The 72,089-nt window shown below is 33.7% G+C and overlaps 3 protein-coding genes and 1 pseudogene across 5 annotated transcripts; 2 read left to right on the top strand and 2 right to left on the bottom strand.

Moving 5' to 3' along the window:
- Positions 1–27,286: 27,286 nt before the first annotated feature.
- On the top strand, positions 27,287–31,844 carry LOC137828983 (uncharacterized). Of its 2 annotated transcripts, XM_068635772.2 has the most exons (17): positions 27,287–27,454; positions 27,529–27,641; positions 28,381–28,489; positions 28,599–28,663; positions 28,774–28,812; positions 29,025–29,121; positions 29,234–29,330; positions 29,433–29,496; positions 29,569–29,645; positions 29,740–29,818; positions 30,101–30,177; positions 30,268–30,352; positions 30,436–30,504; positions 30,597–30,664; positions 30,733–30,781; positions 30,960–31,431; positions 31,519–31,844. In XM_068635772.2, the coding sequence occupies exons 1-16, from the start codon at positions 27,388–27,390 to the stop codon at positions 31,335–31,337; spliced, it is 1,533 nt and encodes a 510-aa protein (XP_068491873.2). In that variant the 5' UTR covers positions 27,287–27,387; the 3' UTR covers positions 31,338–31,431; positions 31,519–31,844. The 2 variants fall into 2 exon arrangements, with proteins under 2 accessions (XP_068491873.2, XP_090161608.1); XM_090305482.1 differs by lacking the exons at positions 27,287–27,454; positions 27,529–27,641; positions 28,381–28,489; ... (1 more) ...; positions 28,774–28,812; positions 29,025–29,121 and having other exon boundaries at positions 29,251–29,330; positions 29,441–29,496.
- Positions 31,845–40,481: 8,637 nt separating this feature from the next.
- LOC137829180 (mitogen-activated protein kinase kinase 3-like) lies at positions 40,482–44,370 on the bottom strand (annotated as a pseudogene). Its single transcript, XR_016523190.1, has 8 exons — positions 44,236–44,370; positions 43,520–43,743; positions 43,294–43,430; positions 42,981–43,148; positions 42,509–42,622; positions 42,111–42,218; positions 41,800–41,813; positions 40,482–40,707 (listed from the first exon to the last, which is right to left on the bottom strand). The product of XR_016523190.1 is annotated as a mitogen-activated protein kinase kinase 3-like (transcript).
- Positions 44,371–58,629: 14,259 nt separating this feature from the next.
- LOC137829179 (uncharacterized) lies at positions 58,630–59,535 on the bottom strand. Its single transcript, XM_068635974.1, has 2 exons — positions 59,134–59,535; positions 58,630–58,962 (listed from the first exon to the last, which is right to left on the bottom strand). The coding sequence occupies exons 1-2, from the start codon at positions 59,533–59,535 to the stop codon at positions 58,630–58,632; spliced, it is 735 nt and encodes a 244-aa protein (XP_068492075.1).
- Positions 59,536–65,431: 5,896 nt separating this feature from the next.
- LOC137828225 (LOB domain-containing protein 25) lies at positions 65,432–67,219 on the top strand. Its single transcript, XM_068634702.2, has one exon. It carries the CDS (start codon positions 66,507–66,509, stop codon positions 67,020–67,022), a length of 516 nt encoding a protein of 171 aa, XP_068490803.1. The 5' UTR covers positions 65,432–66,506; the 3' UTR covers positions 67,023–67,219.
- The last annotated feature ends 4,870 nt before the right edge of the window (positions 67,220–72,089 follow it).

The following is a 72,089-nucleotide window of genomic DNA, read 5'->3' as shown; positions in this document are numbered from 1 at the left end:
ATTTGCACAAATTGTGAAAATCTTGAGAAAAAGGTTCACTATCTTGTTGAAACTGTGGACAAGCTTTCAAAGGGGAAATCAAACTTTGAGAATGTCTTGGCATCTCAAAGTTGTGTTTTTGGAAAGGCTGGTTTAGGCTTTAATCCACAGAACAAGCAAGATAGGTTTTCAAAAAGTTTTTTAAGAAAATCATAAAAACAACTGATTGTTAAGACGAAACAACCGGTTGTTACATGCTTTTACTGCATGAAGAAAGGCCACTCTGTTAGGTTCTGTAAAATTAGAAAATATTCTGTTCCAAGAGGTTTTATGAAATGGATTCCTAAGGGATGTGATGTTTCTAACTGCAAAGAAAAGTCAAATGGACCCAAATTTGTAAAGGGACCAAATCTTGCTACTTGAAATTGTTTATGCAGGAAAAATAAAGAGAAAAAGAAGAACTGAGTCAACTGATCAAGCTGTTGAAGAAAAAGGCAGTCATTGAAGCTGAATCAATACTAAGCAAAAGTTCTCAACAGTGAAAAGAAGCCTCTTGATCAAAAAGCACATGGCTCATTGAAGAATTAACATAAGGATAAGACTTTCCTTTATTTGTTCTCAATTTCTGTTTCAAAGTTCTTTCTCATGGTTAAACAATCCTTTTATGATCAATATCATCTGCTTTGAACTCCTTTTGCTGATGGTTAAAATTCAAAAACAGTTTTTAACTACTGCAGAAAAACAACCGATTATTTTGAGTCTGACAGCACTGTGAAGAAATTGTTTTAATTGCTATTTTGAATTTCTATCCGTTGCAGATCAATTTAATAGAGAGAATCTTGGTCAAAGGATCTGTGTTGAAAACTGATTATGTTCAGAAAGAACTTACAACAGTTATAAAGGAATATATTCCAAAATCTTGGAAATTCAAGAGCCTTAATGACTAGTCAAAGATCACATGTGAAGACCATGTGATTTTCAGCTTTTTCTGACATTTTCTGTGCAGAGCAGAGTCAAGTCCTCTCTCTCTGAAAATCAGGTACCCTTTAATGAAATTAAATTCATATTGATTCTCTTACTGCTATAAAATCAAGTGCAGATTTCTTCCACGAGAACAACCAATTGCAACATCTCTTGCAATATCTCTTGCAAAAATCTGTGAAGTGTGCTCTCCTCTGTTTTCGTCTCTGCTGTCATGGAATCAACTCCTCCCACCTCAAAGAGAGTCAAAACCAAGGTTGTAAGGTCTGGAGGAAGGCTAGAAGGCTAGTTTTCTAGAGACAATGATCTCATTGAGAAGTATAGGTATGAAACAAGTATCAAGAAGATAAACAACCCCAAGGTTGTATGTTTTGGTTGGCTGAAAAGTCAAAAGCTTGATAATGTGAGAAGGCTGCTCAAGGATCAATCTCTCAGAAAGTTCTTGGAGATGAAGGGAAACATTTATCCAAATTTGGTGAGGGTGTTCTACACAAACTTGAAGTTTGAGGGAAACAATTTAGTTTCTCATGTGAAAGGTGTAGAAATGGAGATAACTCATGAAGTACGGACTGCTATTGCTGGACTTAAGTTCTCTGGTCTAAGAATCAACAAGGGAAACCTTGGTGTGGTGGAGGATTTTAACAAAATCCAATTCTACAAAAGTTGCTTGAAGAATAATCATGCTCAAGTTAGTACATGCTTGGTTGGAGGTTTGAAACTTGATAAGAGATTGCTTGCTCTCATTATAACTTGGATTCTAACTCCAAGGGGGAGTAATCATTTTGTGCTAACTGAAGAAGATCTGGTTTATATCTTCTGCATCACCAAGAAAATCAAGATCAATTGGATTCACATAATCAAAGAACACAAGCAAAAAACCATGAGGTTAGGTGATTATAATTATCCATATGTTGTTTTGATATCTAAATTTCTACTCTATTTTGAAGTTAATCTTGAAGATGAAACTTCTGAGCTGGTCAAGTCAACTCAAGAGTTGAACAATGGATCACTCAGCAAGATGGGTTTTACAAAAGTAGGTGGAAAATGTATAAGCAAGGATGGTGATCGTGGTGCCTCATCTAGTGGTGCTGCTAATCTTGAACAAGATGAAGTTGCTGATATGGATGTTCAACATGAAAATCCACCTGAAGATTTTCAAAATGTTGGACCAAGTGCTGATGATGGACATCAAGGAGAAAGGATGCAAACCATGTCATCTTTTGAAAGACTCATGATGAATAGGCTTGATAGCTTTGCTGAAAATCAAGGGAGCCTCCATGATCTCTGTGTTAGTAATTTCCAAAGGATTGACACCAGATTTGACAACATGGATGCAAGGTTTATGACTCTGGGTGAACAGATTGAAGCTGTTCAGAATCAAATCTTTGATCTTCAGTTTGCTGATGAAGAAGAATGAAGGAAAAACAACTGAATGTTTCGATAACCAATCGATTGTGTTTGGCTGATATTTCTGGTTTTTTTAAAATTTCCTTCCTTCTGTTGTTGCTGCTTTAATTCTGACGTAATGAAAACAATATCTTGTTTTATCTCTTATCTTTGGCTATTTGTGAAGACAAATAGGAGGAGATATATGCTGTGTTTTAAGTTTCTGTTTTTCAGTTGTTAAAATAGTTTGGTTTATGTAATATGTTTCTGATATTAGATGTTTTTGAACTTTAACTGTTTATCTGTATGCTAACAAAATATCATAAGTTCAATGTTTTGCTCAAAGTTCTATTGCAGGAACTGCTTCAGATTTAATCAGGTACAACACAAGCATCATGGATTTGTCTTCATCAAATAGGGGGAGATTGTTGAACCAAGTGGTGTTCAAGTTTTGAAGAATCCAAATCCTTTGAAGGATGTTGAAGCCTCTGCTATGCTTGATGTTGCTGTGCTGGTTTAAGCTTTGTTCTCGGGTAGTTTATATGTTGTAATCCACTCTATGATTAAATCTAAAGCATTAGCATTCTCAATCTTTGTGAAAGTAAAATGTTTTCAAACTAAGTTAAAACAACCGATTGTTTTGTCGAAACAACCGATTGTTTATACTTAGGTGTTTTGAGAAAAAGATTGAAAACTGTTTTGAATGGTTGAACTGTTAAGTACCAAAAAAACCGATTGATTTGAGGAAACAACCGATTGTTTGTTTTCGGACCAGAACAGAAAAACTGTTTTCTTTGACTGAGCTTTAAATGTTTTAACTGCTTACGCTCCAGTCATTAAATGCTTTGACCAATCTTTTAATGCAATTTAAGAGTTTGTTAAGATTTGATACCAAACAACATCTTTGAATAAATTCAGAAAAACAGATTTGACAATTAAGAATCTTTGACAAAGTTTTTCAAGAGAGTTTTTCAAAGTGCTGAGATTGCTAAGAGTTTGTGGTTGATCAAAGTGTTGGAATAGGATTCTGCTTGTATTGATTTCAGATTATCTTCTGTGTTTGCTGAGATTGGCTGTGTGTTCTTGAGGTGTTCAAGATCAGCAATCTTAGTGTTGGCCAAGGAGAGTGTGTTTCTTGAGGTGTTCAAGGTCATTCTCTTGGTTGTGGTGTAAGTGATCAAGTGGTGATTGCTTAGTGGATATCCTCAGGGTTTCTGAGAAGACTGGATGTAGCTCTGGTTTGGAGTGAACCAGTATAAACAACTGTGTACAATCTCTCTATCTCTAACTCTTTAAATTCAGTTTATTTGTTGTTTGCTGGTATAAACAACCGATTGTTTCTACGAAACAACCGATTGTTTTTCTGGTACTATAGCTTTTGTTTGCTGTTTTGGCTAACTGAATTGCTGAATCAATTGGTTCCTGAGATAAATTCATTCTAGTTTTGAAAAGTTTGCGAAAACCCTCTTTAAACAATTCATCCCCCTCTAGTTTAAAGTCATCTTTTCTAACAATTAATTATTATTCTATAACATGGACAACATATAAAGATTGTATTTAATCATTATATATACATAATAAATTCAATTTCAGTAAATATATTATACATTAATAACAATAGATAAGATAAAATTATTGTATTAGTCTTATTAAAAAAAATAGTTCTTCTATAATTCGAATGTTATTATCATATATACTAATTATATTATTAAATGAGCAGTTTAAAAGTATTTTAGAGTAAGGACTACAATATGTCGAATATGATAATACCTATCTAAGGAAATTCACCTTCTTAGTAAATGAGTTATTTTTAATAAGTTATCTTATATCTAACTCAATCTTATAAAATCGATTTATAAAGTAAGGATTACATCCTACTTATATCTTTCCAAACTGCAGTGGGATGAGGGGGAATTGGTTGTAATAACCTATATGGTAGTTGTGTAGGCGACTTTATTTGTGGACACACAACACAACCTTTAACAAATTTAGTCATGTCTTTCTTCATTCATTTTCAAATGAAGTTCTCGTTCATATTCCCATAAGTTCTATGTATTCTAGCTTGACCAATCATTGTCGAGACATGAAATTCCTCCAAAAGAACTTGCTTTAAGAGAGGATTGACAAGGAATATAAATATTGTCATGATAAGGGAAAATTCTTTTAACAATTTTAAATTTGTGATGTTGCTCTGGACAACAAAGTACTTATTGGTAAAACTGTTTGATTCCTAAACCTGCATTACAAGTGTCGTGTATCTTTGACACCAAATTAGACTATGGCATTGTCAACCCTATCATTTGTGATTTTACTCTCATCTATCCTACTTAAGGTATGGTTAGTTGCTCCCAATTTATAAATAATTTCATAAGTGCACCCAAGAATTTGAACAAGTAGTATTGTTGTTTAGGTGTTTGCAACACATGTGTCATCAATTCCCAAAGACTCAGATGATTTGTATGAATGATGAATATTTTACCCAAAAGGTAAGTTCTCCATTTTTTTACAGCAACGGTGATTGCATCCAACACCCTAACATATGCCAAAAGCTAAAAGATGATTTGGGAATTTTTTTTACTAAAATAAAAAATTGGGTGGTTATTTTTCATAAAAAAAAATGCTCCCATCGCTTGCCCCAATGCATCTGTTTCTATTATGAAATCATCTTGGAAGTAAGGCAACATCAATATAGGAGTATGAGTCATAAGAGTATGAGTCATAACATCCTTTAGCTAATCTAGTGATTGTTGTGCTTCTTCAGACCAAGTAAATGAGTGTTTCTTCAGCAGGTTAGTGAGAGGAGCAACTATAGAAGCATAATGCTGAACAATTTGATAAAAACCCGTCAACCCTAAAATATTATGCAATTTTTTAATGGTGGTAGGTGTCGTTCAAGCAATCATTGCCCGAATTTTCTTAGGATCTAAGCCAACGCCATTCCTGAATATTATATGTCCCAAGTATTTTATTGATTCCTTGGCAAACATACACTTGTTCTTCTTAAGGAAAAATTTATTAGTCATAAGGCATTGAAAAAAAAATATCTAAATGAGAGATATGATCTTCTAATGACTTATTATACACTAGTATGTCATCAAAGAAGACTATAACAAACTTCAGGCAAATAGGGCTGAAATAATATAATCTTAATTTACTGAAATGAACCAGGCGCCTTTTGATGAACATATATTTATTCACACTCAATAGCCTTAACCATAGATTATTGGATTATAATAATAAATAAATCAATTGTTTTAATTAATATTCTTATAATTGGGTTTATTTGGGGCCTTAACTACTATTGTTGTTAATTTTGTGTTTTTAGAGTAAATTATTCGGAAGAAGCATCTACTTTTGTGAATGGGTCAAATATGCAAAAGTCTAAGTTGTTTCTTGAACCAAAACAGGAAACAAATATCGAGGAGAAGAAAGAGAAAATAAAATCTACAATATCTTAGAAACAGAATTGGAAGCAAATTTTCTACAAAATACAAGAATTCTAGAAAGATAGAAACTTGGAAAATGTTAACAAAAATATAAACTACAATATTTTCCCAAGATCCTTGGAGCAGAAAAGCCTATAAAAGAACACAAGCATCAAGGAGAAAAAGGGGAGCTTCATAGGGTTTTGAATTTCTTAATTTCTTTTCTTCTTTGTAATTCTTTTGTTTTGCCTCCGCATGGAAGGCTAAACCTTTTTGGTTGATTCCTTTTGTAATTTCCCATTGAGTTCTGGGATTTTGTTCAATAAAAGTTTCGATTTTTAATTCTCTATAGCAGTTGTTTTTATTGTCTAATATCCTGAAAAACTAGTTTTTGTGAGAGGTGGTACTTGAACGCATAATTGATAGTCTTCCTTATCTTAAACTTTGGTTTCTTAGTTAGTTCACATTGTTCTAATTAATTTTTTAGGTGCATGATTCAAAAGAGAAGAGATAAGCATTTTCATGGAGTATACGAATGGAACAAACCAGTAGACACATGCTTTACTGGCAAGTTTCAGTTGAATTAAATTGGCGCATGTTCAATCTGGTTTAACTCTGTTGGAGGATTGGGAAAAGATTAATCTTTAGAGAACTTGTGAAGAATTCAATGGTGGAAGAACTGGGGATCAACCGTTTTTTATTTGTTATTTTAAACTCTTTTATATTTTTTTTTGCACAACTATCTAAACCTCTTATTATTATTATTATTATTGCTAACTTTTATTGCTTGGAGATAGATTCTAAATACTGATGTACTGATTTTACTATTGGATTCGTTGGATTCATGGAGTATACTATCTCTCTAGTGTTAGACAAGTTTACGTTAGAATCATATTAATTTGACAGCAAAACGACAACTATCAAATTTGGCGCCCTTGTTGGGGAATCCAATTTGATTTTGGTTATTAGGTTTTTCTTTTTATCTGCATAATTTTATTTTATTTTTCCTAATTTTATTTTCGGCATATTTAACTTGTGTTTTCTTCTTTTTAGTTTTTATTTATTTATTATAGTCTAAAAAACGAAAATTAAATTAAAAAAAATAAAAGTATAATATTCAATATAATCTTTTATGATATTTGATTTTATTTCTTTATATTATCGTTATCTTATTTTGATTTGTCTTTATTTTATTTTCTTATATCCTTTATTTTAATTTTACTTTGACTTTATTTTATTTTATTTTATTTCTTTGTATATGTTATCTTTATCTTATTTTTATTTTCCTTTATTTTATTTTCTTATATCTTTTATTTTAATCTTATTTTGATTTTATTTTATTTTATTTCCTTATATCTTATATTTTATATTATTTTGATTTGTGATATTCTATTTTATTTTCTTATATCTTATATCTTTATTTTATTTTAATTTGTTATATTTTATTCTCTTTATATCTTTTATCTTAATATTATTTTGATTTGTTTTTATTTTATTTATTTATATCTTTATCTTAATCTTATTTTGATTTCCTTTATTTCATTTTTTTTTTCTTTTCTGCAATTTTTTATTTATTTTTGTTTGTTTTTTTTATTGTTCTTGTTTCTTTTTTTATATTTTATTTATTTGTTTTTTTTTTCTTCTCGTTTTTTAAGCATTAAGTGTAATAGTTGCATTAGTTTTTTTTTATAGGATTTTGCATTTAGGTAGACACTTCAGTTGCTACTCTTTGATTTTTTTTTTAAATTGAAAGCAATTCAGAAAAGACTCTAGTTAGGAAAGACTTGGTTTTTAAGTTTGTCCACATGTGACTCACCTCTCTTTCCTGGGAGTTTACTTGATTTGCTTTTAAATTAAAAAAAAAAAAAGTTTGCTCTGAGGCGTCTTATAGGTGTTGGTGTCCATAAAATATATCCCTTGTTATCAATTCCAAAATGGAACGAAAATTAGCTGAACAAATTTACAATTATGATATTCATTATAAGCAACTTTTGCAGCAATGTGAGCTCTACTTTCAAAAGCCTCAACATTATAATTCATATTATCAGCAATGCCTTTGCAACAATGTGAGCCTTACTTTTAGCAGCCTCAGCATTATAATCCATATTGTCAACAATTTTATCATCAACCTCAACAACAACCATATTATCAGCAATACTATTTTGATGAAAGTGAAACACCTTTTCAACCATTTTTGAAAACTGATAATATTCCTCATAATCTTGAAAAGCCATCTTTAGAGGAGTTAATGAGACAATTAATGGTAAATACAATGAAATCTCAACAAAGCATAGATGTTGGTCTATCAAAATTCAAAGAGAAAGTTGATCAATTGGCTAGACAAGTTAGAAGATATTGCTAAGAATTTTGATGATGCATGTGCAACATGTGTTGAGATGAATAAATGCATATCGTCTGATGATATGATTTGCACTGCAGACGCTGATATTACTACACCAACATTGTCTAATGAGTTAGAGTGCATAGATGTAACCATACCAATTGTTTTTTTATGCTGACCCAGTTGATTTGCAGGTTGTTAGGATCTCTAAGCCATTACCAACTAATGTCCAACCTCCACTGATGGAGGAAAAATCATTGCTTAATCAAAAGGAATTAGACTCTATTACACATGCTGATAAAAATCATTTTGTGCATCACATAAACACTAAGGATGATAATGTACTTGAGTTTCTAGGAGATTTTAACTTTTCCAATCCACTTAAATGTACAAATGATGAGATAGATGAGTTCTTATAATGCATTAACTCTTGTGATGCAGGTCTTGATAAAGAAGTTCTTGATGTTGCTATACTTGCCGAATCTACTGAAAAAGATTGCGCACTAGCAGATGGCTCTGACATAGTTTTGGAGGTAATACAAGAAGAGGAAGAGCATATCTTACCCATCTTTCAACTAGACACTATTAGTGGAGAAAAAGATAATATTATTCTTCCATCCTTAAAGCTTCAAAGAGTACAACCTCCACTATTTAAGCTGAAGCCCATATCACTCATTCTATCATCGCCACTGGCTATACCTTTTAGCATAATTGGAACATTTGAAAGCAACCTCTACCAGCCACCACCACCTCCTAACTTATATTTCATTCCATCTCCCACCCCAACTAGATCGTCTACCCTAGCTAGATTGTCTAGCCTTAGACCACCACCCTTAGACGATCCCCAAACAATTAACCATATCAAATCGTCTATATTGAATAAATTTACATCTTCCATCTATACTCTAGAGAATACCATCATCCATTCATGGAAGAAACTGTACCATTTCACACGCCCTCAAGACCCACCCCATTTTCATCTATTAATTCAAGGCTTATTCGTCATAGCGTGTTTGTTTCATAGTTTATCAAGGTACTGCATGCCTTGGCCATACCTTCCAACAATCATCATCTTTGTTCTACACGAAGGCCCTTGGCTTATATTGTAGAGGAGATGGTTGAAGAGATTTGTTGCAGTTGCTACTTCTCTCAAGCTGAATGAGGGAGTACTTCTTCTCTCACTTTTATTATACACATTTATTTGTTGATTTTACATTGAGGACAATGTATGATTTAAGTGTGGGGGAAGGAGAAACATAGTTTAGGATTTATCTTTTGTTGTTTTATTTTGTTTTTGTTTTATTTGTTTGAATTTCTTTTTGCTTCTGTTAAAATAAATAAGCTCTTTAGGATCGTCTAATGGCTGACATGTTTCATAATTCTAGCAAATCTTGGTTTCAAGATCTTTATTGTTTGGATTTTCTTAAAAATTGATAAATAAGTTGGTTATGAGAAATTTTGGGTTGAATCTTTTGATAGAATGTTCCTAGTGAGTTTTGAGCCTTAATTGATATATCATTTAATATTCTTTTTAGTGTGTTTTCACTTATGTTTGCTTATACTCAAGAACTTAGCTTGATTCTTTGTTTTACAATTGTGATTTACGTGCATGAACTGATATGATAGAGGCATTCTTTGTGTAAATTATCCCACTAGCCATATTAGCCTACCTTTATGATAATTCATTTGTTAGCCCCTTGAGCCTATAACCTTTTTCTTATTTTTAACCCTCATTACAAGCCTCAAAACAGAAAAATCATGTTTGTCCCTACCTTAGAAGATAAAGGAGCTTTGAAATTGTTTGGGAATAGGCTTTTGAATAACTGTATCTCATTTTTATAGTTTACCTCTTCAAATACAAAAAAAAAGATAGAAAGAAAAAAAAAATACAACAAGAAAAAGAAAAAGAAAATAAAAAAATAAGAATTGATCCTCTAATACATTGGATTGACTGTCTACTATATGAAAAAAATGATATCTTGAAATAAAAAAAATGAGTTGAATTGTCATGATACTTACACTTGTTTTTAGACCTATCCTTCATTGCTCCTTTGTTTTTCTATGGTTTTTAAGCTTAATTTCCCCCTTTTTACCTACCTTCACCTTAGCCTCATTACATCCCTTATGAAGTCCTCTTGATCTTTGATTGCATGTTTTTCGATTGTTGTGAATATTAGAGTTTGACTAAGCATATGGTAGTGTTTGTCTGCATGGGTGCTGAGTATAAATACAAAACCTAAACACTTGAGATTTGGAGAGTGTCCAGTGAAGTTTTGTCAATTTTGATTCAACTTTTGATTTCAATTACCTGCCTTGTATATTAAAAAATAGGAATTTCCATCCACATTTTTCTTGATTCTTTGATTTCTTAAAATTATATCATGTTTGTCATTGTGCATTCTTAGAATTTACTATTTGTTTTTTTGCACTGTTTTTCTTTTCTTTTCATGTCAAATATGATAGTACCTATTTAAGGAAATTGACCTTCTTAGTAAGTTAGTTCTTTTTAATAAGTTATCTTATATATAATTCAATCCTATAAAATCGATTTATAAAGTAAGGATTACATTCCATTTATATCTTCCTAGAGTATAGTGGGAGGAGGAGAAATTGATTGTAATAACTCATATGATAGTTGTTAGTTGTGTAGGCGATTTGTTGACACACAAAGCAAACTTTAACAAATTCAGTACTGAACAAATAAAATTAAAAAAAAAAACATTAACAATGAAATTCTTGCCAAAATGGGAAGAATACCTATTCCAAACATAAAATATGCAAGTGAAGAAATGAAGCACAGAATAGAAAAAAAAAAAAAACAAAGACCTTCCTTATCTTTTGTGTGTTGATTATCATACACTATGTTATAACTGAGTCCATTTAACTTTGTGTACTCCAGACAATAACTTTCCTTTGTTAATCCTAAGTAAGGTCTTAATCCTTCATGGTAGAGTTTCTTATCTAAGAGATTGAATTCTCCCAAACACATTTTTTTTAAATCTAAACTTCAATCCAAGTCTTGGCCCCATACTTACTAACTATATATACCATACTTACTAACTATATATACCACACCATGTTAATTAATTCCTACAAATTATTTGCACAAAATGACAATATTGAAAAGTGAAAATTTCAGATTAATCCACAGTTTAGAGTTTAGGGTAAAAAACTAATTTTTCATCATACTAATATCCATTCAAGGATCTAAAATCTTCTAACAGAATAAAATAAATCTATCTTCATACGCATGCATAAACTGATGAAACACTGAGCAAGTCTAGAACAGAAACTGTCAGTGCCTTGGAGATCATAACATTCCATGCAGCTACAATGAGAATGTAGAGAGTTCTTCGTAGTAAAGGAAAAAAAATCCAGAAATGACTCCTAAACTGTGTCATATATTTAGTTATGGTGTTTGTGTAGATGTAAAACTTAACAGTAATCTTGAAGATGAAGATGACAGTGATACATTATGCATGAATGAATGAAATGAAGAAACAACAATTGATGGGTGAGAAAAAGAAGATGTACCCTGTCAAGATGAGTAGGATTAGAGGGACGGGGTTTTTCCTCCACAATCTAACCATGAGGAAGCTTGAAATGTGATGAACTACCAACATGCAGCTGAGTTGAACGGATGGGTTTGCTTTGAACAGTGTTGACAATGTCTTTTCTCTGAACTTGAAGTGGAATAACACTTCTTCTACATCTGAGTCTTCTCTTCAAGACATACCTAAGATGTTGTTTTGGGAAGAGTATATGAAGAGTCTAAGTATGTATTGATTAATTAATAATTTTTTTTATTTCCCAAGACTGTATAATATTGTTACTGTTATTGACATTGTTTTATGTTTTACTTTTTGGTTTAAGATTTGAAAATTAATGATGATGTTCTCTATCTTTAAAAACAAATAAATAATAATAAGTAAATTTAGAATTAAATTAGATAAAACAAATTTATTAAAATAATAGTACTATGGATTGTTAAATGGATGTAGAAAAAAAAAGTTAGATATCAACTTATCATAATCCTTTTCTAATAGAAAAAAAAACTTGTTTCACACTGTAAATAGTTTTTTTTTTATCAGCAATCACACTGTAAATAGTAACTTGCTTTCATTTCACAACTCTTTGTAATAATATACTAATATTTTTAATTAAAAAAATAAAATAAATATAATTAAATATTTTTCTAATATAATGAAAAGTTATACTTTTTATTTTGTCATGCTCTTATCATGTTCTTAATATAATGCATATTTAATTTGCTCTTCTAATATCTTGTATAGGTAGCTCATGAAGAACATAATTGTTAGGTTTAGATAATGAAAAAAATAATAATGATACAATAAGAAAGAAAAACAAATGTTTATTACCATGTAATATATAGTACATAAAAGCACAAAAACCATAATATGGACTGAATTAGAAAAAGAAAACAAGATAAATGTAGTTTAAACAATACCGTAGGTGTCACATAATGTAAACTTTGTTAGTGAAATAAGAAAATTCCAACTTAGTGATGGTGATATATTGAGATGTAAGTTGCATACTTGAGACTATTGGAGTTTAAAAGTTTAGAATCATACATATTTATTTTATGTTTGTTATAAGAACTTAAAAAAGATATAACAATCACAACCAATATCATTAAGCAAACATAAAATATATTTTCTTTAACTCAAAAGAAAATATCCTTATCAAGTTTAAGAAGTATTGAAAAAAGCAAGAATTATTTTGAACAAGGAACTCAATGTTATTTGTACTTTGTTAACACAAGAAGAACAACGATCTACTGGATGATTTCATTCACTTAAACCGACAAAATATCAATGAGGGATTAGAACCATAAGTGGAAAAAAAAATTTAGATAATGTAAAATCATGTTATAATAAGGATAAGGAGAACTTGCATAACCATTATGTAAAGGCTTGTCTAAATTCATATATATACACTTGTTAAACTTGCAAAGTATTGTTTTTGTTTCTAACCCTAGGGAATATTTACATATACTTTCTCAAATAACTCACAATTTAAGAATGCATGATTGATATCTGCTTGTTGCATGTTCCATTAAGCATGTTCCATTTTTTTTAACAACAATGACTAATAAGACCCTTACAAAAGTAAGTTTGGTCAAAGTTTAATGAGAAATCAATCTTAGACACCTTTGGCTACCACTTTGTATCTATCAATTGAATCATCAACATTGTATTTCAATTGAAAAGACATATGTTCATTATGTTGTGTTTGCCTTGAGGTAAAGGAACTAAAGGTCAAGTGTCAAGTCTTAGTCTCTTGAGTCATTACATCTCTCACTTCAAGGTAGGAAATTGTTTGCTGACAGACTTGAAGTTCAAAAATAGTAAAAATTTGATCGATAAAACCAAACTCATGAAGGGCAACTCAGTCACAAGGTCACAAGACTCCACTGTTGTGGTGCCGGTGAAGAGTTAGATGCAAGCAACTTTAACTTCTAAATCATCAGTAACAAGGTAGCAACATACTGAGGATACTGAGCTGTGGTGTGACTCATTCAGAGAACAGGTAGCAAGCAAAATTTAAGCCAACCTCACAATGAAGATGCTGAATCTTTACACTTGCAAAGGGAACTTCATAACGACAGTGAGAGGCCAAGGCATGTGCAAGTTCCTTGATCGTAGAAATATTTGAATCACTAGAAAAGCACTGTCTGAAATAAGCCATTATTCGTAAATCTCGTAGGGGACGTGCATCCTTCTGAAAAAGTACCCTGGGAAAACAAATAAGGATATTATATGTTACCTGAAACATAAAGATGATAATAAAAGGGCCAAACAAGCAGCTGCAATTGATAACAACTTTCATCAGATTTGAACTTACGATCTATTTTGATGAATCCTGACGAGCTGAATTTATCTCAATTAGGTTAATTGTTCCATCACATTCTTCATCTAACCAGAATTCTCCAGCAGGCAGATTCTTATTTTCACTGGATATGTTTATCTTAACTACATGTGTTGGAGAAATAAATTTCAACATGTCCACTAATACATCATAACCAACACCTGAAATGTCAGAAAAAGAAACCATGGAACAAAAACAGATGATATATCACTACAATCCTATGAAAGAAATAGTATCAAATACAAATGCAGGATAAAAGAGAATCAGAATTGCAGCTGAAAAAAGTGAGCTTACCTTTCACCCAGCCAGAAGTATTCACAATAAGAGGCAACTTGACATTACAAGGATTTTCTCCTTTCTCAGAGATGCAATACTCCTTTTGGTAATAATCATAAATGGCAAATACATAAGTTAAGTATGTTGATGGATATCTTTTAGAAGAAACGTCACCAAAGAAAAGACACCTGTTACAGAAAAAATGACAGATAGCCAAGGAAGTCATTCACATGTTTAATCATGTAATACACGAATTGGCTAACAGATACAGATTTGAACACAAAGATTCAATGCACAAAATATGTCATCCAACTGTCTACAAAAAATTTCATAGCAATCAGAAAAGACCCCTATCCCAACCACTACATTCCCCAAAAAGAGGCACAGAACAATGACTTCTACAGCATCTTAAGAAAAAGGAACAACCATGTACAGAACAAAATCATATGAAAAATGTCAATGTATAGTATTATTTCTATTTTTGTATAACAGTGATTTGATGTCAAGATGGCTTCTACTTAATCCAGAAGCATGAAATACCCATCGGTAGCAATCATCTTGACCTAACTGACCATTGGAGAATATACAACATGCCAAAAATTCACATGACTAATAAACAAATGTTAATGCTGTCACAAATCAGCAGCCTTGTCAAATGTTACAAAAGATTCAAAGCAAGATAACAAAAATTAAACAAACACAGTTGCAGCTCCCAAATTATAGAGATGAGATAGCAACACTGCTCCAGAAAACCAATATGGATGACAGACTATGTGACAGGGGCTGATTTGGCTCTCATGATGCTGATGGCTGAAAGCAAAAATGATCCATGCTCCTTTGAAGAAGCACATTGATGCATAAAGTGGCAAGAGGCAATGAAAGTTGAGATGGAGGCTATAGAGAAGAACAATACGTGGGAGCTAACAGATCTACCGAAAGGAGTCAAGCCAATTGGAGTTAAGTGGGTTTTCAAAACCAAACTCAACGAAAGTGGAGAAGTAGAAAACCACAAAGCAAGACTGGTGGCAAAAGGATATGCACAATGATATGGAATCGATTACATGGAAGTTTTTGCACCAGTGGCCAGACTTGATACGGTACGTCTAATTCTTGCACTTGCAGCTCAATATGAATGGGAAATATTTCAACTTGATGTGAAGAGTGCATTCCTTCATGGAAAACTTGAAGAAGAGGTTTTTTATTGAACAACCATAAGGGTTTATCAAAAAGGGAAAAGAAGACAAGGTTTACAGATTGAAGAAGGCATTGTATGGCCTTAAACAGGTGCCAAGGGCTTGGTACAGCAAAATAGAAGCTTATTTTATACGTGAAGGGTTTGAAAAATGTTCCAGCGAACACACCTTATTTACCAAGAAAGAAGGAGGTAACATACTTATTGTTAGTCTTTATGTAGATGATCTCATCTTTATTGGAGGCAATAAGAGTATGTGTGATAAATTCAAAAGCTCAATGATGAGAAAATTTGATATGTCTGACTTGGGAATGATGAGATACTTTTTGGGAATTGAAGTTATACAGAATGAAGCTGGAATATTTATTTGCCAAAGAAGATATGCTCGAGAAATCCTAGAAAGATTCGGCATGGGGAGAAGGAATTCCCTGAAGAATCCTATCATTCCCAGAACAAGACTATCAAAAGATGAGCCAGGAGATAGAATAGATACCACCATGTTTAAACAAGCAGTTGGAAGCCTCATGTACCTCACATACCTCACAGCCACTCGACCAGATCTAATGTATGGAGTAAGCTTGATTAGTAGGTTTCCTGCCTGTTGACCACAACGTTGGAACTTGCCTCGTCAAACTTGGATCGACGTGTGCACCGCTTCTACCTCCGTCCTTCGTCGCGATCCACCTCAAGAACCTGCAAAAGAACAGAGCGGCGCCGCTGCGGCCGATCGCACTCCAACGCCCAAGTCAGTGACCGAACCACCAAATACTAAGAGCAATAACACTCTCAAGGAACCGTGCAATGTTCTCTCTCACAGTATGCTCAAGAACTCGCAAGCGTAAAGAGTATAATCTGAACGTGCGTACCTCGAAAGTTCGTTGGGAAACCCTTAAATACCTGGCCACTTTCTCTCTCCTGGCAGTTACGCAGCTGGACACGTGGCTCGCATCCAGTCGTACACGTGCCATCATCTGGAGCCTCCTTGACTTGAGCGCTGCTTCTGACTCTCTTTTGGCTAAGTTACTTATGCATGGTACTGCCCAGTGCATAGCTAACTTGGGAGTGCGATCTCTACTGGAACTGGCGAGTTAGGGTGCCTCCGTACACCTTCCCCGTGGTCTCGCCGGCCGCCTTCATAATCTGCACCACCTTCATCTTCGGCGATGTGCTTGCTCTGGCGATCTCCAATCACTTGGTCGCCTGAACTTACATCTGGCGACTTCATCTTCAACTGGTACGCTGGAGACTGGAACACGCCAACTTAATAACTGGCGACTTCACGAGCCCCTCGACTTCCTTCCCTTCTGCCAACCTGGCGCCTTGTCAACATGCCTATACTGTAGCTGGATGCCACGTCATCACTTCCGACTACTAGGGCGGTACACAAGCCCCCCAGTCTTAAGCGAAGACTTGTCCAGCGAAAAGACTAAAAGAGTCACGTCATCTACGTGGCACTGGCGCAGAATTCCAAGCGGTTGCACTTTCTGCTCCTCTGACGCTCCACCAAACATTCCCCATCGTTCGACACGTGGCTTCATCAACGGTTGCCTTCAGTTAACGTTTGTGCTTCCCAAACCCATTTCGAAAAACCCTTAAACCCCTTTTCGCTCCACTGTTCCATCACTTTCTTCGTATTCTCAAACGCTCCAACTTCCTTCTGCAAAAAAAAAGCTCTCAACGTTCTTCAACTTCGCGAATCAACAACTTTCTTCATCGCTCCTCCGATCATAAAAAGGTACTTCCTTTCCTCCTTCTGCTGATTTTTCCTGCATTTTAACCGATTCGCATCATCCTTTAACTGTCTGGTGCATACGTTGGGGTTGTCTTTTCCATTTCTCCTTTCTCGTAACTTAGGGCTCTGTCAGCGTCACAACGAACCTACGTTCGTTCGTTTTTCAGCCTTTTCTCATGAACGAGTCAGCTTCTGCGAACCCTGATCGTTTTTCCTTTTCTTTTCCCCTGCAGCTTGCGCAATGACTCGCTCAAAGATCACCCCAAATCCTCCTCCTTCATCACGAAACCCCTCTTCACAAGCACACGACCCATCGCGAGTTCGTGGCGCTTCGTCTTCTCAGGCTGAGAGGCCTGCACCCTCCCGCCCCAACTTGGCCCAGGCTACTCCGCCTGTCACCGGAGGAGCCTCCGTCCCCCCACCAGACTTCAAAAAACTATATCCCTTGGCCAACTCGACCCTATTGGGGGAAACATCTTCTGTGAACACTGCTGGGGCAGTTCTGCGATTGACGAAAGGGGATGAGCCTCACCAATCATTCCACAAGGAGCACGACGAGAAGATAACAGTGCTACCTTGCCCCCCTGGCCTGCCAGTCTGTGCTGACGACAAGGCAAACACCGGCGGACCCTTCTGTTTCGTCTACACAACCTTGTTCAAGAAGGTGAAACTCAGGTTTCCCTTCACTCGCTTTGAGAGGGAGCTTCTCACCGAGCTCAACATCGCCGCCGCCCAGCTTCATCCCAACAGTTGGGCGTTTGTGCGGGCATTCCAAGTCATGTGCGACCACCTGGGGTTGCCAGCATCTGTGGATGTCTTCTTGTTCCTTTTTTAAGCCAAGCACCCAGGAGATCGCCTGTGGGTTAGCTTGAACGGGATTGCTGGGAGGTCGATCCTCTCCATCTTCCAGCAATTCTATAAAGACTGGAAAGGCAAGTTCGTCCAGATACGCCCCAACGACAAGGACGCTTCCTTGCTCGACGGTTTCCCCTTGTACTGGGTAAACAAGGGGAACAAAGTGTCCAAAAGCTGCTTCAGGAGACCCAGAAGTCCTGATAGCATAGGCGCTTTGGAGAGAGATCTCTGTTTCTTCTGGAAGAGTGTGGCGGACGCCAACATCACCTTCCTCACCACCACACTCATCTGCTTCGAGTTCTTCGAGGACCAACTCGAAATTCGAATAGGTTAGAACGTTTAAGTTCTTGTTCTAATACTACTTTTGTTAACTGTTTCTGGGCGTCTTATGCGTTGTGCGCAAGACTTTGGTTTTATTTTCTGCACCCTTTATCTGCTTTGCTGCATATTGCCTTATGCATTTATTTTCTCTCTGAACTAACCCGTGCACTTTTGCTCTATGCAGATAATATGTTGGGCCAGGGCAAGCTCGCTGAACTGAGGGCGCTCGCCCGAACCCACGGGTTGGCATCGGGTTCCCAAACCGTGCCAAACTCTGTGGTGGAGATCGCCGCTGCTCAAGGCAGATCGCCACCCAGGGGCCCAACTTCCTCTGAGGCCCAACCCGCCAACCAACGGAAAAAACTTGTCCTCAGGAGGCCCAAGAGGAAAACTCCCCAAGTAGTCCACGAGGAGGAGGAGGAAAGCGACGAGGCAACTGAAGATGGCCTTGTCACGAAGAGGAAGAGGGTGGCACCTTCTTCACCACCTGCTCCACCCCCTCTTCCAACATCAACACCGCCATCCACGCCTGCTCCACCTCCAACATTGCCTCCTCCGCCAGCTCCTGCCTCACCAGTCCAAGCAATTCCACTGGCGTCTGCGCCACCTGCGGTTGAGGCCCCCGAGCCAAACTTCATGGAGGACCCCCCGAGCGCCTCCACGCCTTGTGCAACAGCTGGAGGGGGTCCTCCTTCAAATGCCTCAGCCGCAGACGCTGCTCCAATCGGGGATGAAGTTGCTCATAACTCTCCAATTCTAATTACTGAATCCCAAGACGTCGCCACCTCGCCAAGAAGCACCTGCTGATCAACCAACTAAAGAAGGTGGCGGCGAGAGCCAACAACAGGCCCAACCGGCGCCTCCACAGGCAGGTCTCTCCATCGAGGTTAAGAGGATGTGGGAGCCTTTCTCTGCTAAACTGAAGATGATGGCAAAAGACTTCCCCACCATTATCTCTAGAGCTGTGGAGATCTCCACCAGGAAGCTCCAGGACGACCTCTTCAACCTCCAAACTGAGAATAGCACTATGAGGGTTGAGGTGGAGAAGTTGTCCTTCAATCTGACACTCGCGGAGGTTGAACACTCCCGAGTAGAAGATGCGATGAGCACTGAGCTCCGGTTGGCGCGCAAGGAAGCTACCGACCTCCGCCATAAGGTACAACTCTTGGCTCAAGAAAAAATCGAGCTGGAGAGCAAGATCGTGCCTTATCGCGTCAAGGTGGCTGACCTAGAGGCCTCAATAAAAGCTGACGCCGCCAAGGTGAAGAAACTGGAAGAAAGGTCAGCCGACCGAGAGGTCTTCCTTGGAAAGGTGGAGAAAGAAAGGGATGACACCATGGCGAAACTTGCTGAAGCCAACACAGAGAAGGGAAAAATCGCTGCTGAACTGGGCCAAGTGCAGGCAGAATCCAAGAAGGTTGCTGAAGACCTTCTCCAGGCTCAAGAAACCAACGAAAAACTCAATAAGCAAGTTGAAGAGCTGGAGCAGCAGAACAAGGGGCTGAAGGAACAAACTGAAGAACTCAAGAAACAGATTGAAGAGCTTAATCTGAGTTCTGCCCAAATTCTGGCTGCTGGATTCGAGGCTGCACGGGAACAGTTCGCCTGCTTGTTCCCTGATCTGGATCTTAGCATGGTGTCCCTTAACAACGAGGTGGTGGATGGAAAGGTGGTTCCTGCTGAAGACTGATCAATTTCCTCCATCCGCCACCTTTATGCTTTCTCTTTGTATTTTGTAATGAACTTTTTTTTTTTTCCTGTTTATGTACCCCGAACTGATATTTACTTAATGAAATTGCCTTTGTATTTCTTCCTGCAACTTCTTTGTCTGCTTTAACTTCCCTTGCGCAATTTACTTCAGAGAAAAGACTTAGTAATTTCGTAGGCACGATCTTATACTTGACTGCTTCGAGCCACTTTAACTTCAAATAATAATCACTTTAACAACTTGTAATCTTAAGGCAATTAACCTTAGCGCAAAATTACTCTTCAAGCAACGAACTTTAACTCAACTATTGGCTTAAAACATCACTTCACCCAATCTGCTTCATCAAAACGAGTTTTTAACTTTCCCGCCACTGTTTGAACTTTTTCTGGTCGCCAAAGACTCTTGGCGACATCAGCTTCTTTCTGGCTTCATACCTTGGCCATTGTTCTTTATCTGGGGTAGAGGCGCCTTTCGGATCCTTCTCTACCTTCCTGAACTTCAGAACAAAAGACCGGGTGGTTAGGCGCTCTCTTCGAACCTACCTTAGCCACCTTCCAAACTTCTTCCACCCTTAACACCATACCTGAACTCGTTCGAGACGAGAAGGATTTTATCTTGCCTGAACTCGCTCATCGGCGAGAAGGTCTTTAGCTCGCCTGAACTCGCTCATAGGCGAGAAGGTCTTTTACTTGCCTCTACATTGCCCCGGGGGTTACATCTTCTCGCCCCCAGAAACACTGAGGACTTTTCACTAGTGCCTCTACATTGCCCCAGGGGTTACATCTTCTCGCCCCCAGAAACACTGAGGACTTTTCGCTCTTCCTCGCCTGCACTCGCTCGACGGCGAGGAGGTCTTTAACTCGCCTCAGGACGCGCGAGGGCGTTGAGGTCTTTTAGCTGGTGCCTCCGATCGCCGAAAGACGATGAGGACTTTAACTTTAACTTGTGCCTCCGATCGCCGAAAGACGATGAAGACTTAAAACTTTAACTTGTGCCTCCGATCGCCGAAAGACGATGAGGACTTAAAACTTTTAACTGGTGCCTCCGATCGCCGAAAGACGATGAGGACTTAAAACTTTTAACTGGTGCCTCCGATTGCCGAAAGACGATGAGGACTTAAAACTTTTTAGAAAGCATGCAATATATCTTTAACTTGCCTTAAGTCTCATATAAGTGACAAGGTCTTTCTTCAAAACTTTCTGAAAGCAACAGGCACGCAATCTAAAACAACTTGTACTTTGAAAACTTCTCTTTATTGGGTGGCCTCATTAAAAACCCTCCTTAGGGAAAAAAGAGTGCCCCCTTCAAACTGTTTTAACAGAGACATTGTAATATAACTTCGTGTTTGTTTTTACTTACAAGGCTTCTTAACTGTAATACAACTTCAGGTGCGAGGCGTTCCAAGTGCGAGGAATCGCCCCTCCTTCCAATGTCTCTAATCGGTAGGCGCCGTTCCCGAGAGCCTCGGTTATTCTGAACGTTCCCGTCCACTTGGGCGACAGTTTATTCTCCATCTCGTACTGGTGGGCTTTCCTCATCACCAGGTCGCCTTCTCTAAACTGTCTTGGCATCACCTTCGAGTTGTATCTTCGTTCAATCCTTCTCTTCACCGCTTCAGCCTTCAATCTCGCCTCTTCCCTGACCTCATCCAGTAGATCCAGGTTCATCATTCTCTCTTCATTCGAGTTTTCCTCTACGAAGTTCTGGAATCTCGGCGAGCTCTCCTGGATCTCTACTGGAATCATTGCATCACACCCATAGACCAAGTTGAACGGGGTCTCATGGGTTCCTGACTGCTCGGTGGTGTGGTACGCCCAGACTATGCGGGGTACCTCCTCAGCCCAGCTTCCTTTGGCTTTCTCTAGCCTTCTCTTCAAACCTCTCAGCAACACCCGATTAGCTGACTCCACCTGGCCATTCGTCTGAGGGTGCTCGACTGATGCAAACACTTGTTGAATTCCCACCCCTTCGCACAGCTTCTTCAACAAGTGGCTTGCAAACTGAGTCCCATTGTCCGACACCAGGCGCTTGGGCACTCCAAATCGGCACCCAATGTTCTTCCACACGAAACCTTCGATCTTGTGTGCGGTGATTTGGGCCACTGGTTCTGCTTCGATCCACTTGGTGAAATACTCAATCGCCACCACCAAGTACTTCATCTGCCTGATCACCAGCGGGAAAGGTCCCAGGATGTCGATTCCCCAAGTATGAAACGGCCAAGGGCTGTAGATCGACTTCAACTCCTCGGGAGGCGCCTTGTGCCAATCGGCGTGTTGTTGGCATTGTTTGCAACATTGGGCATACTTCTTGCAGTCTTCTCTCATCGATGGCCAGTAGTACCCTGCACGGAGAGTCCTTGCGGCCAGAGCTCGACCCCCGACGTGGCTTCCGCATATACCTTCGTGGAGCTCTGCCATGATTCTCGTGCACTTCTCGCCATGTACGCATTCCAGGAGTGGGTGAGTGAACCCAAACCTGTACAGATCGCCATCAATCAATGTGTACTTGCTAGAATTTTTCTTTACCTTCCTAGCCTCTGTCGGATCCAGTGGGAGAAGGCCATCTGCCAGGCACCGCTTGTACTATGTGTACTTGCTAAATTCAAAACCGTCTGTCATAGAATAATTAAATAGAATTTGAGTTTCATATTTTTTTTATAATTTTTAATATTTTATTAATTATGGGTAAAAATAAATGTATTTAGTAATAGTTAAAATTTATTTAAAACTACAAACTCAACCGAAAAAATAATTAAATAGAATTTGAGTTTCATATTTTTTTTAATAATTTTTAATATTTTATCAATTATAGGAATTAAACCAATATTTTCATTAGGTCTATAAACAACCAATAATATATGACAATCATTACAATATATATGACACCATTAAACAATAAACCAACAAAAGAAGAAAATGCAATGAAATCTGCTTCTTTTCTTCACCTTGGACCCCTGTATAGAGACTCGTTTAAATTGTTACCAAGAAGGGTCTTATGATGACTTTCATAATGTACCTCTACCTCCTCTTGTTGAGTCCTTTTTATCCCTTTAGTCACATGTTTCAATCCCAATTTCAAAAGACAAATTAGTGTTTTACAAATTGAAATGCATATAAAGAGAATTACCTATTGTTGTGATGAAGCGCGCAACTTTTTTAAGTCTTTTCGTTCCCTCTAGTCACAAACTTCAATTACAATTTCATGAAACAAATGTCAAATTAGGGTTTCATAAAGATTAATCAAAGAAATGAAAGTATGATTTTACATGAAGGTGAAAAGGAAAGAGAAAAGAAAGTGAGAAGTATGATAAAAAAAGAATGTGTTATGTGTAGTGGAGAGAAAAAGTGGGAAGTAGGTACCTATATAGGAGAGAGAAAGTGGAAAGTAGGTTACGTGGGTTATGTGTAGTGGAAAATCATAAAATTTGTTTCTTAAACCAATTTTAATAAAAAAGAATATCAGTTTAAATACCAAATCTCCACTCTCCTGCTAAAGTGGTACACAAAATATTACAAATATCTTTAAGTTTTTAATCAATCTCTCCCCTCTCTCTATTCTCTCCGGTTAAATAATAACAAATAAAATAAATTTTAAAATTAAAAATTATTTTATTAATTTTTTAAATTATAAAATGTCCAAATAACCAAAATAAATTAATACAATAAATTATTAAGTAAGGATAAAATGGAAAAAAAAATTAAGAGCAGTTAAAAGGGAATAAGAAATGACACAATGACCATAATACAATAATAAAATTAAATATTAATATAAGGATAAAATATGAAAAAAATTAAGAGCAGTTAAGAGGGGAATCTCCTTTATATATAGGTATAGATAAAAAAATTCAAGATATTCTATAAATTCTTTTCTTATTTTATGCTTACTTCATATTTTATTTTATTAATTTATTTTGATTATTTGAACATTATATAATTTCAAAAGTTAATAAAAAGTTTTTTAATTTTAAAATTTATATTATTTGTTATCATTTAACTGATAAGAGAGTGGAGAGATTGATATACTTTTATGTTTTAAAGTGCTAAATACAAAATTCAAGATTTTCTCTAAATTCTTTTTCTATTTTATCTTTACTTCATATTTTATTTTATTAATTTATTTTGGTTATCTATACCTGTATACCTCTCTCTCTCTCTATATATATATATAGGGATTTCCATTATAACTGTTTTTTGTTGCATAATTTTTTTTCCTATTTTATCTTTATATCAATATTACAATTTATTATGGTTATTTTGTCATTTTATAATTACTTAAATTTAAAACTAAAAAAACAGTTAATATTATTTTTGAAATAACAGTTTGAGAGTTGCACTACATTTATTATTACTAATTACTCTCCACTATTGTAGCAGTTTTAAATTTTATTTAAGAAACATTTTTTATGATTCTCTATACACATAAACCACTTACCCTACTTTCCACTTTCTCTCTCTTTCCTTCTCATGTACCTACTTTCCACATTCTTTTTTTACCATATTTTCCACATTTTGTGAAAAACTGATATATTATAAAATTAATTAGAAAAAAAGAGAAATTTAGATAGAGGAAGAAAGATTAGGAATAAATTGATAGTATGCTTTTTCATATTTTATTAATAATTTTAAATTTTAAATTTTTATTGTGTTGTAATATGTGAGTTTTTAAAGACAAAAATAATCATATGAAATCAGTAAAAGAAACTCTTTTATAATATTATAATGTATTACTACTATGTTATGTTATGATGAAATTTACGCTTACATGAGTTGATATTTATTAAAATAAACTTAAATTTATACTGATAATATAAGTGTGTGAATAATAATATTGTTTATTCAATTTCAATATCAAACATAATTATATATAAATGATAAAAATAAAAAATGTGGATACCACGACGACGTGCCTGTGTTCGGTTAATAAGTAAATATTTTGTACAAGTTATATTATATAAAAAAAATTTAATCTGTTATCTTAGCTATAAATTTAGTCATTTATTTTAAAAAAATTATATTTATTCTTTTATCTTTTAAGAGGGAGTGTATTTAGCAAAGAGAGGTAACGTAAATAGCAGGAGCACGGTGAAAAGTAATAAAATATTGAACCTCTGGCCCACTATGTAAGAGAACAAAAAATAGTTTCTTCCTCAATCCTACGTTAATGTTATGCAAAAAAAAAAACAAACTTATCCCTAATATTTTCTAAAAACCTTAAGCCGTTTGCTTCTAGGGGTGGTACTGTTTGCGACGACGGAAGTCACAGTACTACCCCGTTTGCTTTCAGTTATGTACGTGGGTGAGGGAGAGACTGTAGATAAAGTGGAGGGCATATTGCATCTTCTCCAAAATGAAGAGAAAGGAGAGTGTCACATGAGATGTAAAATATTACTTTTCTACCCTTCTTTTCTCTTTTCTCCTACATGCCATCATAAATCATAGGGCCTCCATTCTATTCAGGTTTTTTAATTATGTATTTATTTATTTTAATGTTATAGAAATTTAAAAATGGAAAAAAGTTTAGAGAAAAAATTTGAATTTCTAATAATAAATGTAGATAGTTATTAGTTTTTAAAAATTAAATTATTTTATAAAAATAGCTTTTTATTTCTAAATAATATTTTTACAGAATGGAAATAAAAATTTATAATGTTTAGTTAATTTTTTTTTAGATTTGACATAAATTATTAATGTTATCATTGAAAACATTAAAAAAATGTTGTAGTCATTTTTTTATAACATTTAATTATTTATAAGAAAAAAATTTATTTATTTAAACTGAATATTTTTACAACTGGAAATAGAAATTTGTAATGTGTAGGGTTTTTATAAATTAATATTATAAATTACAAAATCAAAATAAATGTTTTAGTAAGTTAAGAAAGCAGAAAAAGTTTAGATAAGAAATTTCAATTTATAGTAATAAATGTAGATAATTATTATGTTTTAAAATGAATATGTTTACATAATGGAATTAAAAATAATATCTTTACAGAATGGAATTAAAAATTTGTAGGTTTTTTTTTTATATCTGACATAAATTTTTCATGTTATAATTAAAAACTTTATAAAAAATGTAGTATTAATTAAAAAAACCAGTCAAACTTTTGAGAAGAAATCTCATTTTTTAATAATAAATGTAGAAAGTAATTATTTTTTAAAAAATGAATTGTTTATAAAAAATAGAAATTTTTATTTAAAATATTTATTTTGACAGAATGGAATTCAAAATTTATAATGTTTAGGATTTTAATTTTTGTAGATTTAACATAATTTATTAATGTTAAAATTAAAAAAATTATAAAAAAATATTGTAATAATTTGCGTAATTTCAAATTAATATGTATTTATCTCTCTACATCAAATGTAATAACTTTATATATTTTTGCAACTAATTAATGTTAATGACATATTTTCTTAAATTATATTAATGTTATTATTAATAGTAATCAAAATCATAATTAATAAAAATTATATATTTATATAACATAAAATTTATTAAATAATATTAAAATTATCTACTAACAAAAATTTAACATTAATATTTTATTTTCCTATTTATTTATATACAAGGATAAATTTGTAATCTTACAACTTACACTATTTAAAATATATTAAAATACTCTTACAACTATCATATCATTCACACTTTTCAATAAACTTTCTTCACATATTCATTCTAACATATTTCAATCCAAACACCTTGAACTTTCTCCACACTTTCATCACACTCCCACTCACCCACACTCTCAACTTTCCACTCACTCACAACCTCTAATCCAAATAAAGCATAAAATTTACATAACACCCATACTCTATTCTTTCTTCTTCCTTTGCACACAGAAATACTTTGCTCTCCCAACGGCGATGCTACTCCATTTCTTAAAATAGGAAGACGTTTCTTTTAGTGGTGATCGGTGTCTCTCCCACAACTTGGTGGTGATTTGGTGGTTTTTCTTAATAAAAAATACAGGTGCCATTTCAAATAAAAAGTAAAGTTAGTTTCAGAATTTTAAATATTATGGAGGTACAGGAAGAAAACCACTGGGTGCAGGAAGAAACTCCAAAAAAATTAGGGAACCGAACACAGCATTTATTTGTTATTTTTTATATAAAATATTTGACAAAAATTAATAAATTTTAGTTCCGAAAATAAATTAACTGAAGTTCCTTCCCGCGAATTTTCTCTCATTCATGGCGCCCAAACTCTCATCAAATATATTCCTTCTTCTCTTCTCTTTTCTTCCCTCCCAAACCCAAAGCCAAATCAAACCCCTAATCCCTTTCTTCTTCTTCTTCTTCTCTAATGGCAGTGGATACTGGAAGCTCTAACTCTCTCTTCACTCACATCGCCTCCAGAGAACTCTTCCGAGGTTCTTCTCTCTCAAACTCAATTTTCACTGGAAAACTCTCACGTCGTTTTCTCACTCTCTTTCTATGTTCGCAGTTCGAAAACGACCGCGAATGGACGGATTCGTCTCCGCCTTCAACGACATCGGATCCCTCGCCGTACAGCACAACGCCGAAGACACCATTCCTCTCTCTCTGTCTTTCTGCAAGGTACTCACTAATAAACATTCCGTTTTCACTATGTATGCGTAGCTTCTTTCAATGTTTTGTAAAACTGTTTGCAACCGCGGTTTTGCCACGTCGTCACAGTTTTTGAAGCCAAATCGACACCAGCTGCATTGGTCTGTGATTTATCACGGCGTTGACTACGTATCGAGATTTTTTACGTCATTGCGGTTGTAATTGCGACTGCGCCAGTTGCATTTGTCCGGATTTTATTACGGTTTTTGACTGTGCTGTCAGTGTTTTTGAATTTAGATTTGAAGCTTTAGATTCGTCTTTTGCATGTGAAAAAATGGAAGATGTAGTAACTTCTCTTTGAATGTGGAACACGGATTCATGTTTGACTTGAACCGAGACGAAATCAAATATGTACTTAAAGAATCGTGGCGATATTATTTGCAATTATACGCAATTTATTAGGAATTTGATTGCAGTGTTGTTTTTAAAGTCACCGTGATTGCAATGCTTACTGCATTCGTCCGCAGTTTGTTAGGACTAACTGCTGTGTTTGGGTTTTTGGAGTCATTTCAACCTCAATCGTGGCTGTAGTGGCCTCATTTGTCTGCAATTTATTATGATTTTTTGAGTGCAGCGTTGAGGTTTTTGAAGTCACTGTGATTGGGATTGCAGCTGCGTTGGCTGCATTTGTTTGCGATATTCTACAATATCAAACGTTGTGATGAAACTGCAATTATAACCTGGGCTCCTTGTTTATCCTTTCTCGTAGACTGCAAAATTTGCACACATTCTCGCTGTGTCTGATGAAGACGGTTATGTTAGCTTGTTTGATACTCGTCGCAAGTTCCCTGTTACCGCAAACTTTGAAGATAACATAGGTCTTTTTTCTTATTTCTTTATTTGTTTTGAATTCTACGATGACATAAATATAGAAGCAGCAGAGTTTTGTGGTCGGTTGTGTGAAAGTTTTCCCTATTTTACTCTCAGAAGATGAGAAGATCTGCAGTTGGGTTTCGCATCAGAATGCTGTTTTTGATACTTGTTGGATTAAGGTACATAATTCATATATCTTTTAATCCTTTTAATTAATTATTAATTATTAATTTGAGCTGTTTGTTTGTAGTTTTGTGTATGACTTGATATGGTTTGTAATTACTTGCAGGAGGATATGCAGATTCTCACGGCATCCGGTGATCAAACAGTAAGTCACTCTGTTGCGTGCAGAGGACTTCATGACAGAACTTGTTGATTAAATTTAGATCAAATTAAGTCTATATGGATGCTGATTTAATGTTACTGAGCTCGAATTGCATAATTTTTGTGATCATTGTGTAAATAAATAGATCTAGAAAATAATAAGCTGGTTTTCTTCAAGATGGTTTTGTGTTGAATCTTATTATTGTATGTTCACAGATAAAATTATGGGATGTTCAAGAACAGAAGTGTCTTGGTGTGTTGACTGGGCACACGGGAAGTGTAAAATCTATGTGTTCTCATCCAACTAATGCGGGTGATGTTTCGTTTTACCCGCGTCTCTGCGTTTATGCTTAAACTATGGATTTTTTTATAACTGCATAGTGATTTATTAGCTATTCATATTCATTTTATATTAAAATTTTCAGATATTATTGTCTCTGGTTCTAGAGATGGATCCTTTCGTATTTGGGACTTGAGATGCAAGTCCACTGCTAAGAGTAGGCGTGGAGAAGTTAGCCTATGGTAAGTGACTTTTTTAATTTTTTTTGAAAAACTCATGAAATTATTGGTGTATTGACATTTATATTTTATTCAAAAATTCATTTATTATCATTTGATTGCTAGTTCAATAGGTGGTGTCAACGGAGCACATGTTTCATCTCAAGCACGACGAACTAGGAGGGGAAAGGTTAGTTTCTGATGGATTTATTTTCATTTGTGTTCTGCAAACTAAAATTTTCTAACAATTCCTAATTGTCAGGCTGCTTCCATGAGCATTACATCTGTTCTTTGTCTCAAGGATCAGGTTTCCGTAGCAACTGCTGGCGCAGTGGATAGGTTGGTTGGAAAAATTACTATCTAAGTGAACATTTAATTTTCCAATGTTTTTACCCGAATTGATTAGTTTGACTAACAAATTGGTTTCTTTCAGCGTGTTGAAGTTTTGGGATACCAGAAATTTAAAAAGTAGTGTCGCTCAGACGTGTCCATGTCCTCAGCCAACTGAAAAGGTTGGTTGGAACTTTGCTCTAAAAGGATAATATATTTTTTTATACTTTCAGTAAGTTAGCAATTAACGATGTTGGATAAATTGGATCATGATTCTTAAGTTAGTAAAAGGTTATAGTGTCAACTTAGAATAATCACTATAGCACCCGTAAAGTTAAAATGTAACTGTGGTTGGAAATGTCAGTTGTATTATGCCTTTCATGTCATTAGACATTTTTATATATTGGAAAGCTTAAATGATATTGTCTAGAGTCTCTTGACAGTCTTCTTCATTGTCATTTCAGCAAAGTTTACACGGAATATCTAGCCTGTCCCAAGATGAAAGTGGACTTTTTCTTTCAGCCTCCTGCATGGATAACCGGTATCATCCTTCATAGTGTGTATGTTTTATTGTTCTAAGTTAAGAATATTCAGCTAAATATAAAATCTACCGTTTCTTTCTTTTTTGCAGAATTTATTTATATAACACTCTTCAACTTGAAAAAGGGCCTTTAAAATCTTTTTCTGGGTGCCGAATTGAATCATTTTTTGTAAAGGTGAGAATTTCACATATATTCCAAATCTTCTGCATTCAGTTTCTGTCCTGATTCCTGACTTCGTCTGATGTGTGCAATTTCAGTCTGCAATTAGCCCTGATGCCTCGAACATAGTCAGTGGTTCTAGTGATGGAAATGCCTATGTTTGGAAGGTTTCATTCTTACTTATAAATTACAATGAGATAATAAGTTTGATGCATATGTTGAAGTTGGGATATAACTTCACTGAACTTTCAAAATTTAGGTTGACAAGCCTCTGGAAGAACCTACTATTTTGAAAACTCACTATGGTGAAGTTACAGCAGTTAACTGGTAATTTGGAAACCTGGTGTGGTTCTAGTTTTCTTTAACATTCGTTTCTAACACTATTTATTTGACAGGTGTAGCTATGAAATTGGAAAATTTGCAACTTGTTCTGATGACTTTACTGTAAGCGAATCAAACTTTTTCTTATTCATTTAACTTGAAATTTATTTGACTTTAAACCAGATATTGCATTTTATCTGCAGTATCTTTCAGTTTAATTGTGTCTATTAACCGATTTGTTTAAAAAGCCCTCAAATCGTTTCTTTCAGCATTCTAATTTCCCTCAATATGCTATTTTCAGGTTCGAGTATGGAATAAAAACAGTTATGTCTCTAGAACACAATGTGCATCTGCCGTTCGAAGAAGAGTAATGGCAATTCCTTGTACAGAGTGCAAAATGCTTTTAAATAATGGGAAAAGGTACTCTAAAACAGACGAAGATGCTTTTTCACCCGATCATAAACTACATCCAATTTCCTCACCCAGTCCATTCACACCACCTAAAATGAACATATCTGAAGGCCACTCGAACCAACTTTCCTCAGGATTTGATCCAAGTGCGGCTTCTCAAAAAACCCCTGAATCTTCTTTGAAGAGCCCCTCATCTGTATTGAACCCTCCATCCTCCCTAAAAAGAACTATCCGGGACTACTTTTCAGCATCTCCAAGAACCTTGTAGGCTTGTTAAACTACGGAATTCTGTGATCAAGTAACAAGTTTTTGCACATATTGTTTGCATGGGTGGCTTGGAATCTCTTCATCCATGATTTTGGGTAAGCTTCATTTTCTTAGGTTTTATACATCTCGTTATTTGCAGATGTAGAATACATGATTCAAGGAATTTGTTTTTGTCTTCATAGGTTGTTTGAAATGTAAAGTACGTGAAAGCATTCGTTATAGCAACAATATTTGTTTTATACCCCAAATTCAGATCAAGCTGGGGAGGGAGGGCAAAAGACTGAACATGAAAAGCAGCACAAATGTCTGCTTCTGCTTATTTGCGAGAGACAATTAGACAAACGGGGTGTGTTTGTATTTTACTTGATTTTGCATCAGAAACCTGACTATCAGGTTTTACCCAATACAAGTACGAAAAAACGAGATGCTGACTCAAATACCCACTTTAATGTGAACTAGAGAACAAATTCAATGGAAAGCATGGCTAGAAATAAGGTGTTTAACATTAGCTTTGACCTCACGGCTCTCTCTGCGGAGTGAACCACTATTGACTAAATGCCATAACTCGGATGAAATCACATTTTTTTTCACACAAAAAAACACTAAGTTTTTTAATCCTAGTTTTGATATTTAATAGCCATAGTTTTTTTTAACTAAAAATTATAGCAGATTTAATAATGTTATCCGGAATTAAAGATATCAGTGTTCGTTTCGTATGAGAACGCATTTATTTGGTTATAAATATATTTTTAAATGTAATAAACGTTTCAAAATAAACTAGAATAAACTTAATTATATACTTGTCTGTCAATGTAAAATAGTGGTGTGTTAAAAAATCTATTGTGACATCCTTAAAATAAGATATTAGCTATGAGGGTGTATATTCTTTTTAAATTGTGTATTAGTGACATACGTATTCACTTATATGATATATATGGGTGAAGTGTTTAACTCAAAAATATTTGTTGGACATGTTCTTACAACAAGGATCAAGAACACTCGAATTAGGTTGACAAGATTAACTCTTTTACAAATCTTTCAATCTTGGGATTTTCTTCCTTACTACTTAGGTTCTATCGGTTTCTTCTTGGACTGGGCTATCTTGGCTTCTCCTTGGGCTGGATACTCTCGGCTTCAACTAGGGCTGAATGCTCTCGGCTTCTCCTCAGGCCGAGTGTTCTTGGCTTCTCCTTAGGTTGGGTGCTCTCGGCTTCTCCTCAGGTTGGGTGCTCTCGGCTTCTCCTTCACACAGATGGGGGGTGTACCTGCAAGGCGCTCTGATGCCAAAGTTAGAAATGGTTTTATGTTCTTCAGACAGAAATCACTCTTCCTTACCTCTTATGTTGACCTCCTATTTATATAGTTTTCTTAATGGGCTTTTCACTTTACCTTAGGACTTTCTTTCTACCCCGTTTTATTATTTACGCACCTCCTAATGCAGGTTTCTTATCTAATTTGGGTCTTGTTATATATATGTTTTAGTTTTATTTTATATATTTATTGTTATAACCGAAAGGTTATTTCGGTATTAGCTTTCGGCCTAACCTCTCGGTTTTGACCTATCAGTACACTGGCCCCCGAAGCATAAAGAATTTGGCTTAAAGTTCTTAAGAAATTTTTTTTATGTCTAAATATAATGTGATAATTTCGAGATATGATTTGATATGATTTAAATGCCTCGTTTACGGTGTTTTGCCTGCTCAGACTGAATGATTTGACATAGATATGATTTGAACCCTCGGATGATTAATTTTTTGAACGGTTTGGAAGGGTTTGTGACTTTTCAGTATCTAGGGTTTGTGACTTTTCAGTATCTAGGGTTTGTTTTGTTTATAAATAGGCATCCCATTCAAGTTGTTATCATTTTATATGGCCTTTATTGCTTCTTGAGAGCTACGATGTTTGAAGCTTCATTCGTTCTTTAAAGGTAAAATGTCTATTTCAAACTCTTCTTCTGCTTCTGATGATCTGAGTGGTTTTTCAAGCGCGGGTGGTGAATCTACCGGACGAGTGGTACGAGAAGAACAAAATCTTGAGTCGAAATCTTCTTCTACTACTCTTTCTTGTATGAAGGATTCGAATGAAGCCGCTACTGTTGCTGTTGCCGAAAGATTCGAAATAATTTCTCCAAGGAAGAATCTTCGTCCAAGCTATAATTGGGTTATTTCTAAGGTCCGAGAATTCTTCTCTCGGTATCGCTCTGCTAATGAGCTTCGTGATTTTGTTTCTAATTCTCAAATTTATTATTCTGACGTTGAGAATGATATAATTTCTTTTCGGTGTGTGGGTGATGTTGATAATGTCTGTCATGGCCGAGAGGGCGATAATAGTGAATTTTTTTATTTTTATTTTTATGCTTGTTTCTTTAGAGACCTTCATATTCGATTGCCATTGAATGATTTTCAAATGGGCGTTCTTAATATTCTTAACATTGCTCCTACCCAGCTTCATCCTAATGGTTGGGCCTCAATGCAAGCTTTTAACATTTTGTGTAAATTATTGTCACTTTCTCCCAACCCCAAATCTTTTTTGTATTATTATAACTCTCGGCCTGGTAGACGACCAAGTTGGTTGTCTCTCATTAGTAAGCCTAATATTTGTTTTCTTAAGCCTTTTATGTCGTCATATAAGGACTTTAAAGGAAGTTTTTTCAAGATCTTAATCGAGCCAGAAGGAAGAGAATATTTTTTTGATGGAGATACTCCAAAATTTCCTTTGTATTGGACGCAAGATCCATTAAAGTTCAATTCGTGGTCCTATCACTCGATGAATGTTGCGGATTGTCACGTTATTGAAGTTTTTGGTCACCTCTCGTATCGAATTCCCACTCGCGCTTTGCTACAATTGTATACTTCAAAAAGTCCACAAGAGGATCTCATCGGTATGTAATTGTTTCGCTTTCCTCTCGTTTTATAGCATGAGATTTTTAACTTTGCTAAATTTTTCATTGGTTTTCAGCATTGATGGCGGCTACAAATCTGAAAGGTCGTTCATATTTCACAAAACTTCTTAACAGAACGGGTGATGTTACTCCTCGGTGTAAGAATTTGGTCAACCCTGTAGTGGAGGTAGAAACTATGGAACCTCTTTCTCGCATTGAAGCCACTGAACCTGCAAAAGATGATCATGTTGTTGGTCCTTCAAAAAAGTCCAAAAAACGTGCTAGAAGTAGCAAAAAATCACATTCCTCCTCTCGGCGCCATCGTCATGCTGAAGGTGGTTCAACGGAACCTCTTCCCGAATCCATTTTTGGTGTTTCCACAAAATATGCTAAGTTTGTCCAAACTTCCTTTACTGAATCATCTTATAATATGTTGAAAGCTGAGGATGCTGCTTCTTTGGCTGATTCTATCATCGAGCTTTCGAGTAGAACTCTTTTGATTGGGAAGATGGTGAAAGCAAAGAATGGTAGTTGTGTGTCTCTTGCCGAGTTTGAAAAGTTAAAAAGTGAACTTTCCGAGAGTAATGAGAAAATGGCCGCTTTAACTTCGCAACTAGAAGATATGAATTTGCAGAAAAACCAGCAAGAGATAGAAAAAGAAAATCTTGGAAAGCAAATTTCTGATTTAAAAACCGTGAACTTGAAGACTGGTGAAAAGATCACTCGACTTCGTAACGAAAATCAACTGCTTGATGAAAAAGTTTCGAAGTTATCTTTTGTGAAGGATTCTAACACAAACACTATCAAAGTTATGGAAGATGAGATATAGCAATTGAAGGTGGATGTTTTTGAGGCCCAAAAATTTATTTTGGAACAACATAAGTTAGGCTTTGCGAAAGCTCTGCAACAAGCGAAGTATTTTTTATAAGATTCCCATTGATGAAGGCAATTTTGATGTCAAGAAAGATTTCTATAATGGTGAATTAATGTCTATTAACGAAATTCCTGAAGATGATACTAAAGATGTTGATGCCGAGAGCTAGATGGATATGAGCTCTCATTTTCGGTTGTAGCTCTCGGTTTTCTCATCGAGAAGCGAATTCGTTTTGGAGTTCCATGATGTATGATCAATGTAGTTTTGAAGTTTGCATTCTTAATGCAATCCCTTTTTGGAACTTATCGTTTTTGAATTTATAAAGTTTATTGTTTTCTTTTAATTTGAGTTATTTTCTGTTACTAATTGAATATTATTTTAGACCTCTCGGCCTAACCTCTCGGTTATTTGATTGGAATACTTAATGTTATTTTTTTTTTGTTACCATTAAATATTATCACAAACCTCACGGTCTTGACCTCTCAATGATGTGATTTGAGTAATTAATTTTGTTTTTTTATTACGAGTAAATGCTATCATAGACCTCTCGATCCTAACCTCTCGGTACTAATTTTTCGGTCATCTAATTAAAATGTTATCTTTCGGTTACAAATCCTTAACTATGAAATCTTCCGAGACCAAAGAATTCTTTCGGTTGTGCTTCACCTGAAATAACCATCAAGTGGTTATTTTGGTTGTATAACATCAAACTATATATAATACTTTATTTACTTTGCACATAAGCTAATTGCTTGCTAGTGAATAATTTTATTTGCCACATATATGCATGAAAGATAAAGCTTTTGCACGTGTCCGATTTCACCTTTCGATTTTAGTATTCGGTTTTAGTTAACCGAAATAAAATAACATCGAGCTTAACTTAGATTTATTTTTCCAACCTAAGATAAATTCATCTAACCTTTTCGGCTCCACTATCCGGCTTAGTATGCGTAAAATATATCTAGGTTTAATCTATCTAATATAATAAACACGTTTGATTCCATCTTTCGGCATCAGTATTCGGCATTATTCTTGACCACGAGATCTATACATAATATTTTTTGGAAGAGTTTAAGTGAACATAGTGTATGCCGAAAGATTTACATGAAATAGTTTTAAGTTCGTCATGAAAATGTTCGAGTCCGAAAGGATTATAAGTAGATGTTCTTTTGGGAAGAGTTTCACCTGGAGGGAAAGCATCCAAGATCGAAATAATTATAAGAGAAATTTCTTTCGGGAGGGATTTCACCTGAAGTGAAAGCATCCAAGACCGAAAGAATTATAAGGGAAATTTCTCTCGGGAGGGATTTCACCTGAAGTGAAAGCATCCAAGACCGAAAGAATTATATGGAAATATTCTCTTGGGAGGGATTTCACCTGGACTGAAAGCATCTAAGACCGAAAGAATTATAAGTAGATGTTCTCTCGAGTGGGATTTCACCTGGAGTGAAATCATCCAAGACCGAAAAATGAGAGTGAATGAGATGAATTTTGTTATGAGATGAATTTTGTCACTTGATATTGCTTCTTCTTCATTAAACGATAAGTATGTACACAAAAGTCTTCTTTTTACATCTTCTACTTTAACTAAAATAAAACTTCAAATGACTTGCATTCCATGTTCTTGGTATCACTTTTTCTTCCAAAGTCTCTAATCTGTAGGCTCCATTTTGCAAATTTTCTAGTACCCTGAAAGGACCTTCCCAATTGGATGCTAGCTTTCCATGTCGTGGATCTTTTCGAGCATCAGTTCGCATTCTCCATACCAAATCCCCTTCTTTAAAATCTCTTAGTTTTACCTTTGCATTAAACCTCTTCATTGCTCTTCTTTTTACTACTGCTTCTTTTATCTTTGCTCGTTCTCTAAGTTCTTCAATAAGATCAAGATCAATCCTCAAACATTCATTGTTGATATTCCAGTCTTCCATTTGTCTTTGTAGTGTTGGTTTATTAACTTCTATTGGTAGCATTGCATCTGTTCCATATGTGAGGTTGAACGGTGTTTCTCCAGTTGACGTTTTTGGTGTGCATCTATACGCCCATAATATCTCTGGCAACTTCTCGGCCCACAAACCTTTAGCTCTTCCTAACCTCTTCTTTAATTGTCCGAGAATAACTTTGTTTGCAACTTCGGCTTGTCCATTCGTTTGCGGATGTTCAACTGAAGTGGTTGTTGACTTGATCCCCAAATCTGCATAAAATTCCATAAGTTTTTTGTCAATGAACTGTCGGCCATTGTCAGTTATAATGGTGTGTGGGATTCCAAATCGACATATTATATTTTTCCATATAAATGTTTGAACTTGTTGAGTCGTTATCTTAGTCAATGCTTCTGCTTCTATCCATTTTGTAAAGTAGTCCACAACTACTATCATGAACTTGGTTTTTCCTCGTCCAAGTGGAAATGGACCAAGTATATCAATTCCCCACTTTGCAAATGGCCATGGAGAAACAATTCCTTGCAACTCTTACGCTGGTATATGATTTAAACTTCCAAACTCTTGACATTTTTTACATGCTTTAACATAAATTTCACAATCTTCTCGGATTGTTGGCCAATAGTAACCAGCTTTGCAGACTTTTGTTGCCATTGTTCGAGCTCCACAATGTAGTCCACAAATTCCTTCATGGAGCTCTTTAATTACATATTCAGCTTGTTCTCTTGACAGACATTTTAATAGAGGCATAAAATATCCTCTTTTGTACAGTTCGTCACCAATTAAAACGAAACTAGCCATTTTCTTCGCCGTTTTTGTGTCTGGTTCAACACCTTGTTCTTGACTCTTTATAACTTCTATACATGTTTTTATCCATTCATCTTTTGACGTCGCAATATTGAAGCATTCTTCTAAACTAACTGTCGGATGGCTGAGGGTTTGTTGTATGACTGAATTATGTTGCACTTGTCGTTGTTGGCTTGCTAATTTGGATAACGAGTCTGCTTTCATATTTAATTCTCTCGGAATATATTTCATTTCGGCCTTATTAAAGCATTGCATAATATTTAATACTTTATGATAATATTTCATTAATAATGGATCTTTTACCTGATACTCCCCTTGCACTTGTCCCACCGAAAGCTTAGAGTCACTTTTGCAAATGACATTTTCGACTCCCATGTCTCTGGCCAATAGTAATCCTACAACAAGAGCTTGATATTCGGTTTGGTTGTTGGATGTTCTGAACTCAAATCTTAACGCCATCTCTACTTGGAAGTTATATGGTCCTTCAAGTACTATCCCTGCTCCGCTTCCTCTTTTGCTTGATGCGCCATCCACACACAATGTCCACTGCTCCTGTTGTGTTGTTGTCGACATCTAAATAATGAAATCCACAAGGGATTGGGCTTTGATTGGTCCTCTCTGTTCATACTTGATTCCATATTCTGAAAGCTCCATCGACCATGTCACCATTCTACCTGCAAGTTCTGGTTTTCTCAAAATTTTAGATATTGGATAATTTGTTCTCACAATTATTTGATGATTATGAAAGTATGGTCGAAGACGTCTTGCGACATACACCAATGTTAAGGCAAATTTTTCAACCTTGGGATATCTGGTTTCGGCATTTTGAAGGGATCTACTTACAAAATATATCGGTTTTTGCTCTGGGTTTTCTTGGATTAAGGCAGCTCTTATGGCTTCATTTGAAGTTGCTTGGTAAACTATGATGGGTTGGGTTGACACAGGTTTAACTAAGATTGGTGGTTCAGCTACTATACTTTTGATCTGAGAAAAAGCTTGCTCACATCGCTCATTCCACTCAAAGGTTTCAGATTTTTTTAACAAGTTTACTATCGGTTTAGTTTTCTCGGCCAATACTGGTAAAAATCTTGACAATGAGTTCAGTTTCCCCACTAGTCTTTGTACCTCCTTCAAGATTTTTGGACTTCTCATCTTCATTATTGCTTCGCATTTATCAGGATTTGCCTCAATACCTCTGTTCGTTAACATGAAACCCAAAAATTTTCCTCCTCTCACGCCGAAAACGCACTTTTCTGGATTGAGACGAATGTTGTATTTTCTTATTCGTGCAAACACCTCATCAAGGTCTTCCAAATGTTTTTGTACTTCACCTGATTTAACAACCATGTCATCGACATAAACCTCCATGTTCTTTCCAATTTGCTCTTTAAACACCTTATCCATCGACCTCTGATAGGTTGCTCCAACATTCTTCAGACTGAAAGGCATGACTTTATAACAATAATTTGCAGTATTTGTGGTGAAAGCTGTTTTTGGGATATCCGGTTCATACATCTGTATTTGATTATACCCTGAATAGGCATCAAGAAAGCTCATCATCTCTTGACCAGACGCCCCATCAACCAATCGGTCTATGTTGGGCAATGGATATGTGTCTTTTGGGCAGGCTTTATTCAGGTCTGTATAGTCTGTGCACATTCTCCATTTTCCATTCGGTTTCTTAACAAGTACCACATTAGATAACCACGTAGTATACTGAGCCTCTCAGATGAAACCAGCTTGCATTAATTTTTCAGTTTCCTCAATTGCTGCCTTTCGTCTTTCTTCTCCCAATTCTTCGTTTCTGAGATATTGGCCTTGCTTCTCGGCAGACAGACAACTTGTGACAAATTACCTCTGGATCAATCCCAGGAATATCAGACGGTCTCCAAGCAAATAAGTCTTTGTTGTTACGCAACACTGTAATGAGTTTGCTCAATAATTCTTCAGGCATACTTCCACCTATGTAAGTACATTGTCTCTCATCTTAGCCTAAAACCACAGCTGTTGTTTCTTCTTTCGGTTCCAACCTCTCATCATTCAATCTGGGGTCCAAATCCACCATTGCCACCATTTTTTCAGTATCTTTATTCGTCTTCAAATTCATCTTCAAACCTGTCGCATAACACTCCCGAGCATCTTTTTGATTGACATAAATTGTTGCTATCTCCCCTTTCTCTGTCGGGAATTTCAAGGCCAGATGCGGTGTTGAGACTATTGCTCTCAACTTGTTCAAAGAAGACTGTCCCAACAACACATTATATGATGTGGTAGCATCTACTACCAAATATCTGATTTTAATCTTTTTAGTTTTACTGCCTCTTCCAAATGTTGTCATTAAATAAACAGTAGAACTCTTGCTCTGTTTGTATTTAAGGGTGTGTATTGTTGGAACTTTCGACTTCTAAACTCTTCTCTAGCTCTTCTAACCATAGGTCCACTTTCTCTTTCTATCACCCTCTTTTCACCTCCATCAACCCTCACCTGGATTCGAAACTCTCTCAGTTCTTCCATCTGCATAAATTTTGATGCTCGCTGCCTTAATTCATCCAAATTAGTCGCGGGTTTTTTGCAAAGACTGTCGGCAAATGGTCCTGGTTTCAATGCTGTTATCATATGATGCATGGTAACCTCTGGGCTGGGATTTTAAATACCCAAGGCAACCTTTCCAAAACGTTCCATGAACATTCTCAACGATTCTCCCTTCTCTTGCCTTATGTTTACCAAGGCAATCGATGTTAAATGATGAGGACGACTAGTTGCAAACTGAGCACCAAACTTTTCCACCAATGTATCGAAACAATCCACACTCAAAGGTGGGAGACGTGTGAACCAGCTCAATGCTGCCCCTTTCAGCGTCGTAGGAAACACCCTGCACATAACAGCGTCATTCCATGTATATAAACTGATATGAGTGATATATATTGCAATATGTTCATCAGGGTCTGTGCTTCCGTCATATTTGTCAAAGGTCAAATTTTTCCAATTGTCAGGCAGTGGAGTATCGACTATAACATCATAGAATGGATGCTTTCTAGAAGATGCTCCCGCAAAAACCTCAGAGTTTTCAAGCAATCTTCTCTTTGTTTAGGAACTTTCATTATGATGAATCTTCTCATTCACTTGTGCTCTCGGCTGAACGGTTTCAAAGGATGAGTTCAAAACTGTTTCTTCTTGTAACTTTCTCCTCATACGTGCATTTTCGGCTCTTAACATACTCAATTCTTCTTCATTACTTTTTTTTAACATCTCAAACTCTTTCTGTAGCTGTACCAACATTGTCATTGGCATGCTAATATTATCTGCCTGCTCTCCTCCCTGTTCTTCCCTTTGATTCATCTTGTCTTCAACCTTTTTCAGCTACTTCTCAGCCCCACGGTGGGCGCCAAAATGTTCTTACAACAAGGACCAAGAACACTCGAATCAGGTTGACAAGATTAACTCTTTTACAAATCTTCCAATCTTGGGCTTTTCTTCGTTACTACTTAGGTTCTCTCGGTTTCTTCTTGGACTGGGCTCTCTCGGCTTCTCCTTGGGCTGGATACTCTCGGCTTCAACTAGGGTTGAATGCTCTCGGCTTCTCCTCAAGCTAGGTGTTCTCGGCTTCTCCTCAGGCTGGGTGCTCTCGGCTTCTCCTTAGGCTGGGTGCTCTCGGCTTCTCCTTCACACAGATGGGGGGTGTACCTGCAAGGCGCTCCAATGCCAAAGTCAGAAATGGTTTTATGTTCATCAGACAGAAATCACTCTTCCTTACCTCTTATGTTGACCTCTTATTTATACAGTTTTCTTAATGGGCTTTTCACTTTACCTTTGGACTTTCTTTCTACACCGTTTTATTATTTACGCACCTCCTAACGCAGGTTTCTTATCTAATTTGGACCTTGTTATATATATATTTTAGTTTTATTTTATATATTTATTGTTATAACCGAAAGGTTATTTCGGTATTAGCTTTCGGCCTAACCTCTCGGTTTTGACCTATCAGCACAGGACATAAACAGTGAACATAGCAAGAACAGTATCCAAGCAAATGAAATTCTAATTTTCTTTATTGTTAATTCAAAAGAATGCTAGGGGAAAAAAGAGCTTGTCATTTCATTTAGATACTTAGCAAGAAGGCCTAAAACAAACTTTATCTCATTATCACTAAGCAACCTGTGAAAAGCAACACTTCTTCACACGGTATAATGGCCAGTCATTGTTTTATGTTTTTTACTCACAACTATGTAAGCATGCCATTTTAATAATATAGAGATAAAATTGGCAGCCACTTACGTCTGCCAAGTCCTTCATTCTTTGTGTAGGATAAAAAACGCTTCGAACAAATCCGGCTAAATCTACCTTTTCATTCTCATACTTTGTGATAAAAGGGTTCAAAAGCAGCTGCACTAGGACAACACAGAATCATAAACTTCAGGCATCACAATATATAAAGCATCTAAAGATAAGATTGACTTGGTAAGCTCTATCACATTCTAGAGAAAACAATCTATTCTCCACCAGGAAAATATGCAAATTTCAGAAAGATAGTAAAAAAAATGCATGATCACCAACATGTTTATGTTTTGGGTAAAGTGAAACTCAAAACATTTAGCTTCAACAGCCACAAAATTGCATAGCATAGATGCTGGACAACATGGTCGTATCACATTAAGGTTTATCTCATTTCTCACCTGCTCTGCTGTTGGCCTATTGTCTGGATCCTTTTGCAGACAAGCATCAACAAAGGAGCAGAATTCTGGTGAAAACTTGTTTTTTGATGGTGATGGTGATGGATCATCTAGGATCTGCACAAAATTAAGTATGATTAATTGCAGAGAGAAGTACATGAGTGAAATCAGATTACTCAAACGGAATAGCCATTCATACAGGGTTAGGACATAATTCTATATCATTGATTACACTGTATCCTTACAACACATGGTATGAATCATCACAATTATCTGAAATTTATAGCATTATTACAAAGCTATATTATATATACTTTGTTTCCTTTTGTGTGATTAATGTTATTATCTCAGATGACAAGTTTTTATACAAGTGATAAGAAAAAGGCATGTAAATAACGATATTCTTCTCAGACAAACATTTACATTCGATCAGACAAAAGTAAACAAATAACATCAGTATGTATTGCACACACACCTGCAACATAAGATTCACAGGACCTTCATTAACTGTATATGGGAATTCTCCAGTTCCACACTCTAGAAGGGCAAGACAAAGGCTCCAAATATCGGCCGGATAAGAATAGCTTTCATTTCGAATCCTCTCAGGTGACATGTATGTAACAGTTCCAACAAATGTAGCACACTGCAAAGGAGCAATTTTTTTTTTATGAACAAGAACTTCACAACATGCTTGTAATAACAACCAAACAATAAAATTATTGACATTTGCAAACAATTCTATGGAAGCAATACATGACAACATACTGAGACAGATAGAATATACTGACCATTGCCACTGAATTCTCTAAGCCAGCACTAATACCAAAATCAGTCATTTTGGCTCTCCCTTCAAATTTACCAATAGATTGGCCGGCTTTATGTCTCTGTGAACTAGATGTCTGACTCCATGCAGATAGCTTAGACCCTTTCAAAAGATAAAAGGTGAACAGTTACATATCTTAGTCTTTCTGAAAGCAAAAGCTGAAAACAAAAAATACAAGATTATTTTCCTACGTGTAGGAGCTTCTGAAACATGAACGATAGAATAGGTTCAATTCAGGTATCCTTCTATTCATTCGCAAGATATCTGCAAGTGATCCTCCATCCATATACTCCAAAGCTATGCTTATCTGTCCAGAATCTGGGGTGTAAAATGCTCCATGAAATTCTACAAGACCCTCATAACAAGGTGCTTCACACAATGTCCTTATCTCAGTAAGGAGCTGCTGCCTTTTCTCCTGATTAGCACAAACAGTTACAAACATTGAGAAAACAGGTGATAACAACAAACAACTATTGCCACAACAAAGTGTCTATGTTTCGAAAACAAAGATCAAGAGTGTACTACCCAACCCAGCGTCAATATAATACCACATTTAGATAGCAATTATAAAGTGCATGTTTGTTAGCAATTATAAAGAGAGTTCAATTTTCAAGCACAATCAGTATAAAAAGTTGTACATTTATCAACTAATTAAATATAACCCAACACAAAAGTCAACAATTTTACCAAGTACAGTGATCTGTTATTGGATGACAGTGTAAAACCTTTACATAGTATGCACATTCTAATCAAATTGTTAGAAAATTTAAACAACTAAAAGTAACATGAAAAGACACAGTCCTATTACCCCACATGAGATTCAAATTAAATTAGCAACCACAAGTAACCCACATGAGTTTTATAGTGAACAACCACAAGAATCAAGGGCAGGAACAATACTACCTACCTTCTCAAACATATTGATCTTCTTCAGCGCCAGAATCCTATGTGTTGGTATATGCATGGCTCTCTGCACAACACTACTGGCACCACTACCAATTGCTCCAAATATCCTCATTTCTTGGGAAGCACACTTGTACGTTTTCTTAAATTTACTTTTGAAGAAACTGAATAATTAAAAAAAAATAAAATTAAAGTTTCATGTTTAAAAAATAAAATCTAAATTTGTGAAAAAATATAATTTTATAAAAAAAATCTAATGCATTAAAACCATATTCACTTCAAGTTTCTGAAATTAAAAACACAATTAAACTTTAATTATGTGTACAAATTGTTATTATTATGCTCAGAGTTAATTTCTGCATAGAGTGAATGTAAAAAGTTATTTTCGATATATCATGGATTTAAGATAATTATTATAAAACTTAATATATTTATCATATATAACAATGGTTGAATTTAAGATAATTATTATAAAACTTAATATATTTGTGATATATAGTATTATATATACTAATGGAAATAGAGACGCTTGTATGAAAATATCAATTAATTTTTTATTATTATAATATATGAAATTTGGAAATGTGGGAGTTGAAATTTTTTCTATAAAATTTGTGTCTTAGACAGTTAAAATAAAAAGTTAAGGAGAGAGTAAGAGATTAATGAAAGAATTACATATAAAAAACTAACTCTGTAACATTAATTTAAAAAATTTAAAAATAATTTTATATTTAGGTAATTTATTTAAAATGATAAAATACTATTTTTTTAATTTTTAAATTTAAAAGATAAAATAAAAAAAATATATATTTAATGAAGATAAAATGGAAAAAGATTTGTGTATACCAAAAAATATGATTGTGAAGAAGAATCCTCTCTATATATAAAACACCAAAAAACTTATATAAAAGACAAAAAAACATTGTGAAGAAGAATCTTATTTATATATAGAAGAAGAAATATAGATTTAGATTAGTAAGTAGTGTTAAACCTTGGATAGTACTTTTATGATGTAAATAGTTGTAACACCCCATAAATTACATATAACTATTATAATAAAAGTTCAACCAGTTTCTATACAAACTTAGATTTTTTCAAAACATTCCTAATACATGATTAGGACTTATAGAAATATAAATATTTACAATATACGGTTCAAAAGAACATTCTAATGCTCTCCATAACCTCCAACGCATGTATGATCATCTGCTTGTGTACATAGCACATTCATTGCAGTTCACAACACAACCGGAAAAGTAAGGGTAAGCTAGTGAAAATAAAATTTTATAAAATATATGCAATTAAATTAAAAGAGAAAGACAGCTGCCCCATGCAACTGATCCATCATATGGAAGAGGCCCAAGGACAAGCTCAAATGCAAGCCCAACAAAGAGAAGATTTGGGCCTACCACTAGAGCTATGGCCAAGAAGATTCAAGAAGACTAGGATATGGCTACTGACGACAGAGAAACCTCCCAATATATGTTCAAAGATGCCATAACTCTAGTGTAGAGTATAATTTATTTTCTTACTAAAATTAGATTATGAATTTTATTTTTTATTTTTCCTTAGATGAAATTTGGCACCTAAAAACTAACCTAGGTTAAATTAGGGTTCTTTAAAACACCTAATTTATCCAAGGCCGGGTATGACTAAGCCATGGAGAAGAGTGCACATGTTCCACATGTTTTACATGTGCTAAAAGCTTTCCAACACATGCTCCATGTGCTACGTCCAAAAAAAGGCGCCAAATTCAAAATGAAAATTCCATTTGCATTTAGCTTTCATTTCACTTGTATTTGGCTTTTCAAATTCCGACCCTCCATTGCTATAAAAGGAGGTGCTTGGTTCATGAATTTCTCAAGATTAATCTATAGTGAATTGCTGTCAAAATTGTGCCAGTTTTGCTCTTTGTCTCCTACCTCCCTTGGATAGACATTTTAGTCTTCATTCTTTACCTATTTCAAGTGAAATGGCCTCACCACTTATTCTCCACACCTAGCATGCACCTTCAAGGAGTCCAGCTCTGTACGTGAGATCCTTGTTCATTCTCCTCCATGAAAGCTTCCGCCACACATCAAGAAAAAGCAAAATGGATGAAGGCACAACTCCATCAAGTGGTATCATGAGCCTAGGTTCTTCAAGAGCTAAGTGTGTCTTCTTCTTTTCATTTTAATTTTGTATTGTTCTTCATGATTCCGTGTTGTTCATCTTTTATCCTTGAATGTCTTGTTGTTTTTGCATTTTAATTTTGATTTAGATGTTGTTTGGATAAATCCAATCGGTGCAATTTGTTCAAATTGTTCTTGAGCTTCTAATTTCAATTTTGTGTATGATTCCTTTGAGTTTTGGTGTTGATTTTGCTAGATTTGAGTCTTTCTTGCAATTTTAATCGGCTCATATTGTTTGTGTTTGAGTCATTTTGATTTTTGAATCCATAGATGTTTTGTCAAGTCATGTGCATCCTAAATAGTCATCACTTATATGTAGTACTTTTCTTGATAATTTTGGTTCATTGATTTTAATTTTGAGTGTAGTTTCTAATATGTTTTGTTTAGCCTTTGGTGCATTTTAATTTTTAGATTTGAGTTCATACTTGTGTGCTAGATCCACACAAGTTCCTATACATCAATTCTATTGTGTTTTTGAAGTTTCTTAAAGTTGTTTTTAATTCCAGATTAGGATTCTATATTCTGTGGTGGCTGCTTCTGTTTATGAAATTAAAATTCGTTGGAGAAAAAATGTGAAATCCTGAATCTAAACATATTGAAGTGTTAAAAAAAGTAAAAAAAAAAAAGTGAAGCAGAATTCGAAATAGAAAAAAAAAATGATAAATCAAATTCAAACAGTGTGCAATTCTGGCGAAATAAACGGTGAAATGGCATAAGATTTTGAAGAATTTATCATAATTAATTGATGCACTCTTTTAGCATGATTCTAGCGCCAAAAGTTAGTTAAGATCTTAGCTGTCTGTGGTTTAAAATTCAAATTTAAATTTAAAAGATCCAACTCAACATAAATCAATTAAGTCACGCATTTTGACACCTTATTATTCTATAGTACTGTTTTGGTTTTGTTAATCCAATTCTAGTGCCATTCTTTAGGTTCAATTTGTGTGTTATCTTTTTGTTGAGTACCTTATTTTGTTTGCTTGTCAAGTTTTGTTCAATTACTCTTTCAAGTTGTCATATATCAACTCCCTTTGTTGTATTCCAATTTCAAATTGATTTTTGTTGCTTTAACTTTTGTTGACCTCGTTTCTTGGCGGATAAGTAATTCAAAGGTGCATTGTTAAGTTTGTAGCTAACATCTTTAGTGAGAGCTTTATCACTTAGTAGGTGCTTATTTGAATTATCAAAGTTGAATATTCTTGAGGGGTTGAGCAAGAGGATAACAACAAGTGAGCTTAAACACTTACACAAAGAAGGAGTGCCAAAAAGAACAGAAGGATGGATAGAATAGGAATTTCTAAATTTTGTCAATCCAATTTTTCTTTGTAATTTTCTTTGAATTGTACTTTGCAAAACCTTGAACAATTAGTGGATTAATTGTGTATTAGACGGTGAGTGTGTCTTCAAGGTTCAAAGTGCCAAGAAGCCTCACCTTAGGAAACACCTAGTTTATAAGTTTTTCTAGATAACAATTTTTCTATTAAAGTGTTTAATTGTTTTGTATTGTTTGTTTGCATAAAAAAAATTGTGTTTTCATTCTTGATTGTGCTCTAAATGAATTACTTAGAGAAAGGTTTGTGAAAGTCTTGAAGGATAGAATCTGGCTAGGAAATGCTTGGTACTTAAGTGATCCAAGTGATTCACCTCCCTTTCCTGGGAATCTACCTACATTACTCCACTTCTCTTTCTTTTGGTAAATTGCTTTTAACACATAACTTTAACCATGTCTTCTCATTCTCATCACTCTAGTGAAAATGATAGAGTCTTTTAAATCTCTTTCGAAACAACCAGCACAAGACTTTCAATCACTTCCATATAGACAATTGCAACATGAGGCCCAACTCAAAGAAAGGGATGCTCATTTTGCTTTGATGAAAGAAGAGTTGAAAATGGTTAAAGAAAGGGATGAATACAACAAATCAAAAAAAAAGTTCTCATGCATCTAGCTCTAGGGGAGATGATTCTTTTGGGGATCAAAACCTTAGAATTAATGACTATTATCAACCACCCCCTAAGAGAGCTAGAAAAGAAAGAAAATAAAGCAATAAGGAGGTTAGGGTAGATCTACCTTATTTCCATGGGAAAGAAAATGTAGAAGCTTACCTAGATTAGGAAATGAAGGTAGAATAATTGTTTGCTTGCCATAGAGTAAGTGAGGAAAGAAAGGTACCCTTAGCCACCCTTAACTTTCAAGGTAAATGCTATGTATTGGTGGACTGCCCTTGAGCGAGATAGGCGACTTCATAAGGACCCTCCCATAGAGTATTGGAATGATCTTAGGGGAGCCTTAAGACGCCGCCATATTCCCTCTATTATAATAGGGAGTTAATGGACAAGCTCCAAATACTCCAACAAAAGACTATGAGCGTAGAGAAATATAGGCAGAAAATGGAATTATATATGATGAGAGCCTCAATTAGGGAGTCTGAGCACACCACCATAGCAAGGTTTTTGAGTGGACTCAATCTTGAGATTAGAGATAGAGTGAACTTTTACCCTATAGAGACTTGAATGATTTAATTCAACTTTGTATCAAAGTTGAACAACAAAATTTGAGAAAAACTTCAAGTCGCAGGGAAGGTTCATATTTTAATTCTTATCCCAAAGAGGAGTATAAAAGGGAGGAAAGCCTATCAAAGGAAAAACCAAAGGAAACTCCCAAAAATATAGAAAAAGATGTGTTAACCCCACAAACTCGCAGTAGAGATGTCAAATGCTTTAAGTGTTATGGTAGAGGTCATGTACAAGCCCAATGCCCAAATCAGAGAACTATGTTTCTAAGAGGGGTAGATAAATATAGCAGCCATGATGATGAACTTAGCGGGGTAGAAGAAAAAGAAAATAGTGAGGGAGCATATCCATGTGAGGGTGAGTTAATGATGATTTGTAGAACCCTCAACAACCAACCTAATATGGACCAAGAGACACAAAGGGAGAACATTTTCCACACAAGATGTAAAGTTTTTGAAAATGTGTGTTCTCTCATTGTGGATGGTGGTTCTTGCTGTAATTGTTGTAGCATTAGGATGGTTGAAAAGCTTAATCTACAAGTAATACCTCATCCTAAACCTTATAAACTTCAGTGGATAAATGAAGATGAGGAACTAACTGTAGATAAGCAAGTGAAAGTTGAGCTCTCAATGAAAAACTATAAAGATAAAGTTTTATGTGATGTAGTTCCCATGGAAGCTTGTCATATTTTGTTGGGTAGACCTTGGCAATTTGATAAGAAAACTATGCACAATGGGTTTTTACCAATGAGATTACTTTCACTCGTAAAGAAAAAAAGTTTATACTCTATCCCTTATCACATTCCCAAGTGGTAAAGGATCAAGAACAAATGAAGCAAAAGAGAGAGGAAGAGAAAAAGAAAAAAAAAGAAAACCAAGAAAAAGCCTTTAGGGAAAAAGAGGCGTGGGAAAAGATTGTTCCTTCCCTCAAGGTCAATCAGAAAGAAGAAAAATTTGAAAACAAACTTGAAAAGATACTTCTTTCTGAACAACCATCAAGCCTCCTGTTTTGTAAAGGAACACATAAAAACTTTTCTAAAAAGTCTCATGAAGGAGAACTCATGGACCATCTTGGAGTTGATAAAACTCTAGCGCTTTTAAAAGGAAAATTCTTTTGGTCACCCATGAGGAAAGATGTTCAAAGACATTACCATAGATGCATTTTTTGTTTAAAAACTAAATCCAAGGCAATGTCTCATGAACTCTATGCTCCTTTACCTTTTGCAAGTGCTACATGGGAAGACATAGGCATGAATTTAATCTAAGACTTCCTAGGACAACAAGAGGTTTTGATTCCATTTTTGAGGATGGAGATTGAGTTTGGTTTCACCTTAGAAAGGATGAATTCCCTACTAAGAGTAAATCCTAACTTCCCATGTGCTCAAAAGATTCAATAATAATGCATATCAAATAGACCTGCCTGAAAAATATGGAATACCTACTACTTTCAATATTATGGATTTAACTCCTTTTGTAGGTAATAAAGATAAAGAGGTAGAAGCATTGTATTTGAGGACAAATTATTTTCAAGAGAAAGGGGATGATGGAAGAGGCCCAATGACAAACTCAAATGCAAGCCCACAAAGAGAAGATTTGAGCCTACCATTAGAGTTATGGCCAAGAAGATTCAGGAAGACTATGGCTACTGGCGGTAGAGAAACCTCCCAATATATGTTCAAAGATGCCATAACTCTAGTGTAGAGTATAATTTATTTTCTTGCTAAAATTAGATTAGAAATTTTATTTGTTATTTTTCCTTAAATGAAATTTGGCACCTAAAAACCAACATAGGTTAACTTACGGTTCTTTAAAACACCTAATTTAACCAAGACCGATTATGATTAAGCCATGGAGAAGAGTGCACATGTTCCACATGTTTTACATGTGCTAAAAGTTTTCCAATCCATGTGTTGCGTCCAAAAATAGGGGCCAAATAAATATTTTTGACTGCTAGAATCTAAAGAATCTGATTTTTCATTGTGAATTTAAATGCATAAAAGTAATGTGAATTCTTATCGAATCTAAATAAAAAAAATTTAAAAATATTTTCTTTATTTCATATGTATTTTTATTTTTATTAACATTTTGAAAAACATCATTCGTTTGTAATTAATATGATTATTTAAATATCAATTAGTATAGATTATTTATAATTTTAAGAGGTTATCTTAATAAAACTTATTAAATTAATACGATTATTTAACGTATTTACCATTTCAGCGTTCATTGGATTGCAACGCAACGCTTAACAGAAACTTTCTTAAGCAAACGTATATTGCACAAAATAATAACAATTTATTTGTATAACCATTTTCTCATGAAGAATAAAACAGAATAATTCTAATTATTCCTCATTAAATACATAATTATATATATATATGAGTAAATCCTAATAAAACAATATCTTATAAATTATGAGATTTACACTTTCAAACAAATAAAATCCAAATAAATACTGGATTAAAAATAATATGACAAAATTAAAACAAGTAAAATATATTTTAATTTCTTTTAAAATAACTCAAACACTCCTCTCAAACTGATGAATAGGTGTTTCTCATTTTCAACTTGAATATAATCCTTCCAAATTATTCACTATGAGAAAGTTCAAATTTACATTATTATATACAAATATGGATTACGACTTACATATATGTATTCATCGATAAGTTCAACATTGCATATGGATTATTACCTACGAATATAATTTCAAAGGTAAATTATTCATGAATATGTTGTTAAGTGTGAAACTATGACCAATTGAGCTAGGTTGATTACACACCATGTTTTAGTGAGTAGGCTTAATTATTGTGTCCCCTCTATAATATCTATTTAAGAGATCTTTGTGCTTGTAATAAAAGCTAGGGTTTCGCAGTCGTGACAATGACATCCCAAAGCTAGGGTTTCACAAGGGCGGCAACGACGTTCCAAAGCTAAGGTTTCGCAGGGGCGGCAACAACGTCCCAAAGCTAGGGTTCCACAAGGGCGGCAACAACGTCCCAAAGCTAGGGTTGTGTGTGCGTTCTGCAAGTGTGCTGGTCTGAGACGACACAGAGTGTAGTGTGACGACTGTGACCAGCGACGGTGGTGGTGCGGCACGCATTGAGGGTGCGACAGTGGATGCAGTGTGTGGCGGCAGTGCGAGCTCGTTAGGGTTGCACTCTGGTGCGTTGCAGTGCGCGTCCAGGCAGTTGCGGTAAAGTGCGGCAGAGCGTGCCAGTGCAGAGCGCGAACAACGACAGTGTGCGTCCTGGCAGCTGCGATACAGTGCAGAGGAGCGTCAGGGCAGTGGGGAGGTCTGTTGGTGAGTGATTTTGGGTGGTGCAATTTTTGTGTTCTTGATTTTAAAAAAAAGAAAAAAATTGCCAATATTTGAAATTAGTTGCACTGAGTATCTCGTCTAGTCGTTTGAGATGACTGAAGATGGGAAGTTCCGAATTGAAAATTCGATGGTACAAATTTTAGTTGGTGGAAAATGCAAATTGAGGATTTGCTAGTTCGGTTACTGAGCACAATGAATTCGATCTTAGCCAGACTTACGTCAGTGGGCATTAAGTTCGATGATGAAGTTCAAGCTTTACTACTGATATCGTCATTACCTGACAGTTGGTCCGAAACGGTTACAACAGTTACCAATTCAACGGACCCGATGGATTCACTTTTGAGAAGATTCGTGATCTCGTTCTTGGCGAGGACGTCAGAAGAAGGAGTTCTGGGGAATTATCTAGTGAATCACTATGTCATCAAAGGTAAGAGAAATATTAGAGGTAGTGGGAGCAAGATCAGAAAAAAAGAGTCAGTCAAAGACTTAGGATTGCTCAAGTGTAACATGTTGGAACTGCAAGGAGGTGAGGCGTTTCAGGAATCAATGCCCAAATGATAAACAAGTCAACATTGCAGAAGACTTCGCAGACAAGGACCTTTTAGTCTGTTGCGCGGATAACAGTGTGAATTCCTGGGTCATGGATTTTGGTGCTTCATTTCATGCTACCCATAGCAGTGAAGCATTGCAGAATCTAGTTATTGGGGACTTTGGAAAGGTAAGACTACCGGACAACAAAACTCTTGATGTTACGGGCATGAGTGACATAGTGTTGAAGACGCCAGTCGATTTCTGGACTTTGAAGGATGTTAGAGGTGTTCCGAGCTTAACGAAAAGTTTGATTTCTGTTAGGCACTTGGACGAACATGAACATGATGTGGAAGTTCGGAAATCAACAGTGAAAGGTTGTCAAGGGAAATCTTATCATGGCCCGCGGAAGAAAGAGAGGTTCACTGTATATGGTCGGATTACCGTCTGAGAGAGTGACTGTCCCAATTCGGAAGATAAACAAAATCTAGTTCACAAAATCTCGTGTGCAGAAGAAGGTTGTCTTTACAAGAGAGAAACCTAGAGCCACAAGTCAGATTCAGGATGAACGAGCATGGAAAGGTTCAGGTACACCAATCAAAGGTACTTGTGGCAGTGGGTGTTGAACCAAGTAGTGTTCAAACTTTGAAGAATCCAAACCCTTTGAAGGATGTTGAAGGCTAGACTGTGCTTGCTGTTGCTGAGTTGTCCTAGATAGGATATGGGGTAGATTGTGTATGTAATCCACTCTTTGATTGAATCCAAAGCATAGGCATTCTCAATCTTTTTAAAAGAAAAGTGTTTTTCAAACTAAGTGAAAAACAACCGATTGTTTTGTCGAAACAACTGATTGTTTTATACTTAGTGTTTTTAAAAAAAGTTGAAAACTGTTTTTCAAATGGTTGAGCTCTTAAAACTAAAACAACCGATTGATTCGTGGAAACAACCGATTGTTTGTTTTGGTACCATAACTGAAAAACTGTTTTGTGCTTTGATTAAGCATTAAATGATTTTCTAACTGTTTACGCTCTAGTTTTTAATGCTTTGACCAATCTTTAAATGCAATTAATAGTTTGTTAAGATTTGATAACAAACAACATCTTTCATATATTCAGAAAAACATATTTGAGTTTTAAAACAATGCAAATTTTGAGAAGTTGAGTTTGCTTAGAGATTGAGATTGATCAAAGTGCGTGAGATAGGATTTCTGCTTGTATTGATTTCAGATTTGTTTCTGTAACAAGTGTAATCCTTGTATCTGTTAAAAAAGAATCTTTGTGTGGTTGCTGAGAAGTGTTGTGTGTTCTTGAGGGGGATCAAGATCAGCATTCTTAGTATTGGTGTGTTGGCCAAGAGAAGTGTGTGTCTTGAGGGGATCAAGGTCACTTTCTTAGTTGTGTTGTAAGTGATCTAGGTTTGGTTGCTTAGTGGAATTCCTCAGTGGTTTCTGAGAAGACTGGATGTAGCTCTGGGTTTAGAGTGAACCAGTATAAACATCTGTGTGCATTCTCTCTATCCTTAATCTCTTTAAATTCAATTTCAATATTTGTGAACTGGTATAAACAACCGATTGTTTATGTGAAACAACCGATTTTAGAATTTTATTCCCCACAGTCTAGATAAGCTTCAAGATTTACGGGCCTATTGCAAGTTATCCAAACAGAACAAAAATTCAGTATATAATAGAATAAGTTAAAAGGATTAAACTTCTCAACTGACCCCACCAATATTGATGACTAAATCCTAAGGAAAAACAGAGAACAAAGGATATTTAGAGTAAAAATGAACTTACTCTGTTTGAAAATCTGATCGGGTAGAAATGTTCCTTAACTTGCCAGATTCTAAAATAGATGAAGATTGGGAGAGAAAATTAAGAGAGAGGGAGAGAAGAGAATATGGAGAGAGAGAGAAATGGAGATAAGGAAGAAAAAGGTGTGCTGGGGTTCTATTGTTTTTTTTAAAAAAAAACACGTTGTTTTTTTTTAAAAAAAAACACGTTGTTACACTTCCCTATATCATTATTTACATATTTTTCTTACTCATAAAAAGTAGATTAGGTAAATAATTAATATGTTAAATCTAAAAAAATAGTTAAATTTGATTATTTATAATTTTTTAAGTATATTACGACTTTTTATTACTTTATTTATTCCTTAAGTATAGGGCATATATATAAAAAATTTCTTTCAATAGATTCTGATCCTTTATTATTTCACGTATTTCTTGATAAAAGGTTAACATGCCAACGATGCGAAGTAGTCTTGATAAAAAATATGAAAATTTTCTTTGAAAGACTCTTATCACACCAAAATCTTAATTGATGTAGGTCATGAAGAATAATATCACATTTATTAGTTATATACTCAATATTATGTATTTAATCATTGAACTAGACACTAATAAGATATTAAGACAAATTGGATGGTTAACCTAAATTTATTTATGTAAAAACTCATTAAATTGTTATAAATAGATGAAGATTTATTTAAAAGTGAAGTCTGTAACTCTTAGATATTTTTAAATATGATGTTTTTTTAAATATTGTATTTATATTATTTATTAATATATATATATATATATATATATATATATATATATATATATATTATAAAAATGTACCCTATGAGTCAAGATGTATTTAAAAGTGTGCCACAAAAAAATTAAAAGTGAAGTCTGTAACTCTTAGATATTTTTAAATATGATGTTTTTTTAAATATTGTATTTATATTATTTATTAATATATATATATATATATATATATTATAAAAAGGTACCCTATGAGTCAAGATGTATTTGGCAACACCTAGATTTAGGATATTTTCATTACATGGTCGGTGGGTTCACTGGAAAACATATATCTAATTCTCAAGTTTAATGTACTTAATTAATTAATGTAGACTAATACAACAAGTTAATAATGATATTTATGTTAATAATAGTATTTATTATTTTTAATCACTTAATTCGAATGTTGAAGATTATTTGTAAATATCTTCACACGTACCAATTATGGAGATCCAATTAACACAATTTTTTTTAATGAATTAAAAATTGTCTAATAAGTCACTTATCTTGACAAAATCTAACAGATTTTAATCGGCAATCAATAAATTGAATAAAAAAGGGAACACAAAGGGGTGTTCCAACCCTTTTACAAAAAAGAAAAAAATACCAAAGAACTTTATTAAGAATCCTAGACCGACTGTCCCCCTTGCCTAGACAATCATTTAGGAGAGATGCCCGACCTCTCAAACCATACAAAAAAATCAATGATTTACTACCGTGTTGATACAAGTAGTTGGGCATTGGGCCCAATTTGAGAAGGAGAGAGACGCCCTTGGAACCTTGTGTTTTAACCATGCCCACAATTGCACTTGAGCCAGAGAGAAGATTTTGCTTGCATCCGCTTTTGCTTGGTTAAACACTATCTCGTTCCTGTGTTTCCAAATGCTCCAAATGATGGAAACCCACACTCCTTTCCACAACTTATTACCTTATTTGTTGAACCAAAAATTATGAAATTGTTCGAAGTGCTCATTCAAAGCAAAATGGTTTACATATGTAACTTTTATCCATTTACTTCATGAATTCCAAACAACATTCGCAATCGGACAAGATAACAAGAGATGAGAAGTCTTTTCCTCCTTACTCCAACATAAAGCGCACATATGATCCACAAGATGTACCGATCTTCTAAGCAAGTTTTTCTTTGTAGCAATCTTGTCTTGCAATGCCCTCCAAGCAAAGCATTGTGTTGATGGTAGAATCAACAAGCCCCACAAGACTGTATATGTATCACTAGAAGCGCCTAAGGTTAGGCTAGAGAGGATTTCATATGTAGATTTGACAGAATACTTACAACTTTGCGGGTCTCTCCAAAGCCATTTATCGTCCCAGCCTGATTTCAAGGTTTGACCTTCCAGCACATATATGAATTCATCTACTTGGGGCTTCTCCCACTCAAACCATTCTCTTCTCCATTTGAATTCCCAACTCCATTTGTCACTATGCCATTTACCAAAGCAATAAAGGGGACTGTCAGGAGAGAGTGAGTTATTAAACAACCTAGGGAATCTGACTTTCAGTTTACAATTATCCACCCAAACGTCTTCCCACAACTTGATTTTTTAACCTGAGCTTACTGCCCATTCCAAATTAGAATCAAACCACTTGATGCCCTGCCCAGCCTCGCACGCCTTGTTTAGGTCACACCACCATCTAGATGCATGCCTCAACATTTTAGATTCAGAAAGATTCCTCCATGAGCCATATTTCTAATTTAGGATATCTTTCCAAAGACCGTTCTCAGAAGACCCAAGTCTCCATTTCCATTTCCCAAGTATAGCTTTGTTGAAAGAATCTAATTGCATGATACCTAACCCTCCCTCCACTTTAAACTTGCATATATCATCCCATTTAATCCAAGCAATTTTCCTTCCCTCTGAATCCCAACCCCATAAGAACTTGCGTTGAATCTTTGTAATCTTTTTGCATATAAAGGATGGAACTTTGAAGAACGAAAGATAATACAGAGGAATAGCATTCAACACATAACGAATCAAGCAAACACGACCAATAAAGGATAAATTTTTACCTCTCTAGGTTGATAGCCTTTTCACAACTTTTGTAATCACCGGGTCCCAAAAAGAAGCTTTAGAAGAATTTCCCCTGATAGACAAACCAAGATAGACAAATGGAATATTCACAATACTACAATTTAATATCTCAGAAAACATATCTAGCACATTTCTATCCACTCCAAAGACACTAATTTTGCTCTTAAAGAAGTTAATTTTAAGCCCAAAGAAAATTTCAAAAAGTCTGAGCATAACTTTAACAACACGAGTATTTTGGATATTTGACTCACACATGATCAATGTGTCATCTGCGAACTAAAGAATCTTCACCTCCACGTTTTTTGCATCGACTTTCAGTCCAGAGAACAACTCCTTTCTAGCAGCTTGATTCACCAGACCTGAAAGGCCTTTAGCCATGATTAGAAAAAGGAACGGTGCAATTAGGTCCCCTTGCCTCAGACCTCTAGTCGGTTTGAATTCCTTATATGGACTTCCATTAACTAATATAGAAATAGAAGAGGATTCCAGACACTTTTTGATCCAATGCACCCATTTACCACAAAATCCCATCCTGGCCAACATGTAAAACAAGAACTCCCAACTGACTGAGTCATAAACTTTTTCGAAATCAATTTTTATAATCACCCCGCTCTTCTTTTTCCTCTTCAATTCATCCACTAACTCGTTGGCAACTAGAACACTGTCTAACAAACCTCTTTGGGATAAAAAAAAAAGCTGATTGCGAGGAGTCAATCACATTGTTAAGAACTTTTTTTATTCTGATAGACAGAATCTTAGAATTAGCCTTGTAGATGCTTCCGACCTAAGAGATGAGCCTATACTCATCCAGAGATTGAGGGTTGGAAGATTTAGGAATAAGAGAGATGAAGGAAGCGTTACAACCTTTAGGAAAACAACCGTTGGTATGGAAACCCTATATTTCCTCGACGAAATCCTTTTTAATAATCTGTTAATTCTTCTTGATGAAGCTACTTACCCCATCCGGTCCTGGGCTTTTATCGCTCCTGCATTCCCATACAACTTCCTTGATTTATAATTCCTTAAAAGGAGCAATCAGCATACGATTCTCATCGTCTGTTACCTTCTTAAATGGGATATTATCAATCTGACCCCAAAATCTTCAAGAGCTAACATCCTGTTAGAGAATAACTTTAGGACTTCATCTTTTACAGTGTTTGGTTCTTCAATCCACTTATCCTGGCAGAACACTCCATTAATTCCACTTTTCCCTCTTCTTCATCTAATCATAGCATGAAAAAATTTAGAGTTTCAGTCCCCATGCTTAAACCACTGAGACCTAGACTTTTGTTGGAGAAGAGATTCATTTCTCATGTTAATGATCTGTATCTGACTCAAGATATCCAAGCGATTCTCATTCTCAAAATCAGTAAGAATGTTGTTGTCATCCTTCTGATCCATCACCTGAAGTTTATTCAAAAGCTCTTTCCTTACTGTCTCAGTATAACCAAAGACCTCTTTATTCCACGCCCTTATGTCACATTTAAGCATTTTGAACTTATCTCTTAGGCCCAAAAACGGATTACCTTGCACCACATACTTCTCCCACTTTTCTTTCACAAAGTCGTTGAACCTCTTGTCCTCCTACCATATGTCTAGAAACCCGAAAGGTTTAGGTCCCCAGTCCATCACGTGTGCTTTTAGAACTAAGGAACAATGATCTGATACTTGCTGGCCTAAAACTTACTGCTTACTTCCAAGCTAGGTTTGTAGCCACTCATTAGAGACTAAAAATCTGTTAATCCTGCTCTTTGCCTTTTCATTTGGTCTGTACCAAGTGTACTTTCTTCCTAAGCATGGAATATCTAACAACTCCAACCCCTCAATGAAATTATTGAAACTGGAGATCTCCCTACTATCACTTCTTCCATAACAAACTCCTCTACGCTCTTCCTTCTTCCTGATTGCGTTAAAATCACCAAGGATACACCAAGATTTGCAAGCTTTGTTCTCTCTTAACTTTGCTAGCTCCTCCCATAAACATATTTTATCTTTGATGTTGTAAGACGAATACACATTCACAATGACTACAGGGACATTCTTAACCAAACATTTGCCAAAAAAGATCACAAAACGTTTATTAGAGATGTGTTTGGAACATTGAAACGAACTACTATGCCAAACAATAAGAATCCCTCCAGAACCGTTCGATAACATGAGTACTTCTAAGATTAAATACTCGTTGCATTAAGAAGTTATTAAATGTGTAATTATATACTGGTCCATATCTTTTTTTTTCCTTTTTCCTTTTTTTGTGATTCTTGTATTTTTCTATTGTCGTAAAAAAGTGAAAATGTTGATATATTTATGAGAAAGTTTTTGAAAATGCTTTAAGAGTAATTTTTTTTTCTAAAGAAAATTATGTTAAAAGACCGAATCTAATAAAGTTTAGAGAACAGTGAGATATACAAATTACATGTTTATAGATCATTATTTATATTTAAAATACAGTATCGACCTGCGCAATCCCTTAATTACTAAAAGTTAAGTAATTCACAAATATTGTTTAGTAATATATATATATATATATATATATATATATTTTGTACAATTAAAATTAAGTTTAATATTTTTATATTTTTATAGCGTCACAAATGTTTATTCTTTCCATAAGTAAGTTCTAAATAATTTGTGCAATAACTATACACTCTTTATAAGTGGCGGGTGCTTTATAATATTATTGTTTTGAGAAATGTTTGGATTGCATTGGTAAGTGAGGTTCGGAGACATAGGAATCAACACATCTTTAAAGGTGGAGTGATTGATCATTCATAAATTTCTTCCATGACTCAATTGAAAGTTTGGTCCTTGGTAACTTCTAAAGTTCCCTCAACTTGCTTTTCCTTTTCAGATTGGTGTCTTGAGCTCATGGTTTGTATGTACTCAATTAAAAGTAAATGACTTTCTATAGGTTGGTCGGGCTTATGCTTTGTGTTTTGCGAGGGGTGTTCGTTTTAATTGTTGTTATGTGTGGCAGGTGTTCACGTTGGATCTTTGATGGGCTCAAGGATTGCTTGTTCTTGCATAGATGCTTGTTGTCGGCATGATTCGAGTGTGGCTCTTTCTACTTTTGTGGCTTGTATGTTAGTTTTTTCTATTTGAGCTCTGCGCTTTATTCTCAATTTTTGTTTGGTTTGAAGGTTGTGTTTGGTGTAGCTTTTGTTGTACGGAAGACAACTTGGTTTGCATTAGTTCTTAGTAGGTTGGCAAGCTTTTTGAGTTTCATTTCTCTTTGGGGAGAGACATTGTCTCTTTTGTTATGTATAAGGGTTGAACCACTCCTGACCCATATTTATTTTTTCTTGCTAATAAAAAAAAACTATACAATCTTTATATATAAAATATTGTACATAATCAAACAATAATATTTATAGTATACATTGAAATTAATTTTTTTTTATATAAATTTTAATATAGTGAGCAAATTAAATTGAACTAATTTTGACATTATCATAAATATAAAGAATTATTCTTTTATAAATCAAGAGAAGATTATTCACAATCAATTCTATCATACTTAAGTATATTATAAATAGGTACATATTCTCATCTTAAGATATATCAAGTTTTACATTATTTAACCCTAACTATGGAGATTTTGTAGGCTATTCGAGCTCTTTCCCAATGCACTCACCTTATCCTGGAGAATCTTGAAAGGAAAAATCCCAATAAGGATGACTTAATTAGAAGATGTGTTATCATATCCTCTACTATTTGCCCTATGTAGTCAGGTTGAGGAAATTGTCCATCATCTTTTTTCTAGAATGCAATGTAGCCTATCAAGTATGAACAATGTGTTTTAAGTGGGCGGGGGTCCAAATTGTTTTTCATAATAATCATATATACCACCTTCAATAGTTCTACTTGTTCCAGTTTAATTTTAGGAAGAATTGTGTTTGGAATGAAAGTCTGGGTAGCTATACAATAGATCATTTGGAGTCATAGGAATATAATTATTTTTAAAGAGGGTAAGGTAGATGCTGGAGAGATTTTCCACCTAGCACAGCTACAAGCATGGTCCTTAACAAAACGAAAAAAATTCAAATATAGCTTCTTATATTTAGATTGAGTTCTCTATCCTATGAACTATTTGACATCTTTGAAGTAACCTAGAGGTTTAGCAATGTTATTAGCTGCTATTTTTCCATAAATGCATTAATGGATAATTGCTTCTACACAAAAGGTGATGATTGTCATTCTTTCTCTGATATGCTTTCTTCTACTCCTGGTGTATTACGTATTCCATCTTTATGCTTTGTCTTCACGTTTCTGGTTGGGAAAGAAGGGTTATACTGCATATTCCTGAAAAGTTAAAGGTGTAGTGAGGAGGTTGTGCCTATGGTGATAGGGGCTGTAGTAGAGTGGGAGGAGACTAGTGAGGAAGTTATACCTATGGTACAGAGGTGTAGCTGGGAGAAACATCTTTTGTGGTTCAAACAGGATTTGGAGCAATATATTTCAATGCTTGTACCATTTCTTTAAAGGGGCTAATGGTTAATATAAAGTTGGTGTCGTGGGGGTGTTGTTGTTATTAGATATCTCTGTAAGAGAACGTTGCATGCTTTCTTGAAGAATTATGACCATTTTGTCTCTGTTGATATTGTAAATATTTTGGTTGGTCAGTTTTTTGTGTCAATCTTTCTGAAAAAACAATTCTAAGCTAGTGCAAGCTATAGTTTTTTTTTTTATATATAGGTTGTGGGAAGGTCCACGATATTATGGATTCTATTTTGGGGGGGCCTCATGTAACAATCCTCTGTCTTGGGGGGTTATGTGAGAGAGTTTTTTGTACAAGGGTTGGGGTATCCCTTAAATATCCACATTTATTCATTTTATTATTTGCAGATAACAAAAAATATGTACCGTAAAAAAACCTAAATTGTGTATTATCTCCATGGAGTAACCTTCATAAACATCTTTTATAGGTATGTAGTCATAAGTGACAATATAAAAAGATAAAAATGTTCTTAATCCCATAGAAAAATTAAGAGTGACCACAAATTATTTATGTACTTGTTGTTGTAATCAAGTTATTGATTAGAGGAATACTTCAAGAGTTATTAAGAAAAACTACACATAAATCAAAAGTTAAGGTTGAATTAGTATAAAACTTTTATGTTGATTTATTTCACTAGTCATTATCTATTAAATGATCCATTAATATTCATAATGAAAAAGTCTTACAACTCATATTCTATTGCTTGATTGTATCATCAAATTACATTTGTAAAATTTTTATTTTAGTCTTAAAAAGTATACAAGTTATATATCGATGAAAATTATTTTCTAAATTTAAACTAATATATGAATTGTTTAATCTACTAATAAAAATTCATGTTTATATTTTGTTCATGTATTGAAGTGATTTTATACGATGAATTTTTTTTATTGTTTGTCTTCAAATCTAAAACCTTATTCCTCTCACACATCCACCAATTTAAGATGTATTAATTTTACCTTCTAGTCAAGCAGGTATGTTTCTTTGTAAAGATACTCAAATGCTCAAGCTAATAAAAAAATATACATGAAATAAAATATGTGTAATAAATGAACAATAACACTTTGAAATCTTCATCTATTTATAACAATTTAATGAGTCTTTTACATAAATAGATTTAGGTTAACTATCCAATTTGTCTTAATATCTTATTAGTGTCTAGTTCAATGATAAAATATACATATTTAGTTAACCTAAATATTTAAACATCATATTTAAAAATATCTTAAAAATATCTAATATTCTTCATGACCTACATCAAATGTGATATTATTCTTCATGACCTACATCAATTAACCAGCCATCTTCATCAATCATAAGTCTATCTATTATAATATTATATATATATATATATATATATTTATAGCCTCATTTAATTGCTTATTCCAACTTTTCTTGTAACTACACTAATCTTTATTGAGATTTTGGTAAAATTACATAAATATTTTGGTATTTATCTTGTTTTAATTATTTAAAAAGCATTGCAAAATTATTTTTACCTTATGTTATAAAATCTGTATTTCTTCTTATGTTGCAATGTGTATTTCTATAAGAGAGGTTGCCGTAAGTGTTAAAAAAATGGAAGATTTGTAAATTCATAAAACCTTAATTAGGAGAGTAGTTATCGTAATTTATAATTTTGTTTATCAAACATATCCATACATAAAATATTTTGTTTTTGAATCTATAACAACTGTAAACATTAATCTTATTCCTTAAATACGTAATCAAGATTTTGATCTCGAAATCCTTATAAAAAAATATATGTTAAAAATGTCAAGTTAAATAGATATACCAGCACTAAAATTTACGTTATTTAAATAATTAATTATTTTTCACCATAATATTAATATAGAGTATCTGTTTATAATTTTTCAATAGGAATTTGACTAATTATTTATAATAAAAGATTCATTTTTTAATCATAAAAATTCGAACCTAAGACCTTAATAATAGAGTATGTTTAGACAATTTTTTTATTAAAATTTTAAGAGAGAAAAATTAGAAAAAAAAAGTTTCTCCAAATTGAAATTAACTTATGCAAAAATTAAAAATTAATATCTAAAAAAATCAGAAAAAAAGTCTACAAATTATTTATTAACTTTATCAAATTTTGTCTTCTTCTCCCTACATATATCTTAGTATAGTGTTATTTAAATAAATAAAAGTCTCGAAATTTATATTAAGAATCTGTTTATCCAAATCCCAAAGACAGTTGACAAAACAAGGAATTAGACTTTGTTTGCCACTGCCGACTTTTATCTGTTCATAATCACTTTTTAATAAATTTTTTTATCAATTCTTAATTATACTTTATTCTTCTTTTTATAACTTTAATCAAATCTAGAGAACCTAGATACCTGTTTAAAGTTACAGCAGAATTAACAGAAAATGCTTCAATACAAACATCAGAAACTTGTCAGTGCCATAGCTTTCATGTTATATTCATTGAATTTATAGATCATTCATTATAAAAGAAAAAAAAAAACTATTTAGATTATGATAATATATATATATGGAACAGTGCAATAAATCTCATTTTATTAAATTGATCAGTTAAAGCTATTTTTTTCTCATCAAATATTAGTTTAATGGTTGATTTTGTTATTTTTAGATAATAATTTGGTTGTATATATAAATATAGAGAATTGTTTTTCTTGACCGATTTTTAATAGTGTATATATCTGATTTTCTATATAAATTGGTTGTCTTGTAATTGGATTACCAATATATATTTCTCTTTCAAAATGAAAAATAAAATAAAATTGTGGTTAAATCATAATGGTTTCCTATTACTTACTTGCTTAGTGGTGTCACTGCCATAAAAAATAGATTAAGAACAAGTTTAGTTTCAACTTCTTCATTTTGTAAAGTGATGTTTGATAGAATCAATTGGTTAGTTATTTAAAAATGAAAACTAATTAAAAGTTACAAAATTATAAACAATTTTTAATTTATTAAATTAGAAACATTTAGTTTTTTTTTTCAGCGAAGAAGAAACATTTAGTAATATAAAGGGTTCATGCTATATATCACTTTTAAATAATTTTTTTATTTTATAAAAAATATTGAAATATTTATATATATATATATATATTTATATATATATATATATATATATATATATATATATATATAAAAGATTGTACTTTCAACATATATGTTGCTTTTAAATAATTTTTTTATTTTATAAAAAATATTGAAATATTTATATATATATATTTATATATATATATATATTTATATATAAAAGATTGTACTTTCAACATATATGTTGCCAATTTAAAATTTGTGCACTCTCAATCAACCACAAATTATGACTGATAAGGACTTTTCAAAATTTGAGATTAGAAAAAATAGAAAAAGGTATTTACTTTTAGATGTTAATGCATAAATTATTTGCTATGGTCATGTGGGAGTTGATTATATTGTAAGATATATAATTAATTAACATTGAATATTATTGAATAGTGTTTGACATTATTATAAAAGTTTTGTCATTCATTCTTTTTCACTTTGTTTCCTCATTTTGTTTCCTCATTTTGTTTTCTTTTTTCACTCTTTTTCACACTAAAATGCTCTTTGCCTCTTTATGCTCTCATGTTGTATTTTTGTTGTCTCACAATTAATTTGCGGGTTTCTCTCATCTTGTCTTGCAACTAACTAGGGTTCTTCCCTCAACTCTCACATCCAATAGTCACTTTCCAGAAAACTCTCTCTCTCTCTCTCACACACACTCAGAGTTAGGTGCCACACCTTTTCACACCCAAATATTAAAGATTTAACAGATCTTCAAAGACCAAGCCTGCACCCACATTTTAAGGTAAATAATCATATTATTGTTAATTTGTTCAAAGAAACCTAGCTAGTTTAGCTAGCTAGCTTCACCAGGTATATATATACTATCTTTCTTCATCCCAATTATATAATTATAACCTCTTTTCTTTTAGTTAGAAACTGTCTTATAAATTTGTGTTTTTGATCAGATTTTTTTTATTTTTGAGAAAAGGTATACACATATATATTCTGGGTGATTGGTGTATCATCCAATAGAAATAGATAAAAATTCAATATGTATAAAAAGCTACTTGGTTGGTGTACCTTTTTCTTGCCTTGTAGCCACTTGCAATTGAGCTACACACATACAAAAGGGTATACCTGCAGATTTAGAGAGATTTTACAGGGAAATAGACAGGTTATAAGGAATATGTAGAGAATATTGAACATGAAAGAAAATGATAAAACACAATTTATAAAATTTTCATACATATATCATACTTTATGTATATCTATCTTTGATTTATTTTTCATTTTAGTTTCTTTCCTCCTTCTGTCAAAAATGGAAAAAGAAGAAAACAAGGGTTCTGGTACTGAGAATCTGTAAATAGTGTAACACTCAATATCAAAGAAGACTTTGGCACAAAAAGTTAATAAAAAAAGTTCAAAAAGTGTAGCAACAACAAAGTGCTTTAACAAACAAGCAAAGTCTTCATAACCCTAAGTTTAATTAGACATGGAAGAGCTTAATGACATTATATGATCACTTAGAAGTTTACTATGTAGAGTTTTGTGATTGTTATTGATTGGTATATAGTGTCTTCTGGTTGTGAATTTGAGGTAAGTGAAGATCATGGCTTCTTCTAGCTACTCCAATTCTCCATGTGCAGCATGCAAGTTTTTGAGGAGGAAGTGCATGCCAGATTGCCTTTTCGCCCCATATTTCCCTCCAGAGGAGCCTCAGAAGTTTGTGAATGTGCACAAGATCTTTGGTGCAAGCAACGTGAGCAAGATCCTGAACGAGGTGCAACCCTATCAGAGAGAGGACACTGTGAACTCTCTGGCCTATGAAGCAGAAGCAAGGATCAAAGATCCTGTGTATGGTTGTGTTGGTGCTATTTCAGTGCTCCAAAGACAAGTTTTAAAGCTCCAGAAGGAACTTGATGCTACAAATGCTGATTTGATCCGCTACAACACTTGCAATGAAATGCGAAATAGTAGTAATCATCATGAAGGAAGAAGCAAGATGATTAGTAATGATGATGGTGGTGGTTCCTCACCTGGTTTAAGTTTCTATTATGCTTCTTCTTCTGCTAATTGGAACAATGGTCCTTCTGATGAAAATGGGTACCCCAAAGGAGATATATAAGAAGAGTGTGTACTTAATTCTCAACCCTCTATGCATCAATTATGATGATATAGTGTCACATATTAAATTTCAAGTTAGCCACTTAGGGTTTTATTATTGTAAAGTATTGAATGATGGGTCATATTATGTGTATATATATCTATATGAGGTCAAGTATATGTATATATTAATACAATATGGTTTATATGTTATTGTGAGATGACTATGTGTAAATATATTAAAATCATAAGTGTGTCTTTTGATTGTATTTAAAGGTTGTAAAAAAAAATCAAGTTTTATATAAATGAGTTTTTATTAAAAAAAATAATGTGTAAACAATTTTTTAAGAGCAATTAAACACATTACAAAACTAACTACTAAATTAATTAGTGTTTAAATTCGAAATTGTTGTCTCAAAATATAAAAGGACAAAAATAACAAAAATATCATGACTTTTTAGTGAGATGGTGTTGGTAAGATTGATTTTTTGTTTGGGTGAATGTTAATATAGGTGATGACAATCTTATTGTTTTTTTGGGTTATGCACATATATAACCAGCCTTTTGTAACAAGATTGGAGTATTCCTAAAGTGTTTTGTAATAAGGTTGGAGTATTCCTAAAATACTTCATATTTATTTATTCATTCTTTACTTTTTAGTGAGGTAGTGTTGGTAAGGTTGTATTTTTTTTAGAGGAAGATTAGGTGATGATGATTTTTTTTTTTAATATAATGCACACACATAACACGTGTTTGTAATAGGATTAAGGTATCCCAAAATAGTTCATATTTATTTATTATTATTTTTAGATAATAGAAAAAACTATAATTTTTTTCTTGTTTTCTCATTGCAAAAGACTTACTATACGTAGTTATCCACCATTATTATTATAATATATTTAAAAACCTTAAATGCAAATTGATATATGAAAAAGTGAAGCAAAACAAATCTAGATAAGATGAAATTGTTGTTTTGGTATAATATAATACCTTAAATAACAAACACTTTGCAAATGAAAAAAAAACTTGTGATGATTTTTCCCATTGGCATGGTTAGATATGTGTCCTTTAATTTTGACCACTAATTGATATTCCACTATTTTTTGTCTGAGAAAATTTATTTATATATAAAAGGGCCCCCACTCATTACAAGCCCTATATGGACAAGAGTTATTTAAGGTTGGGGTGTGTTAGCCAAATGGAATCTTATTACTTTTTATTTAATACTTTCATATATATATATATATAAATTTATTCTTTAGGTGAAGTTCTCAAAATGGCCTTATCTATCAACCTTTTCAAGCATGCACTGCAGTTTCCATGAACCTTACTTATAATTTTTTAATACCAAAATAAGAATAATAAATATTATAATAATATTATATATTAAAAATAAAAATGCATAAATTATGTAAGTTTTTTTAATTGTGCTATTCTTTTGAATGATGACGTGACTCTAAATCTTAACTATTTTTATATGATTGTATATATGTCCAGATTATTCTTTTTATTCTTATATAAGATAAAGTTATTTTATATATCGCAATCTATAGTCCTTTGTAAATTATTATATTAAATTTAATTTCTTTGTCGAATTGTTTTTAAAAAGAATATATTGTAGATATTTGTAGAACAATTTCAAACCGAAATAAACTTACTGTCTCTTAGGATATTTTTTCTTATTTTCAATGAATAAATAAATATGAGATATTTTAGGGATGTCTCAACCCTATTACATAACACGTGTTATTAAGAAACGAACTTTAAATTTAATTCAATCTTACACTATTGACTTATAAAATAAAGTTCCTAATATCTAATAGTTAACATGAAGTCTCAACACAAGTAATGCATATGCGTAATCCAAGAAATAACTAAGGTCATCAACACTGTTTTATCTGCAATGAACTAATTACATTAAATAAAATGGAACAATTAAGGAATGCTTCAACCCATATACACAAAAGAGGCTAGATGCCTCAAAGTCATAACTCATTACAACCCAACAACATATCATCTCAAAAATCTATATACATGCTATGTAATATGTGAATGAAATGACTTAAACATAAAAACCTAACTAAAAACTCAAAACATCACATAATGATGCAACAACTAACAAAAAAGTTCAAAACTATAAGATGTAATACTAATTATATCATAGTATTGATGTGATCTATATTTATTTATTATATCATAGTGTTAATGATAAGGCAGTCCAAAAACTATATGTATGTATGTATATTGATGGTAAGTATTAAGAAGTGGACTTTAAACCTAACTCAACCCCTTAAACCTAACTCAACCCCCATAAAACCGGCTCATAGGGTTGAGGTTTGCACCCACTTATATACAATGAAAAGCTCTAATCTCTAGTCGATGTGGGATCTCTAACACACACCTCTCACGCCGAGATTGCCAACTCGTGCGTGGGACTATATATTTTGGGTGGTCTGATAGCGGCCCGATAGCAAGTGACACGATAAACCCAACACAAACACTCGCTAGGATAGGCTCGAAATGGCTCTGATACCATATTAAGAAGTGGACTTTAAGCCTAACTCAACCCCATAAAACCAGCTCATGAGATTGAGGTTTGCACTCACTTATATACAATGAAATGCTCTAATCTCTAGTCGATGTGGGATCTCCAGCAGGAAGAAGTGAAAGTGTTGTTGTGTTGACTTTCCTTATACATTTTAAGTTGGTTTTTGGTTTTGGCAAAGAAAAGAATGATAATAAATATTTTGAGGAAGATATGATGTTTGGGGCAAAAGAAATATTTGCATGTCTTCCCTTCTTTTCAACATTATGATTATGAGAATCAAGTGTGGCACAGATGCCTAGGGATATAGGATCTAGGAAGAGGATTGTTGTGTTGTTGTTCACGCATGTGATCACAATTGGGTCATTCAAGTTTTAAGCCAGTGGGACAAGGAAACGTGCATGTTGCTGCCATACAGGGAACTTTTTTCCACATCTTCCTCCTCCCACTCTCTTCATATTAACCACTTTAACTTCTTAATATGGATTTTGGTATAAAACTACTGTGTTATTTTATAATATTTTAAATTAATAGATAAATAATTTATTATTAAAAAATCATTAAATAAAAATCAATTTTATAAAAAAAAATATTAGTTGTTATATTGATTAAATTAGATACTATTTTAAAGACTAAAAAAATTATGTTCTTACAAGAAGGTTTTATTAAACTCGGGTCTTAATCTTATAACTCAATATATGACTCTTACAATGAAAATGCTTTAATGGTTGTTCTATAAAATTAAAATTATCTTTTGATATTTGAAGTTAAAAGTATGAGAAGAAGCTTAAATATAAATATTTATTAGTATTAAATTAAAACTTTGATGGCTAGTTAAATACTAATCTATAAATTAGTTTATAAATTTTATTAATAATAGAAATTATTTTAGATATGTATCATATAATGATACACATCAAATACGACTCATTAACGAGATAGTCTCTTACAAACACTAAAAATAATATATCAATATATTAACCATACTCAAACAGATAACTTATTTGATCGTCGCAGAGTCTTTTGCATGTGCACCCCGATCGAAAACTAAGAAACAAATACAAGAAAGGAAGAAAAGAAAACACGACCGAGAGAAAAGTATCAACTGTTCAGCCGGTAGCAGGTACTATCCATGCTTTATACAAATATTATTATCAAATGTATCATATTATCTTATTATTATTATTATTCATGTGATAGATATATTATTATTTTTTAAAATGAAAAAAATTAATAATAATGTGAGAATTTGAATGTTTAATGTTGAGGTCTTTAATTTTACACATTATCAATATAAAAAATTTATTATCACTTAGTAAAAGATTAACGTAAATATAATTTTTGAAAATATGATTACTAAAAATCATTATATATTATTACTTGTAATTAAATAATAATATAAATTATTTCAAATACATAAAACTATTCATTAATGTTCACTAAACTGTTGGAATTATATATACACATTACCAATTTTAAAAATTACAATTTTTTTGGTAAAAAAAATTAAACCTTTTATCACATAAATTAAACGAGGGTGTTATTTTTTCACTATAATTGATTATTAGATTCTTCACACCTTGTTGGACAAAAACATTACTTTCATATTGAAGAAATAATATAAAAGGTTATTTTATTTTATTTTTCGTAAAAAAACCATAGATTACATTATGTTCCTATCTTTGGTAAATTTTTAATTTCTTAATTATTAATGTGTGGTATTTATTTGTTAAACAATGAAAGAAAAAACGAAATTCATTAATTTATAATTTACAAAAAATAATTTGTCCAAGTTATCATATTTAAGTTTTTTAAAAATTGATCAATTTTATTTGTATATAAGGTAATTTTAATTTATGAAAATACTTATATAATTTTTTCTCATATTTTTTTTATGGAAAAAGTTAGTTTTCAACCAAATAATTTTTAATTTTCAATATTTTTTTGACCAAATTTACTTATCCTAGCTGGCTTTGAGCTAATTTATCCTTTTTTATTGTTGGGCTGTCACTCTTTGTACTGAAAGTTTGTCCAATTGAATCTGACTTTGACCTAAAAAGTGGGTGATTGTGTTCTAAGTCTTTTGGTTCTTGTTTAATATTTGGTAATTTAGTTTTTTGTCCATTGGTGTTAAAGCTAATTAGCTAGATTTTGAGTTTCAAAGAGAAAGATTTGGGGAGAGGTTAGGGTTAGGGTTAGGGTTAGGAAGGTAGAGAATATAGAATAGGAGAAGATGTTGGGAAGAGATGAAAAGATACCAAACATATGGTCCTAATGTTCATCATTGTTTTCAAGAAAAAACAAAGTTGGTCTCTCAATTAATTAGTTGGTAAATGGATGTTCTTTTTTATTGTTGTAAATTTTTTATCATGAAAATTATATACATAACTATTATTACACTATTTTATTTTATTTTATAAAATTGTAAAATAAAATTTACTTTTCATTTATATGTTATAACTTGATCATATTTTTAATTAATATAAAATATTTAATATTAAAAAAAGACAAAATACAACAAATAAAATAAATAAGAAGGACAAA

The sequence above is a fragment of the Phaseolus vulgaris genome, chromosome 7 (genome assembly GCF_051622355.1).
Source record: "Phaseolus vulgaris cultivar YP4 chromosome 7, ASM5162235v1, whole genome shotgun sequence".
NCBI lineage: Eukaryota > Viridiplantae > Streptophyta > Magnoliopsida > Fabales > Fabaceae > Phaseolus > Phaseolus vulgaris.
The sequence above is the reverse complement of the archived record's forward strand: the minus strand, read 5'-3'. Positions and strand labels throughout refer to the sequence as shown.

Coding starts and splice junctions, on each gene's coding strand:
- LOC137828983 (XM_068635772.2), top strand. CDS start 27,388: ATGGCAGTGGATACTGGAAGCTCTAACTCTCTCTTCACTCACATCGCC. Junction 29,646..29,739: donor ACTGCTGGCGCAGTGGATAG/GTTGGTTGGAAA, acceptor GGTTTCTTTCAG/CGTGTTGAAGTTTTGGGATA. Junction 30,353..30,435: donor TTGAATCATTTTTTGTAAAG/GTGAGAATTTCA, acceptor GTGCAATTTCAG/TCTGCAATTAGCCCTGATGC.
- LOC137828225 (XM_068634702.2), top strand. CDS start 66,507: ATGGCTTCTTCTAGCTACTCCAATTCTCCATGTGCAGCATGCAAGTTT.
- LOC137829179 (XM_068635974.1), bottom strand. CDS start 59,535: ATGTTATCGAACGGTTCTGGAGGGATTCTTATTGTTTGGCATAGTAGT. Junction 58,963..59,133: donor GGTACAGACCAAATGAAAAG/GCAAAGAGCAGG, acceptor GACATATGGTAG/GAGGACAAGAGGTTCAACGA.